The sequence below is a fragment of the Coregonus clupeaformis genome, chromosome 16 (genome assembly GCF_020615455.1).
Source record: "Coregonus clupeaformis isolate EN_2021a chromosome 16, ASM2061545v1, whole genome shotgun sequence".
NCBI lineage: Eukaryota > Metazoa > Chordata > Actinopteri > Salmoniformes > Salmonidae > Coregonus > Coregonus clupeaformis.
The window spans coordinates 30,247,308-30,318,876 of NC_059207.1; the positions used below are offsets into that span (position 1 = coordinate 30,247,308).

General features: G+C 44.6%; 3 protein-coding genes and 1 long non-coding RNA gene across 5 annotated transcripts; 1 reads left to right on the forward strand and 3 right to left on the reverse strand.

Annotated features, from left to right (window-relative positions):
- Positions 1-2,190: 2,190 nt before the first annotated feature.
- LOC121584938 (leucyl-cystinyl aminopeptidase) lies at positions 2,191-26,048 on the reverse strand. Its single transcript, XM_041901204.2, has 22 exons — positions 25,637-26,048; positions 18,545-18,639; positions 18,177-18,379; positions 17,916-18,027; positions 17,491-17,748; positions 16,589-16,779; positions 16,264-16,402; positions 15,802-15,936; positions 15,549-15,669; positions 15,157-15,308; positions 14,858-14,971; positions 14,622-14,759; positions 12,870-13,001; positions 8,150-8,310; positions 7,985-8,073; positions 7,607-7,790; positions 7,150-7,306; positions 6,851-7,035; positions 4,747-4,908; positions 3,499-3,639; positions 3,204-3,285; positions 2,191-3,098 (listed from the first exon to the last, which is right to left on the reverse strand). The coding sequence occupies exons 1-22, from the start codon at positions 25,656-25,658 to the stop codon at positions 2,967-2,969; spliced, it is 3,105 nt and encodes a 1,034-aa protein (XP_041757138.1). The 5' UTR covers positions 25,659-26,048; the 3' UTR covers positions 2,191-2,966.
- A 4,068-nt stretch (positions 26,049-30,116) lies between these two features.
- LOC121584937 (endoplasmic reticulum aminopeptidase 2) lies at positions 30,117-37,198 on the reverse strand. 2 transcript variants are annotated; one of them, XM_041901203.1, is made up of 21 exons: positions 37,106-37,198; positions 36,521-36,613; positions 36,032-36,406; positions 35,733-35,902; positions 35,393-35,531; positions 35,170-35,304; positions 34,953-35,073; positions 34,702-34,856; positions 34,318-34,431; positions 34,055-34,186; positions 33,751-33,882; positions 33,591-33,659; positions 33,264-33,439; positions 33,072-33,151; positions 32,501-32,684; positions 32,239-32,395; positions 31,591-31,775; positions 31,255-31,416; positions 31,033-31,173; positions 30,591-30,672; positions 30,117-30,431 (listed from the first exon to the last, which is right to left on the reverse strand). In XM_041901203.1, the coding sequence occupies exons 3-21, from the start codon at positions 36,377-36,379 to the stop codon at positions 30,285-30,287; spliced, it is 2,829 nt and encodes a 942-aa protein (XP_041757137.1). In that variant the 5' UTR covers positions 36,380-36,406; positions 36,521-36,613; positions 37,106-37,198; the 3' UTR covers positions 30,117-30,284. The 2 variants fall into 2 exon arrangements, with proteins under 2 accessions (XP_041757137.1, XP_041757136.1); XM_041901202.1 differs by having other exon boundaries at positions 36,032-36,613.
- Positions 37,199-40,064: 2,866 nt separating this feature from the next.
- Positions 40,065-42,581, forward strand: LOC121584193. Its single transcript, XR_006003677.1, has 5 exons — positions 40,065-40,142; positions 40,274-40,440; positions 40,571-40,621; positions 41,881-41,986; positions 42,092-42,581. It is a non-coding gene; the product is annotated as an uncharacterized LOC121584193 (long non-coding RNA).
- Positions 42,582-46,075: 3,494 nt separating this feature from the next.
- LOC121584936 (repulsive guidance molecule B-like) lies at positions 46,076-56,002 on the reverse strand. The gene is made up of 3 exons (XM_041901201.2): positions 55,329-56,002; positions 48,677-49,218; positions 46,076-46,901 (listed from the first exon to the last, which is right to left on the reverse strand). Exons 1-3 carry the CDS (start codon positions 55,444-55,446, stop codon positions 46,149-46,151), a joined length of 1,413 nt encoding a protein of 470 aa, XP_041757135.1. The 5' UTR covers positions 55,447-56,002; the 3' UTR covers positions 46,076-46,148.
- Positions 56,003-71,569: the final 15,567 nt, after the last annotated feature.

Below are 71,569 nucleotides of genomic sequence, written 5' to 3' on the forward strand. Positions count from 1 at the left end.
TACATTGGTATCTTAAAATAAGTCATTATTACCATCTTAGACTGAAACCCATAATGATACATCCACCCAACCCTTGATGATGAGTTGGTTATTTGAATCAGTTGAGTAGTACTAGGGCACGTTCACCCTGCCATATACGACCATGAGGCATTGAAGTGATCCAACATTAATCAGTACACATCGTTGTTTAGTAAAAACAAAACCATTAAAAGCATTTGACCGGGACTCTTAGGTCTGTGGCGTCACACAATACACACTATATACACAACAGAAACCAAACTTTAAAAAATAAGTGAAAGATCTGCACACACAAAATAGGACGAGCAAAAAGAAAGCTAGAGATAGGAGTAGTAATAATGACATCTTTACAAGCATTGTGAGAGTGAAATATTCTGTACACAGATTGCCCTTACGCAAAGGAAAAGTGGAAAAGCGGTTTTGGGACTATATCAACAATGGACTAATGAAATAAATACCAAAAGGTCGTTTTTGGATGGAGTTTTCCTTTAACTGTCAAAGTGTAACAATGAAAGTTACATCAACAGAATAAGTGCTCACAGGGAGTGCTGGGGGGGGTTAGATGCTTCAAGATTAATCAAACAACGTCTCAGCAACGTTTCTACTATCCGACCAATACTTCTTGAGGTCTAAATAAAAGACCTACAGTGGTGGAAATGTACAGTGGAACATTGGGAGCATCTAAACAGTGAGAAGGTATTTTCATTTTCCTTCAACATGTAACTTGTAGCTGTACATGTTCTGGCTGAAGCCTGGGTAGCCTGCTGTCTACACTGTCACCTAACCCCTTTGCATTGTGTGTCAGCTCTGTAGCCCAACAGACATTCTCCCATCTCCCCACTGCTCCCAGACAGTAGGACAGTCATGTGGAGGTTGGTGTCAGGGCCAGGGCCTGAGAGAGCAGTTAGTCATTGCACCATGAGTTTCGCAGGTGACGCATACTGATGACATGTGACCAGCGTTCATGACAAACAGCATGTTCTCTTCCTGTATTCCCTTTCCTTATTTCTCAGGTGGATGCTACATATACACTATGTGGTGGTGGAAGGGGTGAGTTACCTCCATACAATGTGAAGCACGTCGAGTTTGAAAGAGAGACGGCTGCTGTATCCACGCATGGTTTTGTGGTGAAAGCTGTAGGTGAAGTTTGCTCGACAGCATAGAGAAAGAGAGAGGAGTTGAAGTTAAACTGATGCGGGGTCAGACACACAATCTAAAAGAGACACCCTGAGCTAGATACTACAACACATAGGACAAGCCTAAAATAACACCATGTTCCCCATACAGTATAGTGCACTACTTCTGATCATTGCGAAAAGTAGGGATGGGCATTTTAAATTATTTTACTATTCAAATAATATCATGATACTTTTTCGGATATCCGGATATTGACTGTCTACCAATTAGAATGATGTAAATGCACATGGCAGATGTAAACAGCGGACATTCTGCTTTTCTCTGGTAGTTTGGCTAACAGCAACAGCGAAAGAGAAGTCAGATTTTCACCAAGATAGAACTGATTCTGTTACAAAAAGGTTTTCTGGTGAGTGTTTTGCAATGATCTGTCGGGTATTGTGGAAACTCAGATGAGTGCCTGTAATTGCTATTTGAAGTGGGGAAAATAGCATACTGATGTCAGGGCAGCATGGAGGGCTAAATGCGCAGCAGCTCAACACACCGTTATAAAAACTAGCTACATTCAAAAGTTTGTTTTATTAAAATAAGAATTTCAAATGTCATGGTACAGGTAACTGCCAACATACAGAAAACACTTGAGTAAATGAGGGATACAAAGTATATTAAAAGCAGGTGCTTCCACACAGGTGTGGTTCCTGAGTTAATTAAGCAATTAACATCCCATCATGCTTAGGGTCATGTATAGAAATGCCCAGTTGCCCATTATTTTGGCAACCATGGCTAGAAGAGATCTATTCCTTTGAAAGAGGGGTCTCAAAGGAGCATAGGGGATTTAAAGGGTGTGGGTGGGTCTCAGTCACCCGTTCTCAACCCATTTGAACACTTATGGGAGTTTCTGGAGCAGCGCTTGAGACAGCGTTTTCCACCACCATCAACAAAATACCAAATTATAGAATTTCTCATGGAAGAATGGTGTCGCATCCCTCCAATAGAGTTCCAGACACTTGTAGAATCTACGCCAATGTGCATTGAAGCTGTTCTGGCGGCTCGTGGTGGCCCAACGCCCTATTAAGACACTATATTGGTGTGTCCTATATTTTGGCAGTTACCTATATATCCTTGTAGGTAAAAATGTCCCAAGGATAATTGTCCCCCACGATGAAATTGGAGAGGGGACTGTGGATCTGTCGTACGTACGTTCGTTACGTGCAATATTTCAGATAGCACTGGCCCGATTGAAGAAACTTGGGTGAATAATGCGTATTGCCATAGAGATCCAGCATTTACAAAATTACACTGATTGGCCAGATGGTGGCGCTATAACAAGAGATTGAAAATGCAAACATTGAAAGGTCACGCCCCTCACCCCGTTTGACCTAAAAAATCCCATGACATTCGGTACAGAGGTTCCTCTTCTCAAAACGAACACATTTGCCTCAGGGACCCATAAGGTCAGCCATGATGGATTTTCCGCCATTTAGAATGATGCATCATTTGTGGGGGACAACATGTTTACTGTTGCCTTGCATAATTTATTTTAGACAAAGCTTTTTCCATTGCTAAAATAGGCCTCCAATTTTGATTCTTCTAAAAATGAACACTCAAGTAATCGAATACTATCATCTGTCCGTATATCCGGATATTGGTTTAACCGTGCCCATCCCTAGCGAAAAGTAGTTGAAAAAAAAGTAACAAAAGGGGAATAGGAGGTCATTTGAGACAAGCCCTACGATAGTGCAAACATTGCTGTTGCCATGCCAACACGGTCCCCAGAGCGGGTTGCCGGGGGCGACAGTTGCCAAGCGGCCTTGTTAGAGCCATTGTCTGAGTGTTGCGAGGTTCCTGTCCATCCAGTGCTGGTTCAGTCTGATGGTCTCTAAAGCCTCCTGGACACTACACATCTGAGACCCCCGCTCCTTCAGTCTGGAGAAGAAACCCTGGACCTACACAGACAGTTGACATGAGAGAAGAGGACACATACACACACTACGCATCTGATACACAGACACATGATATACAGTCGGCATGGTTCTGAGGTGTAAGCTCACCTCCTCCAGGTGTGTCTGAGTGGAGAACTGGGAGGTGGTGGACTTGATGATGCTCTGGATGGGATAGGACCCCACTGGAAACCTACACACACACACACACACAGATACAGCCAATCAAAACAGGCCACATCTCCACAACAGCCAATCCAAACAGGCCACATCTCCACATCATGCAATCAAAACAGGCCCATAGATTCTGATCGGGAGACTGTATTGTTTTTGTGTCCATTTTTCTGTATGTTGACGATGTAAGTATGTAAACTTATAATTCATCTTATTCTTTAGAGGCACTCACTTCTCTATGATCCTGTCCCAGCTCTCTTTGACAAAGTCCCAGACGAACAAGTGGCCAGCGAAGCGGTCGCTCACAGTGCTGATGACCAATGGCAGCTCCTGTGTATGGATAATCCCTCCCTCGAGCCCCTCACTCAGAATCCTGGAGGAGGAAGTTTTTAGAGTGTTGCAGAGACACACACCACAGGCTGCTACAAACATATCTGGGCACAGCTTTAGCACAGCTTGAGTACAGCTTAATTACAGCACGACTCTCCGCACAACCTCTGGGTAGAGGTTTAGTTGGCCAGTTAATTGTCTGTATATTGATTGATAAAGTACCCTTTCGTTCCGAAATGGACCTGGAGCATTCCCATCCGGACCCAATATGCATGAATTATTGTTTTAAATCTAGAGACACGTTCCGAACGGACCCGAGGACAACTAGACCTGTTCCATATAGACCTGGTCGGATCCAGACCCGGTCCGATCCGATCCGAATGTGGGAAGCAGCAGAAAAGTCAATTTTTAAGCTACTTTATTAACCGGAGGTGATAAAGCGCGATGGACAGGAGGTAGAGAGAGGTGACGCTCTAGCAGGGGCCGTGCTGTGCGAGTGACACAGGGAACAGGGAGGAGGGAGGGTGAGACATCAACCAACCAAGCCGACTCGTGCTATAGTAGACTAATAGCTGCCATACTGTAGCTAGGTTATTTATAATCTAATATGATTACGTAGTACCTGTCCTGCATCAAACCAGGAGAAGCTAGTTAACTAGCCATCTAGGCTAATTGAAGCTGCATGCGCGTTCTCGTCCTACACAGTTACAAACAACAACAACTCCATTCAGAATATAAAGTAGCAGCCTACCTGTTGGCTCTTGGTTGTTGTAGCTCATCCTTCTCCTTTAACTTTCCATGCCATCATTTTAATTCCATCTTCCATTGATTACATATCTCCTAACTTTTGCCCCACACGGAGGCTCTGACTGTAGCCTATTGCCGATTTGATGACATGATTGGCCAACAACAAGCTACATGCGCCACTCTTGTGAAAAGCAAAGAGCAGCAGCATAAATGATAAAATGTCTCTCTCTCTCTACTGCAGCAGTCGTGTTAGGATCTGTATGGGCTCTTCCGGACAGGTCAGTTAAAAGTACACATACCTGAGACAATCATATCAGATCCGACCCATTCGGGTACAGGTGGATCCGTGAAGACCTCTACCAATGGTCCCCTCCCCCCCACACACACACACGGTCTCCCTCACCATACGATGCGTCGTGGGTCCTGTGTGGAGGCGAGGGCCTGCAGTATCTTGCGTTTCTCAGAGTCGTCAATGGTGTGTTTGTAGGTGTCCAGCAGAGACAGCCAACCAGAGTCAGACAGGGCTGCTACAGAGAACACCACTCTCTGAAGATCACCTGGGATGCTGGAAGAGACAACACATCACTAGATCACCATAAGATCACTATAGAACAGATCACTAGCTTTACTCATTTCTGATGAAGACAATGGCGGCCAAAATATCAAAAAGTATATATTTTTTAAATGAGCAAGCCTTGTTTATATCCATAAAGGGGCAATCTACGATAGACACATCCATTTTTGAACTTCTATATTAATTATATATGCCCATTGATTATTGAAGAATATACAGTGGGGAAAAAAAGTATTTAGTCAGCCACTATTTGTGCAACTTCTCCCACTTAAAAAGATGAGAGAGGCCTGTAATTTTCATCATAGGTACACGTCAACTATGAAAGACAAATTGAGGAAAAAAAATCCAGAAAATCACATTGTAGGATTTTTTATGAATTTATTTGCAAATTATGGTGGAAAATAAGTATTTGGTCACCTACAAACAAGCAAGATTTCTGGCTCTCACAGACCTGTAACTTCTTCTTTAAGAGGCTCCTCTGTCCTCCACTCGTTACCTGTATTAATGGCATCTGTTTGAACTTGTTATCAGTATAAAAGACACCTGTCCACAACCTCAAACAGTCACACTCCAAACTCCACTATGGCCAAGACCAAAGAGCTGACAAAGGACACCAGAAACAAAATTGTAGACCTGCACCAGGCTGGGAAGACTGAATCTGCAATAGGTAAGCAGCTTGGTTTGAAGAAATCAACTGTGGGAGCAATTATTAGGAAATGGAAGACAAACAAGACCACTGATAATCTCCCTCGATCTGGGGCTCCACGCAAGATCTCACCCCGTAGGGTCAAAATGATCACAAGAACGGTGAGCAAAAATCCCAGAACCACACGGGGGGACCTAGTGAATGACCTGCAGAGAGCTGGGACCAAAGTAACAAAGCCTACCATCAGTAACACACTACGCCGCCAGGGACTCAAATCCTGCAGTGCAAGACGTGTCCGCCTGCTTAAGCCAGTACATGTCCAGGCCTGTCTGAAGTTTGCTAGAGTGCATTTGGATGATCCAGAAGAGGATTGGGAGAATGTCATATGGTCAGATGAAACCAAAATAGAACTTTTTGGTAAAAACTCAACTCGTCGTGTTTGGAGGACAAAGAATGCTGAGTTGCATCCAAAGAACACCATACCTACTGTGAAGTATGGGGGTGGAAACATCATGCTTTGGGGCTGTTTTTCTGCAAAGGGACCAGGACGACTGATCCGTGTAGAGGAACGAATGAATGGGGCCATGTATCGTGAGATTTTGAGTTAAAACCTCCTTCCATCAGCAAGGGCAATGAAGATGAAACGTGGCTGGGTCTTTCAGCATGACAATGATCCCAAACACACCGCCCGGGCAATGAAGGAGTGGCTTCGTAAGAAGCATTTCAAGGTCCTGGAGTGGCTTAGCCAGTCTCCTGATCTCAACCCCATAGAAAATCTTTGGAGGGAGTTGAAAGTCTGTGTTGCCCAGCGACAGCCCCAAAACATCACTGCTCTAGAGGAGATCTGCATGGAGGAATGGGCCAAAATACCAGCAACAGTGTGTGAAAACCTTGTGAAGACTTACAGAAAACGTTTGACCTGTGTCATTGCCAACAAAGGGTATATAACAAAGTATTGAGAAACTTTTGTTATTGACCAAATACTTATTTTCCACCATAATTTGCAAATAAATTCATTAAAAATCCTACAATGTGATTTTCTGGATTTTTTTTTCTCATTTTGTCTGTCATAGTTGACATATACCTATGATGAAAATTACAGGCCTCTCTCATCTTTTTAAGTGGGAGAACTTGCACAATTGGTGGCTGACTAAATACTTTTTTTCCCCACTGTAACTTATAAATGCCTCATGAGCGTAGTTCAACTGTCCTACCCCATCAGAACCCAAAATATTATCCTGTTTTACTCCATTGTTTGAACAATTTTCAGTCAGTCCCTGTGTGTACCGATTGGTTTGGTTTGAGTTGGTCCACTGTTTGTAGAGGGCCGTGGCCTGGTCAGTACAGTTCTGCCGTCCAAGACTACATGCCATCTCTAGCAAGGCTGACCTCAGCTCCTGACTGGAGACACTCTCCTGCTCTCCCCAGTCCTGACTGTCCATCAGAGGGCCAAAATGACCCAAGATGTAGGCCTGGAACACACATTACAAAGAGAAGGTTAGCACAGTCAGTTTGTCCCAACTGGTGGGACTAGGCCCCAGAACAAGGTACCTGACAATCTAGAGTGTGTGTGTGTGTGTGTGTACCTTCATGCGGGCCACCAGTCCTAGCTCCTGTCTCTTGTCCAGTAGTCTGTAGACAGAGCTGAGCTGTGATAGGGCCTCTGTCAGAGGAGCAGTCTCAGTCTCATTGGTAGTATAGTCCAACAGACTGAGAACCTGACGGAAGGACACATGACCCAGCCTGATGACAGGAAGAGAAGAAAATGAATAGATAACAGATCCTAATCAATTTAGTCTATTTGTGTCCGTTGTCTGTTCAGTTGAGCATCCAAAACATCTAACATATAGACATGTTCAAGTAATCGTACAAGTTCAGGCAGAGTATTAAGACAGGCCTCCAATTAATCTATTTAAGACCCCTTATTTTACCAGGTAGGTTGACTGAGAACACATTATTTTTCTACAGCAACGGCCACTTAAAAAAATATAATGAAATCCCGTCCATTGAGTACCATGCCACAGTACAAACACAAACACTGACCTGGACAGGGAGAAGATGTTGTGTATGAGCGAAGCGCGGTCGTGGGGTGTGAGTGTGTTGACGTCAGTCTTTAGAGCGTCTATGAGAGCTGCCCAGCCCTCGTCTCCATAGTGAACTATATAGAAGCCTGTGTTCATGTAGTTCAACTTCAGCCACTTAACACTCTCTGACACCTTCAGAGTCGCTAAGAGGGAAACACAGAACAATGCACTCAAACACATGATCATGCTCTTACCTCAGAGCATACAACCAGCAGGCCAAAAAATCACTACCTACTATAAATGTATCACAAGCCTGACAAATGAACTAGACAATGCAAAACAATCAAACTAACAGACAGCTACCCAGCTGAATGTACAGACGTTGTCTGTGTTATACCGGTCTTATTCCTCAGAGTGAACATCTGTCTGCAGGAAGGGGCGGAGCTACAGCTGTCATTCACGTACGTCACTGGGATGTGCCACAGGCTGAGGACACAAAAAAAAGGTTGGTGTGTTTGTTTGTGTGTGTGCTCGTGTGCGTGCGTACGTGCGTGCATCTCACCTGGAGGTGTATGTGGCGTTGTCTGCGGAGAGCAAGAAGGGTTCCTGTGTGAGGGTCACCTCACCACCCTTGCGGCTGACGGTGACCAATGGGAAGCCTTTCTGCAGCGTCCATGTTCTCATCATGTCTGACACACTCTCCTGCTGGGGAAGCACTTGGGCCTGGCACATCCAGAACCAATAATCATCAATGATACATTTAACAAATACGTCTACTAATTAGGGCTGACACCATTTCATCAACTGGTCGATTGTTTGGTCAATAGGCTGTTGGACGATCGAGATTTTTTTAGTTGAGCAGTGGCAAATACACTATATATACAAAAGTATGTGGACACCCCTTCAAATTTGTGGATTTCAGCTAAACCCGTTGCTGACAGGTGTATAAAAATTGAGCACACAGTCATGCAATCTCCATAGACAAACATTGGCAGTAGAATGGCCTTACTGAAGAGCTTAGTGACTTTCAACGCAGCACCGTCATAGGATGCCACCTTTCCAACAAGTCAATTCGTCAAATTTCTGCCCTGCTAGAGCTGCCCCGGTCAACTGGAAGTGCTGTTATTGTGAAGTGGAAACATCTAGGAACAACAACGGCTCAGCCGCGAAGTGGTAAGCCACACAAGCTCACAGAACGGGACCGCCGAGTGCTGAAGCGCATAAAAATCGTCTGTCTTCGGTTGCAACACTCACTACCGAGTTCCAAACTGCCTCTGGAAGCAATGTCAGCACAATAACTGTTCATCGGGAGCTTCATGAGATGGGTTTCCATGGCCGAGCAGCCGCACACAAGCCTAAAATCACCATGTGCAATGCCAAGCATCGGCTGGAGTGGTGTAAAGCTCGCCTCCATTGGACTCTGGAGCAGTGGAAATGCGTTCTCTGGAATGATGGTTTTGGGTTTGGCAGGTGCCAGGAGAACGCTACCTGCCCGAATACATAGTGCCAACCGCAAATTTTGGTGGAGGAGGAATAATGGTCTGGGGCTATTTTTCATGGTTCGGACTAGGCCCCTTAGTTCCAGTGAAGGGAAATCTTAATACTACAGCATACAATGACATTCTAGTGCTTCCAAATTTGTGGCAACAGTTTGGGCAAGGCCCTTTCCTGTTTCAGCATGACAATGCCACCGTGTACAAAGCGAGGTCCATACAGAAATGGTTTGTCGAGATCGGTGATCGGTGTGGAAGAACTTGACTGGGCTGCACAGAGCCCTAACCTCAACCCCATCGAACACCTTTGGGATGAATTGGAACGCCGACTGTGAGCCAGGCCTAATCACCCAACATCAGTGCCTTGGCCTCAGGAAGCAAGTCCCCGCAGCAATGTTCCAACATCTATTGGAAACCCTTCCCAGAACAGCGGAGGCTGTTATAGCAGCAAAGGGGGGACCAACTCCATATTAATGCCCATGATTTTGGAATGAGATGTTCGATGAGCAGGTGTCCACATACATGTAGTGTATATAAAAATATATATATATATATATATATATATATGACACACAAGACTGTCTGATTCACGCCTCTCTGAGTGGACTAATCCATTGCGGAGGCACACCAGTATCACCAGTAGTACATTTATCCTTAATTACCATAATTTTGAATCTACAATGTTTGTTTGGTTACAGTAATTTCTGTTAATGCATTCAATATATTATTATTACAGTCTTACCGTTGGCATTGTAGGAGTGGACACGTTTGTAAAGCACACAACCTGGGCTACACAGTTTTGGTTTATTTCATTCCATTTACGAGTTGTCAATTTATTAATTGTCTTTTGTATGGAGCGCTCCTGTCAATCTTGAGTATGGACACGCACCTGACTACACATAGAAGAAGTAGGTCTAGGCTACCGGGCCTACGCGCAAACATGGGCTTATAAATGTGCCCAGTTGGGGATCTGATACTATTTCTGATTGTCTTAACTCACCATCACTGTGGAGCCTCTCAAATATTTTTTTTTACAGCAAGTAAACAAAGTCTGTTTTTACATCCATTGAGAATGACAATAGTTCCTCAACGTAGCCTATTTGAAAAATCTTCCCAGCTCTCTCCCTTTCGATAACCACTTAGCATGAAAGGCGTAAAAAAAAAAAATCATGCTTTGATCCGGTGGAAATGTCATAAAAAAAAGCCTACCTGATTACTTCTTATCCCTTCTTATCCCTTGCAAAAATAGCCTACAGCTGTGGCTGTCTGTCTGGAGCTCACTGGCACTGAGGGCCCAGAATATTTTATACAATGTTGCAAGTTTGCTAGCACGAGCTTCAGGGCCAGACCAAGTTAATAGCGGACACAATGTTTCAAGTTCCTTGCAGACAGGCCATGCATAGCCATTGTGATTTATAGGATATTTATCAGGATATTTTCTACCTGCGAGCTGCAATGTTTTTATTTGTTGGCTTTATGTAGGCTATTTGTAGATAGTGGCAATGGCAATATAAGTTACTTTTAGATTTGTATCATTTTCATTTACATAGATTTTTGCATATGAAAATCATATAACTGGCACGCAGATCAGTAGAAATGGTACGATAACTTGGCACTCCAAATGGAAAAGGTTGCCGACTGCTGGTGTAGCCTATTACCGGCAACATAAGTAGCGTAACGGCAGAATCTGCGAAGGCCAGCAGCAGCAGGCAGCGGGAGGAGGAGGGTCGTATCGGGAGCAGTTTATTTTTATTCTGGTTAGGCTTTATTGATCTCTGGCTTCCTCTTTAGTTCTTTGTGTCTTAATTTTTAATCGCAGTGCTTAAAGCATCAGACAAGCGCAGTAGTCTACATATACAGTGGGGAGAACAAGTATTTGATACACTGCCGATTTTGCAGGTTTTCCTACTTACAAAGCATGTAGAGGTCTGTAATTTTTATCATAGGTACACTTCAACTGTGAGAGACAAAAATCCAGAAAATTACATTGTATGATTTTTAAGTAATTCATTTGCATTTTATTGCATGACATAAGTATTTGATCACCTACCAACCAGTAAGAATTCCAGCTCTCACAGACATGTTAGTTTTTCTTTAAGAAGCCCTCCTGTTCTCCACTCATTACCTGTATTAACTGCACCTGTTTGAACTCGTTACCTGTAAAAAAGACACCTGTCCACACACTCAATCAAACAGACTCCAACCTCTCCACAATGGCCAAGACCAGAGAGCTGTGTAAGGACATCAGGGGTAAAATTGTAGACCTGCACAAGGCTGGGATGGGCTACAGGACAATAGGCAAGCAGCTTGGTGAGAATGCAACAACTGTTGGCGCAATTATTAGAAAATGGAAGAAGTTCAAGATGACGGTCAATCACCCTCGGTCTGGGGCTCCATGCAAGAGCTCACCTCGTGGGGCATCAATGATCATGAGGAAGGTAAGGGATCAGCCCAGAACTACACGGCAGGACCTGGTCAATGACCTGAAGAGAGCTGGGACCACAGTCTCAAAGAAAACCATTAGTGTAACACTACGCCGTCATGGATTAAAATCCTGCAGCGCACGCAAGGTCCCCCTGCTCAAGCCGCGCATGTCCAGGCCCGTCTGAAGTTTGCCAATGACCATCTGGATGATCCAGAGGAGGAATGGGAGAAGGTCATGTGGTCTGATGAGACAAAAATAGAGCTTTTTGGTCTAAACTCCACTCGCTGTGTTTGGAGGAAGAAGAAGGATGAGTACAACCCCAAGAACACCATCCCAACCGTGAAGCATGGAGGTGGAAACATCATTCTTTGGGGATGCTTTTCTGCAAAGGGGACAGGATGACTGCACCGTATTGAGGGGAGGATGGATGGGGCCATGTATCGCGAGATCTTGGCCAACAACCTCCTTCCCTCAGTAAGAGCATTGAAGATGGGTCGTGGCTGGGTCTTCCAGCATGACAACGACTCAAAACACACAGCCAGGGCAACTAAGCAGTGGCTCCGTAAGATGCATCTCAAGGTCCTGGAGTGGCCTAGCCAGTCTCCAGACCTGAACCCAATAGAAAATCTTTGGAGGGAGCTGAAAGTCCGTATTGCCCAGCGACAGCCCCGAAACCTGAAGGATCTGGAGAAGGTCTGTATGGAGGAGTGGGCCAAAATCCCTTCTGCAGTGTGTGCAAACCTGGTCAAGACCTACAGGAAACGTATGATCTCTGTAATTGCAAACAAAGGTTTCTGTACCAAATATTAAGTTCTGATTTTCTGATGTATCAAATACTTATGTCATGCAATAAAATGCTAATTAATTACTTAAAAATCATACAATGTGATTTTCTGGATTTTTGTTTTAGATTCCGTCTCTCACAGTTGAAGTGTACCTATGATAAAAAATTAGACCTCTACATGCTTTGTAAGTAGGAAAACCTGCAAAATCGGCAGTGTATCATACTTGTTCTCCCCACTGTATATGGAAAAATACACGTTTAAAAATATCTACCAATCGTTTGGTTGAAAGAACAGACGACTCTCGGTCAACCAAGATTTATTTTAGTCGGGGACAGCCCTACTACTAATATTCCTACTCATCACATTGGGCCAGAGAAAGATGGAGCATCATCACCATCAATAGTACTAATCCAATAGACAAGACACCTCCACACAATACACAGACAGGGTGATGTTGTGAAAAGGGGAAGGGTGTGACGCCAGATTTTGCAGACGCAAAATAAAGAACCCGTGAAAATAACTAATCAGGAAACAGAGATGAATGTAAGAGACAGGGTGTCTCAGACAGACTACACCTACCTGTGTGATGCTGTTCCAGAGGTCATCAGTAACAGTGTTAGATCCGTTGTATTTATTCAGGTAGTTGATGAGTCCTTTCCTGAACTGACCGTCTGGCAGAGTGGAGCTCAACATCAGCAGGAGGGACGCACCCTAGAGACACACACACACACACACACACACACACACACATTACTGATGTGATCACACAAAGACAACACACACACACACACACACACACACACACACACACACACATCACTGCTGTGACCATAGGATTCTACAGTGAGGGAAAAAAGTATTTGATCCCCTGCTGATTTTGTACGTTTGCCCACTGACAAAGAAATGATCAGTCTATAATTTTAATGGTAGGTTTATTTGAACAGTGAGAGACAGAATAACAACTAAAAAATCCAGAAAAACGCATGTCAAAAATGTTATAAATTGATTTGCATTTTAATGAGGGAAATAAGTATTTGACCCCCTCTCAATCAGAAAGATTTCTGGCTCCCAGGTGTCTTTTATACAGGTAACGAGCTGAGATTAGGAGCACATTCTTAAAGGGAGTGCTACTAATCTCAGTTTGTTACCTGTATAAAAAGACACATGTCCACAGAAGCAATCAATCAATCAGATTCCAAACTCTCCACCATGACCAAGACCAAAGAGCTATCCAAGGATGTCAGGGACAAGATTGTAGACCTACACAAGGCTGGAATGGGCTACAAGACCATTGCAAAGCAGCTTTATGAGAAGGTGACAACAGTTGGTGCGATTATTCGCAAATGGAAGAATCACAAAAAAACTGTCAATCTCACCTCGTGGAGTTGCAATGATAATGAGAACGGTGAGGAATCAGCCCAGAACAAGAAAGCACATATACAGGCCCGTTTGAAGTTTGCCAATGAACATCTGAATGATTCAGAGGAGAACAGGGTGAAAGTGTTGTGGTCAGATGAGACCAAAATGGAGCTCTTTGGCATCAACTCAACTCGCCGTGTTTGGAGGTGGAGGAATGCTGCCTATGACCCCAAGAACACCATCCCCACCGTCAAACATGGAGGTGGAAACATTATGCTTTGGGGGTGTTTTTCTGCTAAGTGGACAGGACAACTTCACCGCATCAAAGGGACAATGGACGGCGCCATCCACCGTCAAATCTTCCCTCAGCCAGGGCATTGAAAATGGGTCGTGGATGGGTATTCCAGCATGACAATGACCCAAAACACACGGCCAAGGCAACAAAGGAGTGGCTCAAGAAGAAGCACATTAAGGTCCTGGAGTGGCCTAGCCAGTCTCCAGACCTTAATCCCATAGAACATCTGTGGAGGGAGCTGAAGGTTCGAGTTGCCAAACGTCAGGCTCGAAACCTTAATGACTTGGAGAAGATCTGCAAAGAGGAGTGGGACAAAATCCCTCCTGAGATGTGTGCAAACCTGGTGGCCAACTACAAGAAACGTCTGACCTCTGTGATTGCCAACAAGGGATTTGCCACCAAGTACTAAGTCATGTTTTGCAGAGGGGTTAAATACTTATTTCCCTCATTAAAATGCAAATCAATTTATAACATTTTTGACATGCGTTTTTCTGGATTTTTTTGTTGTAATTCTGTCTCTCACTGTTCAAATAAACCTACCATTAAAATGAGACTGATCATGTCTTTGTCAGTGGGCAAACATACAAAATCAGCAGGGGATCAAATACTTTTTTCCCTCATTGTATATTGTTCACTCTACTAATCAATTAAGTTGTAAGTAAAGCCGAAGACTGTACCTTCTCATAGGTGATAGAGTCAAACATCTCAGACACCTGTTCAGGTGTGGTCACCTGGGCCGATACTGAGACTGGGTGGGAGGAGTTCAGAGAATCTTTGGCCATTGCCTTGAACCGCTCTTCCAGGAACACATTGTCCTGGAGACAGAAGAGAGGTCATTCTACCACGATCATCTTAAATCTACATTGACCCCTTGCACAGCACTTTTATGCGTGTGTGACATGCTACTACTTACTAGGTATAGCTGTGGGAACTCTGTCATTAGAGACGTGTACTGCCAGTAGGTGGCGAAGCCTTCGTTCAGCCACAGGTCATTCCACCAACGCATCGTCACCAGGTTCCCAAACCACTGACACAAAACAGCATTAGAACAGTGTTACGACAGCTTTATAACAGTATCATAGGAGCATTAGACATTGTTAAAGCAACTGCATAAGAACAACAGCACTTCTTAACCAAACGTCAACACAGCATTACGACTGATGAGGTACATACACATATGTTCCATCACAGTGTTATCGTCCACACACACACCTGGTGAGCGAGTTCGTGGGCTACGACGTTAGCGATGAGTTGTTTGTCGAGAGAAGAGGACTGGTTTCGTACCAAAAGGCTAGTCTCTCTGAAGGTGATCAGACCCCAGTTCTCCATCGCTCCCGCCAGGAAGTCTGGGATGGCAACCAGGTCTGGAGGAGGGGGAGAGAGCCGGGAGGAAGGGTAGAGAGAGAGAGAGGGACAGAAATGTGGAGGGGTAAATACCAATGCGTATTTTGTGTCACATTATTGAAAACATTATACTTTTCCCGCGCACATTTTTAAAAGAATCTTCTGGCATTCATACTAGATGTAAAAGGTGTTCATCAGTTGAGTTAATTGTGTGAGGGCTGAGTGTCTGTCTGTCTGTGTGTTTCTGTGTCTCCTCTCACCCAGTTTTCTCAGAGGGTAGTCGATTTCAAATAAGGTGTTGTAGAACTGCAGCAACCTGGAGGCAGTGTCCAGAGCATAGTGTGTGTGTTCCTTCTTCTCTGGCACAGAGTACACTGACACCTGCAACACACACCACAGAAATTGAATAAATACAATAGAACCAAAAATGGGGGGTTAGACAGAGTTGCATTCTAGTGTGTTGCAGGCCATAGAACTAGTGTGAATAGATTGAGACAGGGACTCTGTACGTACCAGTGTTTTGGAGACGTTTCTAGAGACGCTGGTGAAGTTGGCTACGATGAAGGCTACCAGGTAGGTGCTCATATTAACACTAGTCTGCTCAAACTCATCCTCCAGCAGGCCGCTGGGTAATGTAGTCGTCTTAGCCTGGGAAACACAACAGTTATATAACATTTATATTTTAGTCATTTAGCAGACGCTCTTAACCAGATCGACTTACAGTAGTTAGTGCATACAGTTTCATTAACAGATGGTTTACACACTGGTATTCTTCATGTCAAGCGTCTCCAATAATCACTTGATGTCAATACATTTCGTAATGTATTGATGTATATTAACAACTTAAAATACACAGGCGTACGCAAACTCACGAGGGCATGTTCACACACACACACACACACACACACACACACACACACACACACACACACACACACACACACACACACACACACACACACACACACAGTGTACCTTGGGCATGTTGGACAGAGTGATGTATTCAGGTTCTCTGGTGATCCTGACCAGGAAGGTGGCTTTAAAAGCCGGCTCGTCAAAACAGGGGAAGGCCTTCCTGGCTGCCTGGGGCTCAAACTGGGTGGCAGCTAGGACCCTGAGGGGTGGATAGAATGACTCACAGTCACAGATAGCAAGGACTAGGCTTATAGTTTACTACATGTCAACAAACACTGTCAAGTTTTCACACTGTTAAAGAATGTGTCTCACTGCATTCACGGCAAGTTAGGTTGTTATTTTTAGAGCAAACTTTAGTAAATAGTTTTTAGAGTGTTTTACATACCTCTTGGCTCCAGTCTTGTCATTGTAGGAGCTGTTGTACAAGCCGTCATAGGTGTGTGAAAGGTTAGCTGCGTAGTCCAATGTTAACACACACACCTGGCCTGCCTTCAGATCCTCTGGGAAGCTGACAGCTATCTGCTGCCATGGCTTATACTCCAACACCTTCACCTCAACACTCTTACCCTCTCCAACCTGGAAGGGTTACAGTAAAAACAATATTTAACAAGGTGAAACATAATCTAACTAGGTAAAAACATTATTTAGCAAGGGAAACATAATTAAGCTAAGTAAAACATAATTGATCTCCTCAGGGAAAGCAACTCTTACTCTCTTCACACTGCAAGTAAGGAAGTTACCTACGAATAATAAAAGTTAAAAGTCTAAACCTATACAGACTTAAGTCTTCAATAATATAACTATTTCTTTTTATTTGTCTTTTTTTGGGGAGGGGGTATTTTACCCCCTTTTTCTCCCCAATTTCGTGATATCCAATTGGTAGTTACAGTCTTGTCCCATTGCTGCAACTCCCGTACGGATGCGGGAGAGGCGAAGGTCGAGAGTCGTGCGTCCTCCGAAACACAACCCAACCGAGCCACACTACTTCTTGACACAGTGCCCGCTTAACCCGGAAGCCAGCCGCACCAATGTGTCGGAGGAAACGCCGTACACCTGGCGACCGAGTAAGCGTGCACTGCGCCCAGCCCGCCACAGGAGTCGCTAGTGCGCGATGGGACAAGAACATCCCTGCCGGCCAAACCCTCCCCTACCCTGGACGACGCTAGGCCAATATTGCGCCGCCCATGGGTCTCCCGGTCGCGGCCGGCTGTGACAGAGCCTGGACTCTAACCAGATAATATGACTATTTCTGATTAAATAGAAATGCTACAGCTGATCATTGGCTACCTGAAAGGTTGCCTTGATGATATTGAGCTCGGAGCTGTGCAGAACGATGCGCTTGGTGTCGTGTTGTATAATCATGTTGATGATGGTGCGGCCGGTGAAGGTCATGGAAGTCAGGTTAGGGGTCAGGGAAAGGTCGTAGTTTACAGGCCGTACACTGGCTGGGAGGCGGAGCTCATTCCAAGGAAACAGCTCCCCATTGGTGCTGTTAGGATAGACCAGCTCCATAGGAGTGGAGGAGTTAGCCTTAGGACAGCCAGCCTGGGGAGAGTGAGGATCAACACAGTGAATACACACACACACACTTTTTGGCACTGGCTGGTGCCACTTCCCGTAGCTGTGGAAGCCCATGCAGGAGCCGCACACTCTTCACTCACACAAACGCAAGCACACACACACAACACTCCAACACACACACACACAGCTACCTTAGTGAAGGTACAGCCAGGCAGGAAGTAGAGAACCATCGCCATGGACGTGACCAGTACCAAGATGAACACGCCCACCACCAGCATACGAGCCGAGGGGCGGGAACACGACCTGGCCAAAAAACAAACAGTATTTATTCATCTATAAATATTTATCTTTAGTATTGTTTCTTTCATTGTTTCTATTTTACTGTAAAGTGTCTGTCATATTTAAATGCACTTTAAATAAAGTTTGTTGCGATTTTCAAAGTAAAAAAGGACCTGGGTGGAGCCTGTCTGATGTAAGGGGAGGCGCTTGGACTGCGGGCGGAGCTTCTGTTCATGAAGGACATGCCCAGTAAGCGGGCTGATGACTCATAGTCCTCCTCCTCATCGTCCAGGTCGTTTTCTCCCAGACCTCGCACCAGGAGACGGGAGCTACGGGGCTCGTACACCACCTCATCTGGGTCCAACGCTGGGAACTCCTGGAGGAGGGAGGTGGAAAAAAGAGAGAGGGGAGAAGAAAGAGAGAGAAAATAAAAGAGAGAGAACGCAAGATATGAAAATCTGGAAAAACATAAACAGTTAGAAGAAAAGGGAATATTGATGAGGGGATGGATTAATGTCAGTGTTGTATAGTATGTAATTACCGGGAAGGCTGTAGAGTCTTTGGCCAGGTCCACCACGTCAGGTTCCTCCTCAAACATACTGTTCTCTATCATGTGCCTGGGCAGGGATGCCCGCTCTGGTTACACACACAAGCAAACAAAAGGTTAATACACACACAGAGGCGTTCAATAAAATGTGCATGTGTGCGTGGAGCTCCCTTTCTATTGATTCTCCCCAGTGTCTCCTCAGACAAACAGAGAAATTGTCAACTATTTAATTCAATAATAATTACAACAGTAGTCAAACTGTAAAAAATGTCCCATTGTGCCTCTTTGTAAAGGGTCCCATTTTCTCCTGTAATAAAACCGTGCAGAGGGACTGAGCCCCTATGTGTGTTCTGATTCAATGGTGGGTGAATTCAGGGCTGGGCCCAAACAAAGCGCACACACAACTAGTATCCTGAAGTCCCAGTCTGTGTCAGTGAATAGCGGGTGTTGCGCGTAAGTGAATAGCTAGCCAGTATCATCATAACCAATGACGACACTAAACAAAGCCATCTCATACACCTAGTACCTTCTATAGTGCGTGTTCCATTGTGTGAGAACATGCATACGTGTTGGTAGGGCCCAGCTGCCTAGACTGAGTGAATAGGAGAACGCTAACTGAAGCCATTGGCGTTTATCCCTTCCTGTAGTAGATCTAGTCCTGAGGTCTGCAGCGAGTCCTGCACCTATTAATAGGCCTAGATACGGAGCTGAATATTATTTATTTATTTTACCAGGTAAGTTGACTGAGAACACACTATCATCTACAGCAACAACCTGGGGAATAGTTACAGGGGAGAGGAGGGGGGATCAATGAGCCAATTGGAAACTGGGGATGATTAGGTGGCCATGATGGTATGAGGGCCAGATTGGGAATTTAGCCAGGAGACCAGGGTTAACACCCCTACTCTTACGATAACTGCCATGGGATCTTTAGTGACCACAGAGAGTCAGGACACCCATTTAATGTCCCATCTGAAAGACTGCACCCTACACAGGGCAATGTCCCCAATCACTGCCCTGGGACATTGGGATATTTTATTTTAGACCAGAGGAAAGAGTGCCTCCTACTGGGTCTCCAACAACACTTCCAGCAGGATCTGGTCTCCCATCCAGGGACTGACCGGGACCAACCCTGCTTAGCTTCAGAGGCTAGCCAGCAGTGGGTTGCAGGTTGGTATGCTGCTGGCAAATATTTAATAATACCCAGATCAAAATAAGAACCATAGCAACCTTTCCAGATTCTTCTGACTTACACCGACCAGAAAGACATTATGCCATTGTCGTGGAAATACTTACACAGGGACACTCAAAGTCAATCTTAAATGAATCATTGTTTATAGTTGTATTGGTTAGGGGTAAGTCAAGTCTCGTACAATGCTCTAACCTTACCTTTATTAAATGATCCATAAAGGGAGCACTGAATACTTTTTACACCACTTACGTACATCCACGTGTGGGTGTGCAAGTTGTATATGATTATAATTTATATTTTCTCCATTGTTACTTTATCATCTCTAGTAACCCAGTATACTTTTCTTCACCAATTCCTCCTTTAGACTAGTGTTCTATTCATAGAGGGGTTTAGATATTTAATAATAAATAATAATATGCCATTTAGCAGACGCTTTTATCCAAAGCGACTTACAGTAATGCGTGCATACATTTTTTGTGTATGGGTGGTCCCGGGGATCGAACCCACTACCTTGGCGTTACAAGCGCCATGCTCTACCAGCTGAGCTACAGAGGACCACACTAGTTGTTCTATTTAACAGCATATTCAGGAATAATATTCTCTTCTTTCATATCTCCATACAGAATCCCTTTATAACGTTATAAATCTTTAGGTTTTCATCTCCTCACCGCAGCAACGATCACAGCACAGCAGCCCGAGAGGTACGCATATCTTTCATATCGAGGAAATCAGTGTCCGGGGGCTGTTACCCTCTCAAATCTTTCAATGGCTTCTCCTGTCAGTGCTCACAACCTGTAGATCGATAGGCGGTGATTGACCGTCATCTTGAACTTCTTCCATTTTCTAATAATTGCGCCAACAGTTGTTGCCTTCTCACCAAGCTGCTTGCCTATTGTCCAGTAGCCCATCCCAGCCTTGTGCAGGTCTACAATTTTATCCCTGATGTCCTTACACAGCTCTCTGGTCTTGGCCATTGTGGAGAGGTTGGAGTCTGTTTGATTGAGTGTGTGGACAGGTGTCTTTTATACAGGTAACGAGTTCAAACAGGTGCAGTTAATACAGGTAATGAGTGGAGAACAGGAGGGCTTCTTAAAGAAAAACTAACAGGTCTGTGAGAGCCGGAATTCTTACTGGTTGGTAGCTGATCAAATACTTATGTCATGCAATAAAATGCAAATTAATTACTTAAAAATCATACAATGTGATTTTCTGGATTTTTGTTTTAGATTCCATCTCTCACAGTTGAAGTGTACCTATGATAAAAATTACAGACCTCTACATGCTTTGTAAGTAGGAAAACCTGCAAAATCAGCAGTGTATCAAATACTTGTTCTCCCCACTGTATGCACCATATGTATCTTCAACGGTTCTAGCCTCCCAGAGACAGTGGTCCCAGATCACATAAACAATTCAGAAATGCCTATAGGCCGCTACTTCCTATACATATAAAACAACAGTGTCCAATAACACCATGTGCTATTATTTGTTGTCCCAGACTGTGGTGGTGGACGGAACACCTAGATAACGTTATAGATGGAAAAAACTCTTCTCACACAGAACTGGAAAACTCAGCTCACATTCACACTGGAGCTAGTCCCCTGACAGCTCTCATTCACTCAGTACGTTATAGCTAACTTTCAATCTCTTATCCAATTTTCAAATCAGCTTATTATCCATATTTCAATCTTGTTATCCAAATTCCAATCAGCTTAATATGTCATATCTCACAATCACACAACTTTCACATTAACTTATTACTATTCCCAAACTCACTCGGTAATCTCCCTTACTACCCATGTGCATCTTCAACGATTCTCTTGTCCTTACTTGCTATGCATCATTTGCATCTTCAACGGTTCTCTTGCCGCTACTTCCTATACATATAAATAACACCCAGTATTCAAAAACACCTTGTGTTATTTGTAGTGGCTGCAGACCAAGTAGACATTTCCTACAGAAAAGCTGAAGAACATACGCACATACAGGTACCGTATTGGTCCGAATATAAGACGACCCTGATTATAAGACGACCCCCCGTTTTTCAACACAAACATTTAGAAAAACAGATTTGCAGACTAGATTTGCCGAACAAAGAACTTCATTTTATTTTAAAATAACAATATTAAAAACACAGTGAATTAAACACAAAGGCAAACTATGTACAGTATGATTCAAAATTAATATCAAGCAATAATAAAGCAACATTTTTAAATAACAGAGAAAATACAGGCCACACATTTAACTAAACTTAACAAAAATTCGCCAAACTTCTCCTCCGATGTCTCTCTATCCCTCACACACGTCCTCTGCCCCGCTGTGTTCGCTCTCGCTGTCATCGCTCCCCAGCTGCTCCGCTTCCACCGGCTCCTCCCAAAGCACGTCGTCCTCGCTGCCGTCCAATGCATTTGAGATGCAACATTTTTTAAAGCCATCGATGATGCTCTGTGAGGGAATAGCATCCCATGCATGCAGGATCCATTCACACAGTAGACTTCTCTCCGAAGTCTGACGGCAGGCGGAGGCCAAACTTCGTTCTCCGTCTAAGTGACAGTCCATTACGCCGCATCATCCTACGACACCAGCCGAGGCTGGCTTTAAATCCAGTGATGTTGAGCTCTCTGGCGATTTCCAGGGCCTTAACCTGGATGACAGCTCTGGTAATGGGCATTCCCTCACTTCTTTTTCCCTGACATATTCAAAAACCCTCCGGTCAACCTCAATGAAACGACCACTTTGAGGACCACGGAAGGATTTTCGCTGACTGTTAGCATCTTTTAGACGTTGTTTTTCTGCTCGCCATCTTCTTACATTACACTCAGTGACCCCGAATGTCTTGGCAGCTTGGCAGTTGTTAGATGACTCTGCCTTATTGACAACCATTATTTTGAAATTGGCATCATAGCTCCTCCGCTGTTGTTTATTGACCTGGCCCACTTTTGAGCCACTTGTCTCTAAATGGTCAGCCTGTCTTTCCATCTTTAAACACCGGTAACGGGCTGGTTGTTAAGGACGCCTCTTCCCTCCGTCCGGAACGAATTTTTGGCGCCATCTGTGCCCGCGAATGTGTATTGACATTTAAAGGGAGCGCCGAAGAAGAGAAACTGCGCTCTGAATACTAGACCCCGAATATAAGACGACCCGACTTTTTTGGACCTATTTCGAGGGGAAAAAAGGCCGTCTTATATTCGGACCAATACGGTACTTTCCGCAGGTGCTGGACTTCTCATAAGACTAGTGAATAGTCTTCTCTCTATAAGACTATGGGTACCTTTTTATGCGTTACTCGCCTTGATTTTATTTTTATTTTTATACAGATTCATTTAAAATTGACTTACTGAAATCAGTTGCCGTCACTCAATTGTTTGCGGATTATGTCTCTCCTCCTGGGCAGCTCACAGTAAGGGTCTGGTCTGGGCGGGTCTCGTCGTCTTTTTGTCAGAAGGGAATGTCCCTCACGCTTCATAAAATGTGCCACCGGTTTTCCTCGCAGACCCCCACTGGAAAGCTCCGCAGGCAGAATCAATCATCATATTCGTGACGCCAAATTGTTGTGGAAATTCTTACACAGGGACACTCGAAGTCAATCTTAAATGAATCATTGTTTATTATCAGGTAACTGGAGAGGTTCCAACAAACTTGACGCACCATAGTGAACGTCTGTCAGGAGCTCTCCTGGGGCAGTCCCGTTAGTTCTCTTATATACTTACACAGAAAGTCATATTTGCATGATTTAGCTTATTCATTATTCATAATTAATTTATCATTAACGTTTGCCATCATTCATGTGACCGACCAATACTGGTTCATGCATGTGGCAGACCAATACCTCACAAGGCTTTTTCTCTCCTAGCTGAGACCTTGAAACTGAGATTTCGTTCTCAAAACAAGGGTCTGGGCGTACTACCAAATTGCAGATACTACAGTGAGGACTTCTCCCAGGCATTCAATCAGTCACTTGCATTAACACAGAAAACAGTTATTAGAAAAGCACAAACATAGTACACAGAAATGTATAAATAGAAAAGCACCAACATAACATTTTCCATCACACCATGTTAGAACTAGTATTATGGTGTCAAATGAGACCGTGCTAAAAATGTGGTAACTGTTACTAAGACCACAATGAGAGCACCTCAGACTGATGCAGCAAGGTCTAACATTGCAGCTGATGCAGCAATGAAACTGAATGTGTCAGCAGCAGCTCACCAGACTCTTCCTGTTTTTATCAAACAAACAAAGACAGATCCAGAGCCACAGACATAAATGTTTACCCTATAGCCTATATGACTTAGCTACAGCCACACAGACCTGAAGTTCGAGGCCATAGTGGTGCTGGGACAAGGCTCACCCCGGGCAGACACACACACTCTGGTGGTCTATACAATCCATAATAGTCCAGGTATAACTGGGGCCTCAGTGCAGATGAGGCCAGACAAGAGGCCTCTCCTCTGGGCTGCCTTTTAGTGAAAACAACCTTTGTCAGCTGAACAAGGAATAATCTCTGGGTATTTCAGTTCCATACTACTGCAGTCACAGTGTCCAGGACAGGATTCACCCATCAGTTAGGCTTTCCATGTATGCCCTGTGCATTCTGAATTGAAGTAGGCTAATGAAATAACATACTTGGAATATGTTTCAATTGGGCAAAAGCACTCCGAGAGAAACATAGCAGTGTCTATTGAGAAGTAGTGTTTCCATTTACTATTATGGATTGTATTGACCACCAGTGTGTGTGTGTGTGTGTGTTCCAATCTGAACAGACAGAAGCCCTTTATTTGTGGTACTAAAGCTATAAAGCAGACAGCAGAGCGCTACAGCAGGGGAGTACAGTGCTACTGAACGTACAGCAAGAACCTGCTGGTCCTTATCAGATTGAGCACACACCCCACAAAAGGAGCCCTATCAAAACGCACAGGCCTGACCAAGCACACAGTTGAGTGAGTTAAAAGGAAATTAAAAAAGGCAACTCTGGCCAACTGGAGTGTCACCTGCAGTTGCTAGTGTGAATATTGCACAGAGCAAGGTTAATCTCCAACAGCTCAATGTGCCTTTACAACAGATAAACAAACTAACTGAGCTAAAGCAGCCACCAGTCAGACTGTAAATAACACTAACACACAGTTTGGCCTAGCCTGGCCTGAGTAACTAAAACAAGAGGATATAGCATCTTTGAATAGCAGAAATGTAAGCCAATCTGAGTTGGATTTCCTCACTTTCCTGGGTAGCGCAAAGTGTAGGACAAGGCTGAACAATAAGGAAAGAATAATGTCCCAATAAACATAAAAAGAGGATGGGGTGTCAGCGCAATTCAGTTTCTCAATCAAACAGTTTTTGCTCCCATTTTCCCTCAGATAACAGTAAGACTCTTCTATCAGCTGCAACTGGGCTGCCATAAGACTTCCATTTCCTGCTCTTTAGATGGCTAACGTTAATACGTATCTAGTTAGCCTTTAATGGGCTAGCTAAATAAATAACACCTCAGCTGACAAGAGTCAAAAGTCAACCCTGACCTCAACCCGACTGGGGAATGTGTTTGTGTCACCAAGTGAATGTCACACCGACAAACTGAGAACCTAGAAAAACTAGCTAAGAGACTCCCAGTTTATTCAGGCGAACCTGGGCAGAGATCAACTATTTAGCTGAAGTTCCTCAAAGGCCAGGCGTCTATCAGATAAAACACCCATCATTATAAGTGCATATATTGCTGATTAGTCCGTTTGCCAAAACTGCTCCCTGGCTATCAAGAGCCTGACATTTGTTGACTTGAAACGTTCGGCTAATTAGCTAACCCCCTTACTACAAGCTAAACTGCTAGCTACTACAGAGAATGTGGCTGGCTAGAAAGTCTGGGTAGCAGTTAGTTAGATACGCGAGCATCGCCAATCATTCCTTACCACTGTCAAATGGGTCCTCCATGACAAGATATCTGGACGAGCCGAACTGTCCTCACTTCACCGATAACAACACCCCGCTGGAGGGCGAGAGAACCACGGCTGGCCAAACTCCGCCACCACACAGACTAGCTATCTGATGCTACTAGCTATCAGTAGCTACAGATCAGGTGACTGTACAGGCTAAGTGGGCTAGCTAGCGTGGCTGCTATTTAACTTCTGACACTAGCTAGCGGCCACAACTTTCCTCTCCATGCTTTGTCGTATTAGAACTATAAATACGAGTCACAGTTGGTGAAGTTACTAGCTTACGGAATAAAATTAATTAATATGGTCAATCGTCCGAACGATAGCCTGTCAACAAACTGTTCGCCATGCATTTCAATGATAGCTTCCCATTCCCTTCCTGTCCAGGCAGTTGTTGACAGCTTTCTGTCATGTATTTACCGGCATTCTATTGGTCTCTGCTGTGACAGGGCGGGGCTAAGAGTGGTGGCTCGTAATGAAAAAGACAGACCCCCCCACCACTTGCTGTGAAAACAAACTAGAAATTGGGAAATTCTGCTTGCAACCACCTGTTCGTGTGCGTGTCAACGATATTTTATTGTACTGGATTGGGAACATCCTCTTCATACACATATTGTTATCGGTAGGCTACATCTTTCACAATTCTCAGGAAAAATAAAACGTTCTCATAGTGTGGCTCATAATAATGGCTGGAATGGAGTAAATTGAATGATTAAATGTTATTTGCCACATGCGCCGAATACAACAGCCCTTAACCAACAATGCAATATTTTTTTTAATAAAAATGTAAAATAAAACAACAACAAAAAAGTGTTGAGAAAAAAATAGCAGAAGTAAAATAAAATAACAGTAGGGAGGCTATATACAGGGGGGTACCGGTGCAGCATCAATGTGTGGGGGCACCGGCTAGTCGAGGTAGTTGAGGTAATATGTACATGTGGGTAGAGTTAAAGTGACTATGCATAAATGGAAACCATGTGTTTGATGTGTTAAATACCATTTCATGATTCCATTCCAGTCATTACTATGAGCCCGTCCTGTCTGTCTGTCTGTCTGTCTGTCTGTCTGTCTGTCTGTCTGTCTGTCTGTCTGTCTGTCTGTCTGTCTGTCTGTCTGCCTGCCTGCCTGCCTGTCTGTCTGTCTGTCTGTCTGTCTGTCTGTCTGTCTCTCTCTCTCTCTCTCTCTCTCTCTCTCTCTCTCTCTCTCTCTCTCTCTCTCTCTCTCACACACACACACACACACACACACACACACACACACACAAACACACTATTCAGGAGGTCAGGAGTCACATGCAGTAGGACGATGTCCCCATGGCCCACAATCAGCATGTGACTGAGCTTTGGCTACTTACGTCCCTGTCTTTATCAATAGATTGCTAACAGTCAGTCAGTCACCACAGACAGCTACTCAATGTGGATATGGATTCTTGACAACACTTCAGTGTGTCACAGCACTTCAGAAACATTACATGGGTATGCATCTGCAAATGTGCAATAGCTAAGAAGATCATTATGGGTCAATGGAGCCAAGGGAACTGAATCGTTGTGTGTGTGTCTTTGTGTGTGTGTGTGTGTGTGTTTGCGTGTGTGTGTGCGTGTGTGTGTGATTTCAGGAAGTGCTTGTTTCAGCAGCGTGAGAAAGCTGTACAGTGCCTTCAGAAAGTATTCAAACCCCTTTACTTTTTCCACATTTTATTGTGTTACAGCTTGAATTTAAAATGGATTAAATTGAGATTTTGTGTCACTCGCCTACACACAATACCCCATAATGTCAAAGTGGAATTATGTTTTTAGACTTTTTTACAAATTAATAAAAAATGAAAAGCTAAAATATCTTGAGTATTCAACCCCTTTGTTATGGCAAGCCTAAATAAGTTCAGGAGTAAAAATGTGCTTAACAAGTCACATAATAAGTTGCATGGACTTACTCTGTGTGCAATATTATTGTTTAAAAAGATTTTTTAATGACTACCTCACATCTGTACCCCACACATACCCCTTTGAGCATGGTGAAATTATTAATTACACTTTGGATGGTGTATCAATACACCCAGTCACTACAAAGATACAGGCGTCCTTCCTAACTCAGTTGCCAGAGAGAAAGGCCAATGGTGACTTTAAAACAATTACAGAGTTTAATGGCTGTGATAGAAGAAAACTGAAGATGGATGTCACACCAGCCTTCGCTTTGGCTCCCCCTCCTTTTCAGCTCAGGTGTTCGGCGTCGCCGGCCTTCTAGCTGCTGCCAAACCTACTGCTGGCAAACGCCCTTCACTCATCAACCCCGGACTTGTCTCGTCATCATTACACACACCTGGTTCCAATCCCCACTATCACTGTATATATACTAACTCTTTGTTGGTTATTGTCTATGTTACTTGTTTTCCTGAGAGGAATCTCGCCTACTATTTCCTGATTACTTTATATTTTGCGCTGGGTTCGCCCTGGGCCTTTTGTTTATGAAGATATATTTTGAGCACAACAGCGTTTGGGTTTCGTCCCGCTTTGATCTATGGTGCTTAAATAAATTCAGTAGTTCTAAACCTGCGACTGCCTCCTGCCCACTCCTCTCTACACCTGTGACAATGGATCAACAACATTGTAGTTACTCCACAATACTAACCTTAAATGACAGAGTGAAAGAAGGAAGCTTGTACAGAATAAAATTATTCCAAAACATGCATCCTGTTTGCAATAAGGCACAAAAGTAAAACTGCAAAAAATGTGGCAAAAAATTAACTTTATGTCCTGAATACAGAGTGTTATGTTTGGGGCATATCCAACACATCACTGAGTACCACTCTTCATATTTTCAAGCATGGTGGTGGCTGCATCATGTTATAGGCATGCTTGTCATCGGTAAGGACTAGGGAGTTTTTTAGGATTAAAAGAAACGGAATAGAGCCAAGCAGAGGAAAAATCCTAGAGGAAAACCGGGTTCAGTCTTTTTTCCACCATATACTGGGAGACAAATTCATCTTTCAGCAGGACAATAACCTAAAACACATGGCCAAATATACACTGGAGTAGTTTACCAAGACAACATTGAATGTTCCTGAGTGGCCGAGTTACAGTTTTGACTTAAATCGGCTTGAAAATCTATGTCAAGACTGGAAAATGCCTGTCTAGCGATGATCAACAACCAACTTGACAGAGCTTGAAGAATAAAACATTTTTTATGGTAAAATAGCACTGCTGGGTGACTTGAAAAGCCATGGCCAGTCGATCAATAATATAATAGTACTTTTAGTAAAGGTGTTCATCTTTCATTTAGAATCTGTGGAAACTATGACAATAGAAAGGTTCAGAACTTTTGTGAAACATCACAGCACAGTTAAATTATTTGGCAAGTAGAAGTCAAGACTGGATGGTTTTTAGAGATAGAGTGGAGTGGTTGATGGTAGCTAAAAACAAAACAAAAAAACAAAGATAACTAATGTAAAATGTACCGTGTACAGTGTCCGTAAAATGTATATAGTATGTATAAGCTGGAAGTAGAAGCCTAAGTATTGTTGTCCATTAGTTTACTCCAATTAGGGGAGGGGAGGGGAGGTAGGGTTACGGGAAAATAATAAAGGAAAATATATAAAAAAAGACATGGGGGATTGGAAATGATGCAAACAATTACATTGATAGAACCCACAATCTATCTGCAATATTAAAGCTGATCTACCCCCTTTAAAAAAAATTGTACAATCCAGGTGTGCAAAGTTCTTATGCGTACCCAGAAAGACTCACAGTTGTAATCGCTGCCAAAGATGATTCTAACAATATTTCTGTATTTCATTTTAATAAATGTACAAACATTTCTAAAAACATGTTTTCACTTTGTCATTATGGGGTATTGTGTGTAGATGGGTGAGAAAAAAATATATTTAATCCATTTTTAATTCAGGCTGTAACACAACAGAATGTGGAATACACCAAGGGGTATAAACACTTTCTGAAGGCACTGTACTTCTCCAACAGCTTTTTCCAGAACAAGTACAAGGTCAGCGCCATCCACTGGTTTCCAGGCTATTGCCACGACAACAGAGGAGAGATTCTGAGGTTCTCATCGCCTCTCCGTCCATCCCTCCATCCCTGATTCAAGCAATGTGCATGCACGATAGGTCTGTTATTTGACTAAACTAAACCAACACTCAGAAATTCAGCAAAATTAAAAACATAGATATGTGTACAACATGTTTACACACATATCTGTTTTATACTGAATTCTCAGCAGTCCCCTCCCTCTATTGGCTGTGAGGTTGAAGTGTGTGAGGCCATACGGTGGCCATGCTTCATTCTGTCTCACATACAGAGACTGTGATGTTTTTGCCTTTTCAGACCACTACTACATTCACTATTGACACCTACAAATTGTTTTTCTGTTTGTATTTAATTTTCTCTTACTCTGTGTAACTCCTCATGATCTTGGCCTTACTGCTCTTCAAATAATACTTTTACAACACTTTATTATTAAACATTTTAATCAAATTCAACAAAAACAATTCCAAGTCCCTGATGTAAACTGAAAATCATGACCAAACTATATACACACAACTATCCATCAAAAAAATTATAATATTCAAAGCTCTAATCAAGCTTTCAAAAACTGCAAGCCCCCCCCCCCTTTCTCTTCAGTCTATCCGTTGGTCCAGCCAGCTCCTCAGAGTTCCCAGGTTTCTTTGCAGCCAGAGGATGTTCTTCTGGATGTTGTCCATGGCAACCTGAGTCACTCTCAGCTGAGATGCCTGCTCATGGATCGACTCAAAGAAAACACGCACCTGGGGAACACACACCTGGTAAGCGTGGCCGTGGGCTATGGGACACACACACCCTCTCTCGCTCAAACAGAACTTTGCTACTGACACATTACATTTCTAGGGTCAGTGTGTAGTGATTGAAAACAAATGATATTGCCACTAACAGATCAGTAATCTCACCTCAGTGAGTTCCTCTGTGGAGGAGAACTGGCCTGTGGTGCCAATGATGATGTTTCTAATAGAGAACGATCCCAACTGGAACCTGCAGGGTAGAAACAGGAGCAAAACACCACAGGTTGGCTAAAGCCCCCAGGCTATGGGACTGCTGGCCTACTACTACCTACTTTTTCATCAGTGTCAGTCTATCAGTTCATCTTTCTCCCTTTCCCTCTCTCATTCTCTACCACACGGATAGGCTCCACCTATTTCTCCTCCTTAGTGTTAGTCTCCTTCTCTTCCTCTCCCGCCACCTCTCTCCCTCCCTCCCTCTCTACCTCTCCCCCCCTCTCTCACTCTCTACCTCTCTCTCCCCCTCTTCCCCTCCCCCTCTTCCCCTCCCCCTCTTCCCCTCCCCCTCCCCCTCCCTCTCCCTCTCTCTATCCCCTCCCTCTCTACCACCTACTTGTCCACCAGGGTGCTCCAGTATTTCTGGACGTAGCTCCAGGCCAGATGATGTCCACTGGGGTTCCTGGCTACCATGGTGATGAGGGAGTCCAAGTCCTGGGTACGGATCACCTCCCCCTCTAGACCCAGCTCCAACAACCTGGGGTAGAAACACACATACAAACTGAATGTATTGTCAAATATTGAATTGAATTGACAGAGTATAGAAGAATGTACATACCTGGTTAGTTTGTTAGTGTCTCGGCTGCTGGCCAGGGCAGAGAGGATCTTGTGTTTGTGTGTCTCTGAGAGGGAGTGGGTGTATGTCTGGAGGAGAGATGCCCAGCCTGTGTCCTCCTGGGCCCCTACTGAATACACTGTCTCTGCCACGTCTGCAGGCAGGCTGGTGGAGGGAGAGGCACACACAGGACATGGTTTACTTCTGCAGTCAGGCAAAGTTTGCACCTTTGATTGGTCATGGATTGCAGGAGGTATGTGACTCTCCAAGGGATTTAACCACTCTCTCAAATAGCTGACAGACAGACAGATAGGCAGGCAGGCAGACAGACAGACATACTTAAGTGTGCTGTTGGAGTCCAGCCAGTGTGTGAAGCTGCGCTGGGCCTGCTTCAAACAGGGGAGGTCTCCTAGATGGCAGGCCAGGGAAAGGAGCTCCGACCTCAGCCGCCTCTCAGACACAGAGCCCTTGTCGCTCCACGTCTGACGGTCGATCACACCACGGAAATACCACAGGATGTACGTCTGCGGAAAACACACACAGAGAGGACATCAGACCACACACGAAGAGGACATCAGACCACACACGGAGAGGACATCAGACCACACACGGAGAGGACATCAGACCACACACGGAGAGGACATCAGACCACACACAGAGGGGGCATCAGACCACACATGGAGAGGACATCAGACCACACACGGAGAGGACATCAGACCACACACGGAGGGGGCATCAGACCACACACATAGGGGGCATCAGACCACACATGGAGAGGATATCAGACCACACATGGAGAGGACATCAGACCACACACGGAGAGGACATCAGGCCACACACAGAGGGGGCATCAGACCACACATGGAGAGGACATCAGACAAGACACACACTCAAACTCTGCAACTGAACCAGAATGTTTTTAGAATTATTTCATGTTTTATGTGTTTGTGTGATGTGTGTGTGCACATGTATGTGTATGTGCCCTACCCTGAGGTTTTGTGTGACATCAGGTATGTCTCTCCTCTCCACCATCCTGTAGAAAGCTTCCAGGTAGGCCAACCCCTGGAGTAAGGGCACGGTGTGACTTTCTGATCGCAGGTAGCCAATAAGGTCCAAGGCTTTATCGAGTGACAGCCGACCTGCCCTATAGAAATAGTATAGCGAGATGACGTCAGAAATAAAAGTCTGTTTGTGTTGTCTATTCATATTTTAACACACACACACAATCACACACAGGTAGGTTTCTTACGTGGTAAGTTGGAAGGCGTTGTGTATGAGGTGTGTTCTGTCCATGAAGCTGAGAGCTGTGTGGTTGTCCTTCAGTAGTTGTATCAAGTCGTCCCAGCCTGAACCATCATAGTGGACCAGGTAATAACCAGCCATATCCACATTCACCTTCACCCAGCCCACTTCCTCCCCCACCTCCACACTGTCTGAGGAGAGGAGAGACACAGAAATCAATCAATTAGTGAAACAACCAGTCAATCAATCAACTCCTCACTAACCTCCATACTGACGAGTGAGACCGCAACTATCTTCCCTGTGAATGTTGTCAGTAGGTGTCTTACCTGTGAGTGTGGTCATTATGTGTCTTACCTGTGAGTGTGGTCATTAGGTGTCTTACCTGTGAGTGTGGTCATTATGTGTCTTACCTGTGAGTGTGGTCATTAGGTGTCTTACCTGTGAGTGTGGTCATTATGTGTCTTACCTGTGAGTGTGGTCATTAGGTGTCTTACCTGTGAGTGTGGTCATTAGGTGTCTTACCTGTGAGTGTGGTCATTAGGTGTCTTACCTGTGAGTGTGGTCATTAGGTGTCTTACCTGTGAGTGTGGTCATTAGGTGTCTGTGGATACTTGTTGAGGTGTCAGTCCTGTATGTCAGAGGGATGTGCCACAGGAACCTAACACAGAGAGATCAGAGAGGGGAGGGATGAGGTGAAGGAATAGGACCTCACTACACATGAGAATCACAGAGAATGTGTGTGTGTTTGTGGTGTGTGTGTGTGTGTTTACCCCTGCTGCAGGCTGGGCCATGCTGGATCAGAGGGATGTGCGGTTCTCAGGAACCTCTCCTGTTTCAGCAGGAGACGAGACCCCTGCCTAGTGACCGTTACCAAGGGCACACCTGTCTGCAGCGTCCAGGTGTTCATCATGGTCGTCAGGTCCAGGTGCTCCCCAGCGTACAGGTACTGACACACACACACAAACACACACACACACACAGGTAAACATCACACTGTTAAATCAGTGGTGTGACATTTACAGAGTACATATTTGACATTTTCTTGACTGTTGGTATTGTAATGTAATGTACTGTTATGTAAAGAGAGGTGTGTTTACTGCGTTCTTAGCTGCCTGCCTGCTGCTGTAGCAGTGTTCTCCAGAGGTGAACTCCTCTTCTGAACATGTCTGAGAACAACACAGCACCTTACATTTACACACTAAATCATCCTACACAGAGGGATCAATAAAACATATATAATTTGATCGATCTACGCACATTGGCCAGGCTGTCCCACAGGTCCTGGTTGTGAGCGTTGCTGTAGCTGTACCTGCGAAGGTAACGCACGATTCCACTCTGGAACACTTGGTCAGTCAGGTAGTGTCTGAGCATGTGCAGGACACATGCCCCCTAGTGGAACAAACACCACAGTACATTAACACTGTGGCTCTGATCCAAGACTTTAGACATTCATCCTTACTCCCTCCCTTGAAGTAAAGACAGGGTTGGTAAAAGCAATGTTATAGAAAAATATGTGTGTGTGCGTGTTTGCGTGCATGCATGTGTGTGTGTTTTTGTCTACCTTATTGTAGGATACTGTGTCGAACATCTCTTTAATCTGTGTGGGGCTCTCAGCCGCACTGGAGATGGGGCGGGAGGAGTTAAGAGAGTCTCGACCAATCGCAGCAAAGCAGGTGTCCACCAGATAATCCTCCTGAGCGATAAAAAGGGCACCTTTTCAACAGGAATATCCCTCAGGGACATTTGAAACATTCATACTAAACATGAATACTACTATGAAGTTGGAGTAGGGATGTGTACAACATATGAGTAACAGGATCGTACCACTTTGAGTTTGGGGTATGTGGCGTCGACTGAGATGTACTCCATGTATCTGGCGAAGCCCTCGTTCAGCCAGATGTCATTCCACCACTCCATGGTCACCAGGTTGCCAAACCACTGACATACAGACAAACAGGCAGGCAGGAGAGGACAGACAATGAGAGATGTCAACAGAAGAGGAGGACAGAGATCTGTTCCAGTTGTTTAATTCAGGTCCATTCACTGAGAGGAGATCCATTAGTCTCCCAGTGAGGATAAACTTCCTGAAGAATGCAGAGGTTTATGACATCACTGTCTAATCCCTCTTCACACTACCAAGGTTCACTTCCTGCCATGACCTGCTACTTCCTGTTCAACACCCTGAACAACTTTCTGTCCGGCTCTCACCTGGTGGGCGAGCTCATGGGCGATCACCATGGTAACCCAGAGCCTATCGGAGGCTGAGGAGGTGGCAGGGTCGTAGAGCAGGCTGGTCTCTCTGAAGGTGATCAGACCCCAGTTCTCCATCGCTCCCGCCTGAAAGTCTGGGATAGCAACCAGGTCTGGAGGGGACAAAGGCAGGCAGCAACTTCATAATGATTACCTTACTTGTTTAACCAACTGCTATTGAACCCTGGTCATCAGCACCTTTGAGTTACCTTGTTTAGGTAGTGGGTAGTTGATGTTGAAGTATTTCTCATAGAACTCCAGTAGTTTGACTGCAGCCTTCAGAGCATAATGGGTCTGCTGCCATTTCTCAGGAGCAGCATAGACAGATACCTGAAACATATTACAGTGATGTTCTGAAATCACACATACAGTATGTACATACATGTACACACATTCACACACACCCCTGTCCCCAGTCCTACCTACCTTGACCCCTGAGGCAGTTGTTGCGCTGACGGATCTGAAGTCACACACGATGAAGGCCACCAGATAGGAGCTCATCCTTACACTCACAGCAAAACGGTCCTCCATTAGTCCATCATCCAGGACCACTGTCTGCTCCTAAAGGGGAAACACACACAGACATTGGAATACACAATCACATACTATGATCCACCTGCCACCATGTTGCTTTTGTGTGTTTACTCACTACAGGCATGTTGGACAGGGCGGTGTGTGCCGGGCTCCTCCTGATACTGATAGAGTAGTTAGCCTTGAAGCTCGGCTCATCAAAACAAGGAAACGCCATCCGAGCACTTGTGGGCTCAAAATGAGTGGAGGCCAGGTTCCTGGAGAGATAGATAGAGGGAGGGCAGAGAGAGAGAGAGCGGGGAGCAGAGAGAGAGAGAGACATTACAAGGAGTTTATCATGTGATGTCTCACAAAAAACATTTGGTTGGGGAGTGATGTACAACACAGCCTTTCTCCCTCACATGGAGAGAGAGAGTGAGGTACACACACACATTCACACACACACACACACTCCATACCGTGTCTCTCCGGTGCTGGTTCTGTAGGTGCTCCTGTAGAAGCCATAGAAGCCTTCTCCTAGCTCCGCCCCAAACTCCAGAAACAGGAAGTACTTCTGCCCACCGCTGAGTACTCTGGGAGAGAAGATGGCAGTCTGCTCATGGGTAGGATTGTGGAGCACAGGGAGCACCTGAGGACGCACAGGTACAGGAACACATACACACATGCGGTAGTCATTAGACGGACATGTCAGAGAAGAGAAAAGTGGGACATCGTTAGAAACTGAGCATGACAGTTTAGTTCTGAGGGAGTAACCTACCTGGTCTGACAGGTGAGCCAGGTTCTGGTCCAACATGGTTGCCGTAGTGATACGGAGCCCCTTGCTGTGCAACACCACCCAGTTGGTATTGTTCTGAACCTGAAGCTCTATCCGGACTGTACCGCTGTAGCTGAGCATAGTGAGGTTAGGGTGGAGCAGGAGGTGGTAGTGGAGCGGAACAATGTACCCCGGAAGACGGAGGCGGCTCCAAGGGAATGAGAGGCTTCCTGTACCCAGGGGAGGCTGCTCCTCAGTGGGGTTAGGGGGCTCAGAGGCCTGGGTCGGGCTAGCGGAGGTCTGGTTCACACCAGCCAGAGACAGGAGGGCCAGAACCAAGAACCTGACCATTATGGTGGAAATGTTGTTGGAGGACTACTGTAAGGATAAGGATAATAATGATCACTCTTGAGAGCAGCAAACAGTCTGCAGGCATTCAGTTTGTTTTCAGAACGTAGAGAAACATCAGGGAGGATAGCTGTTGATAATTACACTTCAGGAGGAACGTAGTCTCTCTGGTTAGACGGAAATGTATAACCTTACAGCAACAGGCTAGTAGAAATGTCCAGAAGTTCTTTCTTGAACCTGAAGGAAGATAGAAAAAACAGCTATGTTATTTATTTATTTTTCTTACAGTGAGGATCTCACACAGTAATGAAGTGGTAATGTGTTGAATTAATTAGGTCTGCTTTTATAAAGCCAAGAAGCTGAACAATTTAAATTCCGGTCTGGTCGATAAAGGCTGCTATCTATTCTATGCAATGATACACACGCTTACAGCCAGGCAGCAATCCCAGTGTGTTACATGGTGAGTGTAAGAGATAGCTGGTTATAAATGACCCTAGCTGTCCAGGCAGGCTACAGTAGAGAAGGACAGGGCTGTAATTGTAATCTGATACTAGGATAGACACACACAAACGCACATTGACCCCCTAAACAGTTAAATAACTTTGTTTAGATGTTAATAAGTTCAACACTATCACCATAGAACAGTAATCATGTTGCCCTAGCACCCCAGATTCCCTGAGTTGGGTGGAGGTGTAGATGGAGGTTAATTCCATGTTTTTATTAATTTACCTCATTTGAGCTGTATCATCCTTCCCTCGCTCTCTGTCTCTGCTGACAGCTTTCATTTTCTCTTTCATGCTCCCGCCCCCTTTCCTATCCCCGCGAGTACAGCAGCTGTGTGTGTGACCTTCCTTTTTGTAAAGTTTTCCTTTCTTTACCAACCCTCTTTAAAATGGTTTACTTTAAGATTGTCCATGCATTATTGACTGCAGTCATATTATTAGAGTGTTTCTTCATATTTTCCAGGCTGATGTTCGGACTGTATATATATAGCTGTGTCTGTATTTAACCTGTCAGCTGGTCAGGAGGGGAAACCAGGTGGTTAATCCACACTACCACCACAACAACACCTCACATTTCATACTGGATATCAACGTACTATATCCAACACACTATCTCTCCTGTATACACACACTGCAAGAACACATACTTTCCATGTGTCTCATCCACAGTGCACAACTAGCCTCCTGACAGTACCATGAGGTTCTTGAAGTGATGCTCTTGGAATTTACCAGGCTCTTCAGAAGCCTGGTGTTCTGGAATTTATTCCAGAACACCAGGCTTCTGAAGAGCATGAGATTTGCACGTGTGTGTGCGCGTGCGTGTGTGTGTGTCAGGGTTGGGCTCAATTCAGAATTGAATTGCGAATTCCTCATAAACTCCAATTAAATTATAGAATTTGAATTGAAGTAGTAAACAGGAAACAGAATTGCAATTAAAATGTTCATTCAATTAATTGAATTCAGTGAAATTCAAATGCATCTTCTATTCTATATTAGGTGTAGTCTATACAAATATACACATAAAACATCAAACGTCATTATATACATTTATATAAAATATTGTTGAAACAGTTGATTTTCAGGAAAAACTCTTAAAATGAATGACCAAGTAAAACAAAACCTGCATGCTAATATTCTAAGTTATTATATTCAATAAATCACTTAAATGGTGTTAAATATGGGGGAAATACTACATTTCTGTCACGACTTCCTCCGAAGCTACCTCCTCTCCTTGTTCGGGCAGGCTTCGGCATTCTTCATCACAGGCCTTCTAGCCACTGCCGCTCCATATCTCATCATTCCATTTGTTTTGTCTTGTTTATTACACACACCTGGTTCATATCCCCTCATTAGTATGTGTATAAGTGTTCCCTCTGCCCCCTTGTCCTTGTGGGTGATTGTTTATTGTGAGGAGATAGTGGCTCGGTTGAGCTCAGTGTATTTTGTATTGCCGGGGTATTTTCCCTGTGTGCCTGTTTGTTCCAGTGCGCCTGTTTTGCACATTGGACTGGTTAACGCTGTATTACGGAATAAACTCAGTATACTGTGATTTACCCTCCTGCGCCTGACTCCTTCAAATCACGCATCACAATTTCCCAGAATGCATTACTTTAACCCTCAAGTTGACCCTGAGGTCTTCAAAAAGAAGCCAAACAAATGAATTGGTTGGGCGAAATATAATTGGGTATTGCAAGCACTAAGGTTAAAAGAGAATATAAATATTGTTTCCAGAGAAAAGTGATATATTCTTTGGTATCTGGAAGTGTGACCTGTCAGATTCAATGAAACTCTTATGGTCTATGACTGAGTGGAATTTATTATTTATTTGAATTGCACTGAATTAAATTCTACTTCCTGTTACTCAAACTCAAATTCAAATTTTACATCCTGTGGGGTGTGGTCAATTCGAATTTCAACTCATTAGTTGAATGGGTGTCAATTCCAAAATCCTGAATTGAGCCCAACCCTGGTGTGCGTGCGTGTGTGCATGTGTGTGTGTGTTTGTGTATGCAGGTGTACTTTGGGTATGATTAATATGATCAGCCTCTCACCTCATATCTAACATCCCAGAGCTGCAGGTGTCCTCTGTGGTTACCTGTTGTCTACTGATCTACTGCTGGTAGACTACTGGTCTACTCACACAGTAGAGGACACAACCAGAGAACTCCCTATTGTACACTACAGTAGGATTCTATGGGCCTCTGAACTATAGACACAACACTTTGTAAACATGATATAGTTAGAATGACTCTGTGAAAGAGCAGAGGTGAAATGGCCTCTTGTGGTGTGTGTGGATTGGTTTTACTATCCTTGTGGGGACCAGAAGTCCAAGTAAAACAAGGAAGTAGGGACATTCCCAACAAGGAAAAAGGCTAGTTTAGGCTTAGGGGTTAAGTTTGAGGCTAGGGTACAATTAGGGTTAGGGTTAGAATTAAGGTTAGGGTTATGTTTAGTTTTAGGGTTTGGGGTTTGGGGTTATGGTTAGGGTTAGGTTTTAGGGAAAATAGGATTTTGAATGGGAATAAATGTTTTGGTACCCACAACGATAGTAAAACAAACGAGTGTGTGTGTGTTTGTGTGTGTGTGTGTGTGTGTGTGTGTGTGTGTGCGTGTGCGTGTGCGTGTGCGTGTGTGCGTGTGCGTGTGCGTGTGTGTGGGTAAGGGTTGGATGTGTGAATAGTCAGTGCAAATAGTCTCAAAGGTGAAAATAGTCTCTAAGGTGCAGGTCTGTGCAGGGTGATAGCTAGGGTTGGCTGTTCAGCAGTCTGATGGCCTGGTGGTAGAAGCTGTCTCAGAGCCTGTTGGTCCAAGTCCCAATGCTTCGATACCGCTTGCCAGATGGTAACAGAGTGAACAGTCCGTGGCTAGCTAAAGAACTGACCGACTAACTAACTCACTTAAAGATATATCTTCACCTACTGTATTTTGTTCTCAATAGTTTCAGTTATGATGATTGTTGTTTTTTGGCTGTTGTTTTTTAGTTGGTAAATATACTGAGTAAAAACAAAAGGACTGAGACTATTACAGACTGTGTTAAAGCTCACTCTCTCTTCTTTCCCCCTTTTTCTCCTCTTCTGAGTTTTCTCCTCTCCTTCGCTCTCTTGTCTTTCCCCCCTCCCTACCACAGTACATGGTGATGTGTTGGCCTCCCTGCCCCCCAGTGCACCTGGCAGGTGAGAGGGTGGGCTGGACGCTGCTGGTGTGTATCATATCTGACCTGAGGAAGGGTCACCTGGAGGTTAACTGGATGTCACCTGGGGAGGGTAGGTAGGCCTACACACACACGACCTGATGTTACTTGCTCAACATCTTTGAGAATCTTGTTATCTCTGTCCTTTCCAACATGACGGTCTAATGACTTGACATGTCTGTTCTCTCTGACATGGTCATCTAGTGAGTCCTGCCAGTGCTCCCTACAGTGTGACCGGGGAGGAACATGACAGTGGCGCAGTGCCGTGGCGATAGTAACCGGGGCGACCAGTGAGTGGACATCATACAGCTGTTTTGTCAGTCACCGACGCCATGCCAGCGTCATCAGGACACACCATGCCACCTTCACAGGTAGGGCTCGGTGTGTGTGTGTGTGTCTGTGTGTGTGTGTGTATGTGTGTGTGTGCATGCTTTCAAATAACTTGGTATACTATACTGTAGTTCTGTTGAGAGTGGGATAGTGAACATCTTTTTTCTACAGATGAAGACCTTGGAGAGAGATGCTATGAACATCATGACAGTGTGTTTGAAGGTAAGTGTAAGAATTCTCAAGAACTTAACTGCCATTGAGGTGGTGAATTTAGTTATAACATTAATTTGTAACAAAAAAACATTTATGAACAGTAATTGAGTGACTTTTGGCATTTCTTATTAAAAATAAACAAATCTGTTTCTTGAAAACAACTTTTATCAACAGAAATATGTTTCTCATTTTGTCAGGAACCATAAACTGGTAAAGGGTGTGACCATTTTATTCGACAATACATAGATTTTACTCCATTTTTCCAGAACACCTTCTGCTGATGTAATAATAATATGCCATTTAGCAGACGCTTTTATCCAAAGCGACTTACAGTCATGTGTGCATACATTTTTACGTATAGGTGGTCCCGGGGATCGAACCCACTACCCTGGCATTACAAGCGCCATGCTCTACCAATTGAGCTACAGAGGACCACATCATAAAATATAAACTCCAAGAAATATGTGTACATTGTTGGTGTAATGACTGTGTGGCAGTAATGACAGGGTAATGTTAAATTGCATTAGTTGTTAAAAAACAAGTTTGTGGAAATAGATATCTACAGTATCGTTGATTGTTATAAAGACAGTATAATATCATTTGATAAGCAGTATTGAGCAGAGGTTTACATATCCATTTTGTAAAAAAGTTATACAAAGGTTGCTACTTTGTAATGATAATAACCTGGAAATAGTCATTACCGACACATTTTGTGGTGATAATGATAGTGTTGGTGAAGACAATTTTCAACATTTTTGGATTTAACCTTTGGTCATGTGATAAATTCCAATAATTTTCAAAGTGACTTTTCTTGAAGGTGGAGATATACTATCATACACTCCATGTCATGTCGTTGTTCACCACTGTCACTTCCCAGTTCTTGTGTGACTTGATGTGTCAAATGTTTTTTTTTTTACTAGAATTTATAATTTTGTTCAGTGTGATGGTAATGATGCAAAATTGTGGGACAACTGTAGAAAATAATTTATTTAGGGCTTATGCACATTGAAAATGTAAATAGCTTTCATTTATCTTGTTTAAATACGTAGCAGAAGATCAAAAGTCAAGGTGTGGGACAATGCTTTTCAAAATGACAAAAAAACTTTTGAAAAATGAAAAAGAAAAGTTTAAGCTTATTTTAGTGTCAACTTAATATATGTAAAATAAAAATTTACATATGTATAGATTTTTTTATCTACCCCTGGGACACAAAAAGGCCTGTAGTTGCAAAAATTCCCAGTTACCTCTGTCTTCCTCTTTCTATGCAGCCATTGGCTGGTGGACTGATCATGTGACTCTTCAGGCCTTGAGGCTCCTCCTTCTTAAGACCACCATCTTTAATGCTCTGATCACAGCATGTGCCATTATAAAGTGGTGAGACCCCTGACCCCTAACTCCTTAACACCTGACTTTTTTTCCACACATCCGTAATCTGTAACATTAATCGCTGGCTGTAATAGTAGTATTTCCCCTTTTCAGATGGTCAGAAGGAGATGAAAAGAGGATTACTTCTATACTATCTTTACAGAGGAGAGACCATGGTCCACAGAGAGAGGATGTCTTTTACATCTCTACCATGATGATGACCATAGAAGAGAGGATGTTCTGTATTGGCTGGGGTCTGCAGAGGACGTCTGCTGGAGTAGCTCTGTGTTCATGAGTTTAGGCGCGCTTCTTAGAAACTTGGAGATCTTTGGCGATTGCAGGTGTCCCTGTGAATGTTAGGGTGACAATTACAGTGTGTGTGTGTGTGTGTGTGTGTGTGTGTGTGTGTGTGTGTGTACAAACCTGTGGTATATGATCATCTCAGACAGATGCACATACAGAGACAACTGGCTTCCACTCTGACCTAATTCTTTGTCAGTTAGAAACACTAAGGGCTCGATACAATCCGTTTCGCCGAAGTTCAGCACTATAGCGTGCTTGAAATGTAAAGGTAATTTCCAATTGAGCCAACATATGCAGCGTTTACCATGAATGCAGTCTCCACGATTGCTTGAACATTGCCTTTAAATTTCAATCGCGCTATAGCGCTGAACTTCGATGATATGGATTGAATCGAGCCCTAAGACCAGAGACAATGTGAGATAACATAAGATATGTCAATAAAATGCTAATACTTTTTAGGATAATATTGTTTGGTCTGTAGAAGTATTTCTTGTAAACAACAACAAAGGGCAAATCGAAGAAAAATACATCAGAAAAAGATACATTGGGTCTGTTTTTCTTTTATTGTTTTTTAAATAAAACACTTGCACAAATTTACATTTTTTCCAAGTTTTCATTAGTGCCTCCATAAGAGTAAAACACTGACATAGCAATGGAGCGCCACTAAGTGGCAGTACAATCACATCTGAAACAGCAAGAATATGGAGCGTACCTTCCTCTAACAGACACTACGTTTATAAATAAGTTACGTATTTCAACATTGAGCAGTCACTCTTCACCACACGGACACTCACACATGAGTTAAGAGTTCACAATGCCAGAGGCAGACTGAGCATACATTTCCCACCAGACACTGCTTTGTAATTTTATATGAGGGCATATATATCCCATCAGACACTGCATTGTAGTTTTATCTGTGAGTGTGTGACTTCGTCTCGGCCTGTGGAAGTCCCAGTGTTCTGTCTATAGCAGGTAGTTATGTAGAGCTGCAGTGTGTGCAGGCTTCTGTTTCACCCCAGCTATATCTTGCCTGGTTCAACTAATAAACCAATCATCAAGATCTTGGTTAGCTGAATCAGGTGTGTTAGTGCTGGGCTGGAACTAAAGCCTGCGTTTACTACATTCCTCCAGGACTGGAGTTGTGCAGCCCTTGTCTACAGTTTACTAAAGCCTAGTCCATGTATCCCATTCCTTGAGCAGCCCGTCAGCTCTGGCAGTAGTAGCAAAATAGAGTCCATCTACAGTAGCTAAGTTTACTAAGCATTAGAGGTGGATAGGGAGGAAGGGTCAGGGTGGGGGTTACGGGGTTACGGGGTTACGGGGTTACGGGGTTACGGGGTTACGGGGTAGAGCAGTTACAGTTTGGGTTCGGGGGGGGGGGTGATGGTGAATCACCATATGTGGTTGTCTTTGGTTGCAACAGAAAGCAAACTGAACACTCATAGAAACATAGAAAACACACAACAACAAAAAGCTGATAGTCAAAGCTGTTTAGTAAATGCATTGAACTGTTACCGCCAGCTGAAATTTGTGGAAGTAAAAAAACTCAGTAAGAGCATGTCATAGTCAATACACCATGTGAACAGTGAATATGTTCATAAAAATTGTTACTGAGGGTGACTGACTTTTCAGTCCTCAGACAATAAGCCAGGTAAAACACGCTAACTTGCGCACACGCATATACACACACACACAGTATTTGCAGATATACTGTAAATGATAATCAAACATTGAACGGTAATGGTGGGTCTGAAACTGTTCTGAACAGCTACTATGGTACCATACAGAATACATTCAACAGAAAATAGCTCACATTAAGTTATTATAGAACAGAGGCTAAATCAACTCAACTGCCTTTGGAATCTCTGCTTTAAAACAGAGATTCCATCTCACTGTGTTAATGAGCTGGTTAATTGTCTCAAATGGCTCCTTATTCCCCATATAGTTCACTACTTTGGTTCACTACATGCCCTATCTCCCTCTGGTGAAAAGTAGCATACTGCGGGGAATCAGGTGTCATTTGAGATTTGCACTGAGTGACGAAAACTGCAGATGAAATCCACAGCTTGGGCTGTTGGAGGATGGTAGGGGGGGGCAGTGGGGAGGGGGAGAGGTGGGTGGGGGGTGGGGGGGTTTATTGATAAGGCCCCTCAGACTCTAAAGAAGGGCCATGTAGGGGGAGAGGTTGAGGGGGTGGGGTGGAGAGGGGGAGAGAGTGAGGGGGTGGGGTTTAGGTGGGAGAGGTTGAGGGGGGTGGGGTTTAGGTGGGAGAGGTTGAGGGGGTGGGGTTTAGGGGGGAAAGGTTGGAGGGGTGGGGTGGGGTGGAGAAGGGAGAGTTTGAGGGGGTGGGGTGGAGAGGGGGAGAGATTGAGGGTGTGGGGTGGAGAAGGGAGATGTTGAGGGGGGTGGGGTGGAGAAGGAGAGGTCGAGGGGGTGGGGTTTAGGTGGGAGAGGTTGAGGGGTGGGGTTTAGGTGGGAGAGGTTGAGGGGGTAGGTTGAGGGGGTGGGGTGGAGAGGGGAGAGAGTGAGGGGGTGGGGGTTTAGGTGGGAGAGGTTGAGGGGGTGGGGTGGAGAGGGGGAGAGAGTGAGGGGGTGGGGTTTAGGTGGAAGAGGTTGAGGGGGTGGGGTTTAGGGGGAGAGGTTGAAGGGTTGGGGTGGAGAAGGGAGAGGTTGATGGGGTGGGGTAGAGAGGGGGAGAGATTGAGGGGGTGGGGTGGAGAAAGGTTATGTTGAGGGGGTGGGGTGGAGAAGGGAGAGATTGAGGGGGTGGGGTGGGGTGGAGAAGGTAAGAGGTTGAAGGGTGGAGAGGGGGAGAGGTTGAGGGTTGGGGTGGAGAGGGCGAGAGGGGGAACACTGGTGTGGATTTAGCAAAAAATCGAAATAAAGTGCTTCTCTTAAAACAACTTCCTCTGTCTAAAAACAATCACAACAAAATCACGCAAAAATAAAAACCAAAACACGCCATCCAGCGTTCCTGGATATGTCACACACACTATTTACAGTCTGGGAGTGTGTTTCTACAATATACACACACAAATTGGAGTGTTGGTTGGTTTGGGTCTTCCTTTTAATATGTGTAATCCTCAAATATAGACAGGTCATAATCTCCAGGAAGCCTGCTAGGTCCCACACAGCAGAGATGGGAAGACTACAGGAGTGTCATGGAATCTGTTCAGATTCCAGCTGTGGACTCCTTTATGGCAGTAATATGCCTCAGGGTGTTCAGTCAACTATTCTCTTTTCACCAAGAAGAAGAAAAAGGTAAATCTCCAGAGGGGCTCTGGTTAGAAGTTTCTCTTAGACACCGATCTAGGATCAGCTTAGTTTACCCTCCTCAATCATAACCATTAGGGGAAAACATAAAACTGACCTTAGATCTGCGTCAAGAGGCAACTTTATCCTACAGCTCAGCTAGGGGCTCTATATGAACACACATACTCACACACACTCACTTACACACTCACACTCACACTCACACTCACACTCACACTCACACTCACACTCACACTCACACTCACACACTCACACTCACACTCACACTCACACTCACACTCACACTCACACACACTCACACACACTCACACACACACACACACACACACACACACACACACACACACACACACTCTACACACACACACACACACACACACACACACACACTCACACACTCACACACACTCACACACACTCTCACACACACACACACACACACACACACACACACACACACACACACACACACACACACACACACACACACACACACACACACACACACACACACACACACACACACACACACTCTCTCTCTCTCACACACACACACACACACACACACACTCACACACACTCACACACACACACGCTATACCAGTGCAGAGCCAAGTGCAAAGTGTGTGAGCAGTAGGAGCCATGTGATAGGCTGGGAGGTGTAGGCGGAGCTTGGCGGGAAGATCCTCCAGCGTTCGCGGTGAGGGTGGAGACTCTCCATGTCCTTCAGAGCACTGAACGCCGCTGCCGTGAAGTTAGCGTCCCCAGTGGTCAGGAGGTCAAACACACACGAGTGGAAATAAATATCCTGTAACTCCAGCTGCTCCCTGCAGCGTGCACGTGCACCCTCCACACTGAACCTCTGGGGGGCGCTGTTTGGGGCTGTGTGTGAGGGCTGACCCTGGCCCTGGCCTTGTGGATGCTGGAGATGTAAGCCCAGGGCTGGAGGTGGTAGAGGGAGAGGCAGGGGCAGGTGACCTCCCCGGTCGATGCGTTCCGAAGTGGGACATCCGTTCAGGCAGAGCTGCAGGTCCTGCGTAGCGTCGTAGGCATGGGCCATCTCTTCCGGGATGCGCACCGCCAGAGTCAGGTAGCGCCCCAGCTGCCGTACGATAACCGTCACACCGATGTAGCCGGCGTGCAGCTCCACGTGGTGACCGGGGCTACGCTCCGAGATCCACAGCGCCCGTACCTTACCGGTAGAGTCACCGTTATTTCCGTTAACGTTATGGTTGGGGTCTCCGCTGCTCACGGTACCGTCTACAAAGGCAGCGGGCAGGTCATCTGTTACTGCCTGGTACACACGCTGGTCTGTACACTCTTCAAAGGGCTTGAATATGATGGTTATCTATGGACACACAAAATGATCATAGAGTACCCAGGCACACAATAACTTTAATCTTTGTGTAAAGCAGGTTAAAAACAGGTTTGCCAGACACTTTATAATATCTTATATTACAAACATAGCAAAGATATCACTTGTTTTGTTCAAACCCCCATTCTTTGCAGCAAAGAGAACACTGACTACACACTGACAACTAATATACAATACTACAATATAAACTATAAATGGCTTTTACTGTATTATTTATTGGTTACACACACACACACACACCCATGTGCCCTGAAAACAAGCTGAAATCATATTTGTCAGAGGGCTCAGTCCAACTCTGCCTTACACAAACACACCCACGCACACAAACACACCCACCCACCCACGCACACACACACACACACACACAAACACTCATTCCATTAACATTTTAGCAATGACCCAATTACTTTTTAACAAGGCGTGATTTTCAGACACAGCTAAGCAAACACACCCAGGCTAACGGCTAGCAGTGGCATGGTGTTAGCCTTAGCCAGGTCCTTCTACTGTATCTGCAAGGCTGTGGCCATAGCCACACAGTCTTAGGGTTAGCATTAGTGATAGCATGAATGACTGCTTTGTCCAGTTGTCAGCGATGAGGGATGAGGCCTAAGCAGCCATTGGGCCAGGAGCTGCAGGCGCAGTCACGGGTGTGTGTGTGTGCTAATAATTATAACTAATAGCGAGCCCCACCCCTGACACAGGGTCAGAGCACCAGTAGTACAACTATCACCTGGGTGGGGGGCAACATGGCTGCTTGGCCACCACAGAGACGCCTTTGTGAGGCACAGAACTGACTTAGTGACGTCTAAAAACATTCTCAGCCTGTGTCTGTGTTTTGTGTGCATGTGTGCGTGTGCGTGTTTTGACATTTATGGTATGGCGCCCCTTGCTCTCGACCGTAACCTGCTTGAAGCCATATGTGTGTGAAAGGTCTTGGGTCCTCTGCTGACACGCAGACAGTGGTTCCTTTCACGCGCCGCTCATTTCAGGGTATTAGGGGTCATGCTATAAGCAGCCATTAACTAAGTTAGGATTCCAACACCACGTTAGTCACAAGTGTTAGTCACAAGACTAAACTGTTTGCTCTGCTCTCCTCGCACCTGTGAGTGTGTGTGTTCTGCTTCAATGATAAGAGCTCTTTCTCTGAGACACAGCAGATCAGAGGTGAATATAGACGCACACCCACCAGCCATTCAATAAACTCAAACTAGAACACAAAAAAGACTAACACAGTCTGCAAAGTCAAAACGCAACACGTAAAAAGAGGTTTAAAAAATAGAAAGAAGGGGGTTGCTATAAAAGCTATCTGGGCCAGGCTGCAGCTGCACAGCTCTTCATACTAGACGACTTATTTATTCTGAACGTCACTCTCAACCTCTTTTCTCCCATCCCAGAATTGACTGTATACTGCATCTTTACAACACTGCTGTTTCAGTGGAGAGCTGGGTAAGAACCACCATTTATCAGACGTCTTACAGAGGGAGTACCTCAGGGCTCTATACTGGGGCATGTTCTCTTCTCAATATGCTAATTCACTTCAAGATGACACATACTCCAAATAATGATTTTAGTTTTATATTGAAACAAAACAGTCTTTCTGTATTTATTACTGTATTACTTTCTACTTTGTGGACTAGCACCTTTTCTGAAGCATGTAGAAATTAATTATTTTTCTTTCTTTTTTTTATTAGTTAAATGCAGAGGCTTTCATTTCATTAAAATAATATACAGTAATGATTTCCCCTCACCTTATTGGTCGCTGTGGCGCTGGATCCCGTTATCACAGGAACGTTGGTCACCTGCACAGACAAGAAGTTGTTATCAATCAGCGGCCACGCCCCCTCCACCTTGCAGGTCTGGAAGCTGTCCTTAAACGTCCGCAAATGGGGATCCCCAAACAGCCCGCAGAACAGGTACCCCGGCTGCGTGTCAGTGTGTGTGTGAGAGTGAGGGTGTGTATGAGCATGAGGGTGTGTGTGAGTGTGCTGGGTACGGCTGTGGTAGTTGCAGGGCTCTGGTTGTATCTCGGGGTGTGTGGAGGAGGTGGGCCCGTCACGGGAGCAGTTTCTCTGGGTCATGAGGTCTGAGATGCCCAGGACAGCAGAGTGGAAGACCAGGTTGCCCCTGCAGGACTTGGCTGTCCTCTGGGTGCAGGCGCTGTAGGCCCTCAGAGCCTTACAGAACTCTACGTCAAAGCCATCCAGCGCTGGGGTCAGGTGAGACGTCAGGGACACAAAGTCTGTGGTGCACTTCTGGATACGACACTGAGGGGTGGCCACCTGGCAATGACCTGGAGAAACACACACATACTAACAGTCAGTACTATAGTACAAATACAATGTTATTACAGTTCTAATACAGTACCAGTGGCCCTGGCAGGGCAGCAATACCATATCTATTGACAGGGTAGTAATGTCATATAGAATATCAATGTTCATTCATGGTACCAAAGACAGATAGAGAATATGTGGTGCAGATTAAATGTGTGCCAGGCCAAGGCTGTAATAGAAACTCATAGTCATGGGGTTTTGGCTTTGGCATGACATTCAGTACATCTTTCAGAAAGCTCTCGCATTCATTCATCCACACACACACACAGGGTCAGGTCGGTTAGGGGCTTTGATCTCTATGGCCCAAATAAACACAGAAAACACAACACTACTGGCCAGTTCATATTAAACCAATAAAGCAGAGAAAGAACAGGCTGGCGGGTGTGTGTTGGTGCGTGTGTGTGTGTGTTGGTGTGTGTGTGTGTGTGTGTGTGTTGGTGTGTGTGTGTTGGTGTGTGTGTGTGTGTGTGTGTGTGTGCGTGTGTGTGTGTTGGTGTGTGTGTGTGTGTTGGTGTGTGTTGGTGTGTGTGTGTGTGTGTGTGTGTGTGTTGGTGTGTGTGTGTGTGTGTGTGTGTGTGTGTGTGTGTGTGTGTGTGTGTGTGTGTGTGTGTGTGTGTGTGTGTGTGTGTGTGTGTGGTGTGTGTGTGTGTGTGTGTGTGTGTGTGTTGGTGTGTGTATGTGTGTGTGTGTGTGTGTGTGTGCGTGTGTGTGTGTTGTGTGTGTGTGTGTGTGTTGGTGTGTGTATGTGTGTTGGTGTGTGTGTGTGTTGGTGTGTGTGTGTGTGTGTGTGTGTGTGTGTGTGTGTGTGTGTGTGTGTGTGTGTGTGTGTGTGTGTGTGTGTGTGTGTGTGTGTGTGTGTATGTGTGTGTGTGTGTACAGTAACAGCGCTTTATGACTTTTAGAAACCAGAACAAAAAGCAGTGCTGAGAGACTCAGATAGAGACTTGCAGACTTTCCCACAGAGCCAGAGATAAGACTGAGACACAGACTGGAAGAATAACAGATCACACACATCCACACTGTTAGATAATCTATGCTGCCTGATGAAGCTTGTCCTTCTTCAGACTCCCATGGCCCCATGTTTAATATGGTCTCTTTTTTCTTTTTTAAGAAGCTTGATATTTTGGTCAGGGGTGATACAATGGCCACCTACTGCTTTGAGCCGTTGGTTGTCCTGGTGTGTCTGAGCTATAAAAGAGGAAAGATCTAGAAGTTCTTCAGAGGTCTCAGTGTCAGCCTGACCTGACATAGTATTTTGGTAAATGTACTGCAGCAGTAGTCCATCTAGGCCTGTTGAAGCTGAGAGAAGAGGAGGAGAGGAGAGGAGGAGAGAAGAGGAGGAGAGAGGAGGAGGAGAGGAGAGGAGGAGAGAGGAGGAGGAGAGGAGAGGAGGAGAGAGGAGGAGGAGAGGAGAGGAGGAGAGAGGAGGAGGAGAGGAGAGGAGGAGAGAAGAGGAGGAGAGAAGAGGAGGAGAGAGGAGGAGGAGAGGAGAGGAGGAGAGAAGAGGAGGAGAGAAGAGGAGGAGAGAAGAGGAGGAGAGGAAAGGAGGAGAGGAAAGGAGGAGAGAAGAGGAGGAGAGGAGAGGAGAAGAGGAGGAGAGAGGAGGAGGAGAGAAGAGGAGGATAGGAGAGGAGGAGAGAAGAGGAGGAGAAAGGAGGAGGAGAGAATAGGAGGAGAGAAGTGGAGAGAAGAGGAGGAGAGAAGAGGAGGAGAGAGGAGGAGGAGAGAGGAGGAGGAGAGAAGCAGAGAGGAGAGAAGAGGAGCAGAGAGGAGGAGGAGAGAAGCGGAGAGGAGAGAAGAGGAGCAGAGAGGAGGAGGAGAGAAGCGGAGAGGAGAGAAGAGGAGGAGAGAATATGAGGAGAGAGGAGGAGGAGAGAGGAGAGAGGAGGAGGAGAGAAGCTGAGAGAAGAGGAGGAGAGAAGAGGAGGCGAGAAGAGGTAGAGAGAAGTGGAGAGAAGAGGAGGAGAGAAGAGAAGAGAGAAGAGGAGGAGAGAATAGGAGGAGAGAAGAGGAGTAGAGGAGAGGAGGAGGAGAGAGGAGGAGGAGAGAAGCGGAGAGAAGAGGGGGAGAGAAGAGGAGCAGAGAGGAGGAGGAGAGAAGTGGAGAGAAGAGGAGGAGAGAAGAGGAGGAGAGAATAGGAGGAGAGAATAGGAGGAGAGAGGAGGAGGAGAGGAGAGGAGAGGAGGAGAGAAGAGGAGAGAGGAGGAGAGAAGATGGGGAGAGAAGAGGAGGAGAGAGGAGGACGAGAGAAGAGGAGGAGAGAAGAGGAAGAGAGAAGCGGAGAGAATAGGAGGAGAGAAGAGGAGGAGAGAGGAGGAGAGAAGAGGAGGAGAGGAGAGGAGGAGAGGAGGAGAGAAGAGGAGAAGAGAAGAGAGGAGGAGAGAAGCGGAAAGAAGAGGAGGAGAGAAGAGGAGGAGAGAAGTGGAGAGAAGAGGAGGAGAGAAGAGGAGGAGAGAGGAGGAGGAGAGAAGAGGGGGAGAGAAGAGGAAGAGAGAAGAGGAGGAGAGAAGAGGAGGAGAGAGGAGGAGGAGAGAAGAGGAGGAGAGAGGAGGAGGAGAGAAGAGGAGGAGAGAAGAGGGGGAGAGAAGAGGAAGATAGAAGCGGAGAGAAGAGGAGGAGAGAAGAGGAGGGGTGAAGAGGAGGAGAGGCCAGGCCTAATGCATCAGCCACAGTGCGCTCCTATTAGATTAGACAAGAGGCTCTCTAATGCAAAAACAAACACACAAACACACACACTACACACACACACTAATAACTAGGCTACACTCGCAATAACATCTGCTAACCATGTGTATGTGACCAATCAATTTCATTTGATTTGAGAGGATCCTGGCCCACAAGAATAGCAAACATACATACATTTGACCACTTGGGACATTTTGTTGGTCCCCACAAGGTCAAATGCTATTTCTAGGGGGTTTAGGGTTAAGGTTAGAATTAGTGTTAGGGTTAGAATTAGGTTTAGGGTTAGGAGCTAGGGTTAGTTTTAGGGTTAGGAGCTAAGGTTTAGGGTTAAGGTTAGGTTTTTGGGTTAAGGTTAGGGTTAAGGTTAGGTTTAGGGTTAGGGAAAATAGGATTTTGAATGGGACTGAATTGTGTGTTCCCACAATGTTAGCTGTACAAGACTGTGTGTGTGTGTGTGTGTGTCAGTACCTGGTCCTACCAGGTGGAGGCAGTAGTGTAGTGAGTATTAGAGGGAGGGTACACAATTTAACACCCCACTCACACTGGGTTAGAATGTCCCTCCAGTGTGTTAAATACTGACACTACTCCTCAAAAAACACACAGCCACAAACACACACACACCTCTGAAAGCCTAGACCCAGAGCCACATATAGAATTAGAACTAACCCAAATCCTCATCATGACTGGATCCAACTCTCTTTTTACAGTATGACTGATGTTGTTCAATAAGTACTGCAGGTGGAGTGTGGCTACATACAGTTGGTAGGTATCTCTGTGTCGATCAATCTCCACCTTTCCCATCTCACACAGATATTTACTGAAATAAGGAAATCAAATAACAGCTGGATGCCACACACACAGACAGACACACACACACAATGCAAACATTATCGTCTGACCCTCTCAGGCTTCCCTCATGGACAAATTAGTTTTCTATGTCCCAGTGTTTACAGAATGACACATTCAAACTGGGCTTCTGGTGAGAAATCCCAGCTCAGCCTCACTCAGACTTGCGTGGGTAGAGGCCAGACATAGCCCACCCCTCTCCCTGTCCAGGAGTCACTTCTCCTCCCAGCCACTGATCAGTGTTGAATAAATTTTTTCAAACAATACAAAACATGCACATACAAACACAAACAAACATTAATGACATCACCCTGGCAGACCCATCTCCAGCGCCCACATCATTCTCCGCCACAGGCACCATTTTGTTTCTCTCCGTCACCCACACACTTTCAACGTTTAGATAATAAAGCATTTGACCTTTCCATTGTGTTAACGATGGAGGATTGGTTGATGTTTTAAAGTATACGTTTTTTTGATCAGTGTTGTATTTAAACACCATGGATCCAGAGCTCACTGCTCTCTCTCTCTCTCTCTCTCACACACACACACACACACACACACACACACACACACACACACACACACACACACACACACACACACACACACAGAGTTACTCACAGATACAATGAGTGAACAACTAAACACATTCTCATTATCAGGCTGAATCTTGAGATTAAACCTCCACACCAAACACATGTACGTCTCACACACACACACGCACACACACAAGCACACACACACAGGGCTGAATAACGGTAAATTGTGGGGATGGCTGGCGGTAATGACACTGCAATATAATATCAGGAGTGATAGCTGATGACTCCCCAGCTGGTCTGATGCGTCCGGTGGTGATGAGCACTATGAGAAGACAGCTATGGAGCCTTGTTACCAGCTAGCTACACACAGTCCGGTGGTGATGAGCACTATGAGAAGACAGCTATGGAGCCTTGTTACCAGCTAGCTACACACACCACACCCTCAACACAATAACACACACCAAGTCTTGTTACTAGCTAGCTAGCTACACACACACACACACATACACACACACACCAACAACACTATAACACACACACACCAAGTCACTGTTTCTTCTAAATAGTTGTTGTTTGTGTTGTGTATATCTCCTCGTTGCAACATCTGACATCCACAATGAGACAGGACATGCTGATAAATTAAATGCAATTATACTGTGAAATGTGTAATATGGTGTCATGAACTAACTTTAAAAAAGTGAAATAGGACCAACTTCTAAATAGATCATTTAAAATGTAATTGATTTCAAATGTAAATTCTTATTGACAGGGAGCGTCACCGTGCTTTTCATGCTTCCCAACCCGTCCCCATCCCCCTACTGAAGAGAACTGTGCACAGACAGTGTCATGTCCAGCTGCCTGGGACTGTGTTAAACGAATTACCAGAGGTGTGACTGCTTTGCACACACACACACAAATACACACACACACAGAGTCATTGAGCACGACTGCATGACAGGGCCTGGGGTCTGGGTTATGGCTGGGGGACATCCAGAGAGGAGTGGTGGGCTGTCACAGTGCCAGTCCAGAACAGGGCTCTCTGTGTGGGCACAACAGTCAGCCAGCTCCGGGTCACAAGGGCAAACCAGGCCTCTATAGGATGACTTCAAGTAGCCTAGCCTACTACTGCCCCTCTGGTATTCTAGTCTATTCTATTTACCAATCCTATAGTTTCTGTATGATTTTATTCCATTCTAATATATTCCAGATTATATGGTTCTATTCTATTCTGTGTTTTATTTCTATTTAACCTTTATTGATACATGTTAATTCAATTAAGAACACATTCTTAATTACACTGTCTCCATATGGTTCTGTTCTTTTCTGGTTTATTACATTTCATTCCATTCTATTGTCTCCATTTGGTCCTATTAAATTGAACTCTATTATTTTGTGTATTAAAAGTAAAAGTAGGCTAAAATGTAGACATTCATGACATAATTATACCCAAATATCATTTACATTCCCATTGTTATTATAAGCCTACACTATTTTAAAACTGTGTCAACAAGCCTTTGTTAGCCTGGCTGGATGTAGAGGACCTGACACCAAGACATCAGCAGAGCCACCCTTCCCTTTCTCTATCAGCCATAGCGACCCACCGCAGAGCCACCACGGGAGAAACTCACGAGAAACGAGAGAGCGAGGGGGAAGGAAACACGTTCCATTCTGACTGCTGCGCTACTGCGGTCCGCGGGAGAGAGAAAGAGACAGGCAATATCAGAAAATAACGACGACGACGGGAGGTCCAGGTTCCAATACACTCCAATAGGCTACAACACACAGGCCTATAAGATACACTATAGACTAATCTTAACCACATGTAAGGCCAATCCCGAATTCCTAGTTTTGGCATTATTAACTGGTTATTAACTCCCCATTAGCCTATAACTGTTATGTCACATTCACAGCGCTCGATCTGAAGTTTTCCGCGGACAAGGAACTAGGTCCCGATGAGGCTCCTGAGGAAATTAACATCAGAAGTTCTCTAGTTAGCCTACCTCTGTGCGCCCCGTAGCAGAGAGCGAGGAGCAGCAGCAGCAGCGGCCGCAGGTGGGGCACACACGGCAAGGATGCGAGGCTCTCAGCCCCGCGGTAATAACATCCGGCTCTCCCCATCCCCGTCCATGCAGGGCCAGGAGGGGAGAGGGGACAGATATCCACGGGGGAGAGGGGTGAGGGGCGGCGGCGGGGTTTCCGAAAAGTCAGGCCTCTGCTCTCCTTCTCCCTCGCTCTCTTCTCCTTCCTTGCTCTTCTCTCCTTCCACTCCTCCTCGGGTGCGCAGGGGCATTCAAGTGCAGTTTCTCCGCGGAATTCGATCCGTAAGGGCGGAGGAATGGAAAGAAAAGGAGAGGAGGAGGAAAAGGGAAAAACAGTAGCGATGGAAAAATAAAAGTCCTTCCACCGAAAACTTTCACTCCTTCTTCGCCCCCTGCATCAGATTTCCTTCCCGGACCCCGCGGTGTGTCTCTAGCAGGCTATTCCGTCCTGGTTGAGTTTAGTCTAGTTGTAGTAGCAATACATCTCGGCTCCGCTCTCTCTCTCTCTCTCTCCCTGCCTCACCTAAGAATCCTCCCCTCTCCTCTCTTCCTCAGATCGATAGCAAATCAACCAAACCCTTTTGGCGGAAAACCCGCCTCTGAGAGAGCAGGACCCGCCCGCCCGGTCAGCCTTGGGCTTCCCGAGAGAGAGAGAGAGAGAGAGAGAGAGAGAGAGAGAGAGAGAGAGAGAGAGAGAGAGAGAGAGAGAGAGAGAGAGAGAGAGAGAGACAAGGCAAGAAGGGCCTTCTATGCCATCAAAAGGAACATAACATTTGACATACCAATTAGGATCTGGCTAAAAATACTTGAATCAGTTATAGAACCCATTGCCCTTTATGGTTGTGAGGTCTGGGGTCCCCTCACCAACCAATAATTCATAAAATGGGACAAACACCAAATTGAGACTCTACATGCAGAATTCTGCAAAAATATCCTCAATGTACAACGAAAAACACCAAATAATGCATGCAGAGCAGAATTAGGCCGATACCCACTAATGATCAAAATCCAGAAAAGAGCCGTTAAATTCTATAACCACTTAAAAGGAAGCGATTCCCAAACCTTCCATAACAAAGCCATCACCTACAGATATATGAACTTGGAGAAGAGTCCCCTAAGTAAGCTGGTCCTGGGGCTCTGTTCACAAACACAAACAGACCCCACAGAGCCCCAGGACAACAACAACAACACCAAATCATGAAAACAAAAAGATAATTAGTTGGCACATTGGAAAGAATTAACAAAAAAACAGAGCAAACTAGAATGCTATTTGGCTCTAAACAGAGAGTACACAGTGGCAGAATACCTGACCACTGTGACTGACCCAAACTTAAGGAAAGCTTTGACTATGTACAGACTCAGTGAGCATAGCCTTGCTATTGAGAAAGGCCGCCGTAGGCAGACCTGGCTCTCAAGAGAAGACAGGCTATGCGCACACTGCCCACAAAATGAGGTGGAAACTGAGCTGCACTTCCTAACCTCCTGCCAAATGTATGACCATATTAGAGACACATATTTCCCTCAGATTACAGAGATCCACAAAGAATTCGAAAACAAACACAATTTTGATAAACTCCCTTATCTACTAGGTGAAAAACCACAGTGTGCCATCACAGCAGCAATATTTGTGGGCAACCAGTGAAGAACAAACACCATTGTAAATACAACCCATATTTATGTTTATTTATTTTCCCATTTGTACTTTAACTATTTGCACATTGTTACAACACTGTATATAGACATAATATGACATTTGAAATGTCTTTATTCTTTTGGAACTTCTGAGTGTAATGTTTACTGTTAATATTTATTGTTTATTTCACTTTTGTTTACTATCTACTTCACTTGCTTTGGCAATGTTAATATACGTTTCCCATGCCAATAAAGCCCTTAAATTGAAATTGAATTGAGAGAGAGAGTGAGTGAGTGAGTGAGTGAGTGAGTGAGTGAGTGAGTGAGTGAGTGAGTGAGTGAGTGAGAGAGAGAGAGAGAGAGAGAGAGAGAGAGAGAGAGAGAGAGAGAGAGAGAGAGAGAGAGAGAGGAACAGTGGAACAGTGTTCAGTTATTAAAAATAATAATGATAATGCATTGATGCAATAAGGCATTTTAAGTCATTGTGGATCATCTTATGGCTATATGTAAGTCTAGCTGTTATTCGCCTGAAAAAACTTTCTCCAGAAGCCAGACAAAGACCTAGACAAAGTGAAGTTTTACAAGCCCTAAGTCATTATGATGATGACACTCTATCATAGTGAAAGGTCCTCAAACCGATAATTATAATTTATGACCTCTCTCTCTGCCTCATCTTATGCTTCCTGTGAGTCTATCTCAGGTTTCTCTGCTTCACAGCAACACACTGTGTGTGTGTGTGTGTGTGTGCCTGTTAATCCTCTCCTTTAGTCCAGCTGGAATGTGCCAGGTGTTGGGAACACTTAGACACCAGTGGGAATCTCTGTTCACATTAACATCACTGCTACTCAGTGTGGTCACGATATGTGTGTGCGTGTGTGGTCTGTATGCTTGCCGGAGTATGGAACAGAGCGGCTCTATGGATGGTGTGGTACAGGTAACTGCCAAAATAAAGGAAACACCAGCACAAAGTGTCTGAATAGGGCTTTGGGCCACCACAAGCCGCCAGCGCATCCAGGAGTTTCAATGTGTCTTAGCATAGATTCTACAAGTGTCTGGAACTCTATTGGAGGGATGCAACACCATTCTTCCATGAGAAATCCCATAATTTGGTGTTTTGTTGATGGTGGTGGAAAACGCTGTCTCAGGCGTCACTCCAGAATCTCCCATAAGTGTTCAAATGGGTTGAGATCTGGTGACTGAGACACACACAAACACACATACCCTACACCCCCTATGCTCCTTTGAGAACCCTCTTTCAATGAGATCTCTTCTTCTAGCCATGGTACCCAAAATAATGGGCAACTTGGTATTTATATACATGACCCTAAGCTTGATGGGATGTTTTATTTGCTTAATCAACTCAAGAACCACACCTGTGTGGAAGCACCTGTTTCAATATACTTTGTATCCCTCATTTACTCAAGTGTTTCCTTTATTTTGGCAGTTACCTGTATGTATGGTGTGTCTTATAGTTTGGTCAAATCAAAACATATTTTACTTTGTCACATGCTTCGTAAACAACAGGTGTCGACTAACAGTGAAATGCTTAGTTACGGGTCCTTTTCCAACAACACAGGGTTAAGATACAAAAAGGAAAAAAATGAATTGTGACATAAAGAATACATCCACATTGACTAACGAATAACAATAAAGAGTCAAAATAACATGGCTATATACAGGCTATATACAAGCTATATACAGGCTATATACAGGCTATATACAGGCTATATACAGGCTATATACCCCCCACCCACATACCATACACAACCTCCTTCCAACAGCATACGCACATCACACACCACACATACACACACTCCTTCCAATACCAGGCAGAGCTGTGCTGTCGTTATGAGCAGTAATAAAAAGTTGCCCCCACCGTCCTTCAGCGCACACACACACACACACACACACACAACTAAACTCATCAGACATGGCCAGAGGAAATGATCCTCGTTAACCAGACTCTGATATTAGATTACATCTGCTGTTTCCTGTTAGCTCCTCTCTGCTCTACTGCTCTGAGGACTATCTCTTCACATCTTCTGGGATTGAAGCACATAGCTGGCTCTACACAACATGACGGGATGTGGATAATTATCTCAACCTTAGTCTATTTCAGAAGGGTGAAAACACAACTGTTATTTTGGAGTGAGCAGGAAAGGTTCTTGAGCTCTAGGGCTTGAATGTCATTTCAGCAACAGGTACAAATGTTGTTTGATTCAATTACAGCTCTCATCTGCTATTCATTAAGACTAATGTAACATCTCATACTAATCACACACACACATTCTAATCACACACACACACACACACACAGACACACAAACACACACACGAACTGTGCACACACTTGACTCTATTCATCAAGCTAATTTCATATTTTCATACTAATCCATTTAATTAATTACATCCACAGCTGAGACTGGAGAGCAGGGGAGGCTGAAACTGAACACACACACACACACACACACACACACACACACACACACACACATACACACACACACAACCTTTCTTCACTTCCACACCTTCCATTCCTTTCCTCACTCCCACTTTTCTCCACACCTCCATCCCTCCCTCCTTCCCTCCTTCCATCTATCCATCTTTCCCTCCCTCTTGCCATTCCCTCAAACAGCCCGTCTGTCACTACATGGCTTACACCTCTGTCAGCCAGGGAACACCTGCATACGTGTATGTGTGTGTGAGTGTGTGTGAGTGTGTGTGTGTTTGTGTGTGTGTATCTGTGTCTGTGTCTATGTATGTGTGTGCATATGTACAGTACCAGTCAAAAGTTTGGACACACCTACTCATTCCAGGGTTTTTCTTTATTTGTACTATTTTCTACATTGTAGAATAATAGTGAAGACATTAAAACTATGAAATAACACATATGGAATCATGTAGTAACCAAAAAAGTGTTAAACAAATCATGCCTTGATGACAGCTTTGCACACTCTTGGCATTCTCACAACCAGCTTCATGAGGTAGTCACCTGGAATACATTTCAATTAACAGGTGTGCCAGTATGAAAAAATGTATGCACTCACTAACTGTAAGTCGCTCTGGATAATAGCGTCTGCTAAATGACTAAAATGTAAATGTATGCCTTCTTAAAAGTTCATTTGTGGAATTTCTTTCCTTCTTAATGCGTTTGAGCCAATCAGTTGTGTTGTGACAAGGTAGGTGGGGTATACAGAAGATAGCCCTATTTGGTAAAAGACCAAGTCCATATTATGGCAAGAACAGCTCAAATAAGCAAAGAGAAACAACAGTCCATCATTACTTTAAGACATGAAGGTCAGTCAATACGGAACATTTCAAGAACTTTGAAAGTTTCTTCAAGTGCAGTCGCAAAAACCATCTAGCACTATGATGAATCTGGCTCTCATGAGGACCGCCACAGGAAAGGAAGACCCAGAGTTACCTCTGCTGCAGAGGATAAGTTCATTACAGTTACCACGCTCAGAAATTGCAGCCCAAATAAATGCTTCACAGAGTTCAAGTCTCAGCCACATCTCAACAACTGTTCAGAGGGGACTGTGTGAATCAGGCCTTCATGGTCGAATTGCTGAAAGAAACCACTACTAAAGGACACCAACAAGAAGAAGAGACCTGCTTGGGCCAAGAAACACATGCAATGGACATTAGACCGGTGGAAATTTGTCCTTTGGTCTGGAGTCCAAATTGGAGATTTTTGGTTCCAATCACCGTGTCTTTGTGAGACGCGGTGCGGGTGAACGGATGATCTCTGCATGTGTAGTTCCCACCGTAAAGCATGGAGGAGGAGGTATTATGGTATGGGGGTGCTTTGCTGGTGACAATGTCTGTGATTTATTTAGAATTCAAGGCACACTTAACCAGCATGGCTACCACAGCATTCTACAGCAATACGCCATCCCATCTGGTTTGGGCTTAGTGGGACTATAATTTGTTTTTCAACAGGACAATGACCCAACACACCTCCAGGCTGTGTAAGGGCTATTTTACCAAGAAGGAGAGTGATGGAGTGCTGCATCAGATGACCTGGCCTCCACAATCCCCCGACCTCAACCCAATTGAGATGGTTTAGGATGAGTCAGACCGCAGAGTGAAGGAAAAGCAGCCAACAAGTGCTCAGCATATGTGGGAACTCCTTCAAGACTGTTGGAAAAGCATTCCAGGTGAAGCTGGTTGAGAGAATGCCAAGAGTGTGCAAAGCTGTCATCAAGGCAAATGGTGGCTATTTGAACATTCTCAAATATAAAATATACTTTGATTTGTTTAACACTTTTTTGGTTACTACATTCCATATGTGTTATTTCATAGTTTTGATGTCTTTACTATTATTCTACAATGTAAAAAATTGTAAAAAATAAAGAACAACCCTTGAATGAGTAGGTGTGTCCAAACTTTTGACTGGTAGTGTATGTCTCAGTTTTTAAAACCAGGTCAGGGAACACCTGTGACCTGTGTATGTAGCTATTGTTGCTCCAGTGTGACCCCGAAGTCTATCCAGAGCAGGGGTCACAGAGACACAGTGAGCCAGCCATTAGTCAGGCCCTTCCTGAGTAAACACAGCCTCACAGACAGCTTCCTTTGTCTACTGGTGCATGGACGATAAGAGATACAAACAGTTTAAATGTCATTTCATTCACCTGGCTGAGCGGGATTGGAACAGAATAAGACCACAGTCTCGGGACTCCTAGACCTGGGACTCACCTGGGAACTGATAGCAGCTATTATTGTGCCAAACCCCCCGAACCACACACACACCCCCACACACACAAACACACACATACACACACACACAAGGGGCTGTTACCAGGCCTCATGGGCCTGGGTTTGTGTTTGGGTGTGAGGGGTCGTAAAATCACAGGAGAGCAGAACGCTGAGTTACACACACACACACACACACACACACACACAAACACACACAGGGGTGGTCAGAGTGGGATAGTAACAGGTAACAGGTATCTGATGTGACCTGATGAGAGTCAATGATAAACCTCCCTATGACATGTGTCTCTGTGTTGTGATGTTAGTAGGTAACTGAATCCTATAATGGTGTTTCACCTGGATATCTCTGTCTCTTACAATACCACCTATCTTACCTTAGACCCAAATACTCACTTTACCTCACATGTGCCTTACCGCTCAGTACCTTAGGTTACACTCAGCTATCAGACTGGACTGTGTGTCTAGATAACACTCATCAGGTGAGACAGAAAGAGAAAGAGAGTGTAAGAGGAACAGGAGGGAGAGAGAAATAGATATGTAAATCACATTGTTGAAGAGTGTGTAAGATGGTTGGGGTGGACGGGACACAGATACCTGTCTCTGATTGGTTCCTACATTATTCCGGACCAATAGCAGCGCAGAGCTGTGCCTCTCCCAGCCATACAAAGAGCTTCCCCTGGCAGGGAAGACAACACAGCTCCTATTCCACATCATTCTCCTTATCTCCTTCTCCATCCCTAATTCTCCTATTCCACCTCCCTTTCACTCTCTGGAGCAACCTTGTTCTCACTTCACCCTCCTCATCGTCTTCTCTTCCTCTTCTACTCCTTTCTTCTTCCTCTCCTCCTCTTCCTTTCCCCCACCTCTTCCTCTCATATAGGCCTTGCATCTATAACATCTGAAACAGGCAGCTGATAGACAAACAGGGTGGGGGAGTAATGTTATCAGCTTACAAAAAAACTGCAACTGTAATCAGTTATGTTTCCAGCAAAAATATTGTAATCAGATTACAGATACTTTAAAAAAACTAGATGATTACTTCTTTGATTACTTTTAAATTCAGAAAGGATTTTTACGAAAAAAACATTGACACCTTTATGTTTTCTCAATGACATTCAATTCAGCATTGAAAAAAGGCGCAAGTTTAAGTTTGTTTTACCTGAGCGAGTCTGACCACAAGTCAGAGACCACTATGATGGCACAACAAATGCGTTTGATGGATCCCTTTTGTCTTCTTCTAATGCCAAAAGTAACTGAAAGTAATCTAATTACGTTACTGAGTTTGGGTAATCCAAAAGTTACATTACTGATTACAATTTTGGATAGGTAACTAGTAACATTTAGAAAGTAACTTACCCAACCTTGTAGACAAAGTCTAGATATGCAAATCACATTGTTGAAGAGTGTGTAAGATGGTTGGGGTGGACGGGACACAGACATATTGTCTCTGATTGGTTCCTACATTACTCCGGACCAAAAGCAAAGCAGGGCTGTGCCTTTCCCAGTCGTACAAAGAGCTTCCTTCATCTCTGGTCCCGGCCCCCTGGCCGCATCCTCAGAGTGTGTGATGACCAGCTGGCGGGTGTCTTCTCGGACATCTTCAACCTGTCCCTGTCCCAGGCTGTAGTCCCCAGCTGCTTTAATAAGGGGACCACCATCGTCCCAGTGCCCAAGAAAAACAAGGTGACATGCCCAAATGACTATCGCGCCCGTCGCGCTCACCTCAGTGCTTCGAGAGGCTGGTCATGGCCCACATCAAGGCCAGCATTCCAGGCACACTGGACCCACTCCAATTTGCCTACCGCTCCAACAGATCCACTGAAGATGCCATTTCCATCGCTATTCACACGGCCTTAACACATCTGGACAAGAAGAACACCTATGTGAGAATGCTGTTCATTGACTACAGTTAAGCATTCAACACTATTGTTCCCTCCAAGCTCAACACCAAGAGCCCTGGATCTGGACACCACACTATGCGACTGGATCCGGGACTTCCTGACGGGCAGACTACAGGCTCTGAGGATTGGCAACAACACCTCCTCCACACTGACTCTTAACACATGGGCCTCCTAGGGGTGTGTCCTCAGCCTTCTGCTGTACTCCCTGTTCACCCACGACTGTGTGGCTTTGCACAACACCAACTCTATCATCAAGTTTGCTGACGACACCACGATTGTAGAGCTGATAATCAACAACAATGAGTCAGCCTATAGGGAGGAGGTAAGTGAACTGGCATTGTGGTGTCATGACAACAACCTCTCCCTCAATGTCAGCAAAACAAAGGAGTTGATTTTTGACTTTGGGAAGCGGAGGAGGAAACATGCACAGATCCACATCAATGGGACTGTAGTAGAGAGAGTCACAAGTTTTAAGTTCCTCGGCTTCCATATCACTGAGGTCTTGTCATAGACCAACAACACGACCACTTTAAAAATATTTTAAAATATATTTTACTTTATTATTTGCCTGTTTTGCATGTTATTTTGGCATTAATACGTGTCACATATCAGTTTGCAAACATCAAACACTGAGTTAATAAAGCCTCCATACAAACATGGTCTCTTTTTTGCTTTCTTGAGTATGGCAGCTCCAAAATGCAGGTGTTTCAGCCTAGCGCAGTGCTTTCTGTGGTGGTGGGGCAGCCAGCGGAAAATACGGAGCGTAGGGGTTGGTAATGTTCTCTAGTTGCACCGTGATTGGCTCAGTGTTCTGTCACTCATGGGGACACTACGTCACTGCCAAATCTAAGGGTAGAGCTCGGAAATTCAAGCCCCTTGGGTGCTGCCATAGAGTTACATCAGAAGTGCCCATCCAAGAAGGCTCTAGGTCATTGGCCACAGATAAAATGACGTCAAATCACGTTATAGCTACAGCAGCTTTGATTGGACTGATCATGTCAACATCATACTTTCAAAATCTTAGCTAGCAGTCATCATCATGAATCAAGTCGACAATCTACTGGCAAATCCTTTTTAATCCTTGTCATATACAGTGGGGAAAAAAAGTATTTAGTCAGCCACCAATTGTGCAAGTTCTCCCACTTAAAAAGATGAGAGAGGCCTGTAATTTTCATCATAGGTTCACGTCAACTATGACAGACAAAATGAGAAAAAAAATCCAGAAAATCACATTGTAGAATTTTTTATGAATTTATTTGCAAATTATGGTGGAAAATAAGTATTTGGTCAATAACAAAAGTTTCTCAATACTTTGTTATATACCCTTTGTTGGCAATGACACAGGTCAAACGTTTTCTGTAAGTCTTCACAAGGTTTTCACACACTGTTGCTGGTATTTTGGCCCATTCCTCCATGCAGATCTCTTCTAGAGCAGTGATGTTTTGGGGCTGTCGCTGGGCAACACGGACTTTCAACTCCCTCCAAAGATTTTCTATGGGGGTTGAGATCTGGAGACTGGCTAGGCCACTCCAGGACCTTGAAATGCTTCTTACGAAGCCACTCCTTCGTTGCCCGGGCGGTGTGTTTGGGATCATTGTCATGCTGAAAGACCCAGCCACGTTTCATCTTCAATGCCCTTGCTGATGGAAGGAGGTTTTCACTCAAAATCTCACGATACATGGCCCCATTCATTCTTTCCTTTACACGGATCAGTCGTCCTGGTCCCTTTGCAGAAAAACAACCCCAAAGCATGATGTTTCCACCCCCATGCTTCACAGTAGGTATGGTGTTCTTTGGATGCAACTCAGCATTCTTTGTCCTCCAAACACGACGAGTTGAGTTTTTACCAAAAAGTTATATTTTGGTTTCATCTGACCATATGACATTCTCCCAATCCTCTTCTGGATCACCCAAATGCACTCTAGCAAACTTCAGACGGGCCTGGACATGTACTGGCTTAAGCAGGGGGACACGTCTGGCACTGCAGGATTTGAGTCCCTGGCGGCGTAGTGTGTTACTGATGGTAGGCTTTGTTACTTTGGTCCCAGCTCTCTACAGGTCATTCGCTAGGTGGTTCTGGGATTTTTGCTCACCGTTCTTGTGATCATTTTGACCCCACGGGGTGAGATCTTGCGTGGAGCCCCAGATCGAGGGAGATTATCAGTGGTCTTGTATGTCTTCCATTTCCTAATAATTGCTCCCACAGTTGATTTCTTCAAACCAAGCTGCTTACCTATTGCAGATTCAGTCTTCCCAGCCTTGTGCAGGTCTACAATTTTGTTTCTGGTGTCCTTTGACAGCTCTTTGGTCTTGGCTATAGTGGAGTTTGGAGTGTGACTGTTTGAGGTTGTGGACAGGTGTCTTTTATACTGATAACAAGTTCAAACAGGTGCCATTAATACAGGTAACGAGTGGAGGACAGAGGAGCCTCTTAAAGAAGAAGTTACAGGTCTGTGAGAGCCATAAATTTTGCTTGTTTGTAGGTGACCAAATACTTATTTTCCACCATAATTTGCATATAAATTCATTAAAAATCCTACAATGTGATTTTCTGGAATTTCTTTTTTCAATTTGTCTGTCATAGTTGACGTGTACCTGTGATGAAAATTACAGGCCTCTCTCATCTTTTTAAGTGGGAGAACTTGCACAATTGGTGGCTGACTAAATACTTTTTTCCCCCACTGTAATGAAGAGAAATTATAGATAAAACGTATCGGTGCTCATCGGCCATTGGACATAAACATTACACAACAAGTTGGAAATCGCAAATTCCACAATGAGTGGTTTGGAAGGAATCAGTGGCTAACTGCAAGCATTGCAAAGCAATCACTATCCTGTTATTCAGTGGAGTGGGTGTGTGGTCCCAATTCTGGGTTTAAGGGTCTCTTTTCCAAGCTTAAAATTATAAACAGTCAACATTGGCCATGCTGTCAATCCAGCATGATTTCTGCCGCGCTCAAAACAACTGTTAACTCGTAACTGGGAAATCTGACTTCAGTGAGTTCAAGACAACTGAGCTCTGAATGGCAAGACGTTTTGAACGGTCATCCAACTCTGAATTGTAAGTCGGGAACTCAGGCCTCTTTCTAGAGCTACGACCTGAAGATTACTGACACCATTATCCCAGAAATCCCGCCCCTCAGGGGTGCGTGCTCAGTCCCCTCCTGTACTCCCTGTTTACCCATGACTGCATGGCCAGGCACGACTCCAACACCAGCATTAAGTTTGCCAACGACACAACAGTGGTAGGCCTGATCACCGACAATGATGAGACAGCCTATAGGGAGGAGGTTAGAGACCTGGCCTTCAAGTACCTTGGTGTCCACATCACCAACAAACTATCATGGTCCAAACACACCAAGACAGTCGTGAAGAGGGCACGACAAAGCCTATTCCCCGCTCAGGAGACTGAAAAGATTTTGCATGGGTCCTCAGATTCTCAAAAAGTTATACAGCTGCACCATTGAGAGCATCCTGACTGGTTAAATCACCGCCTGGTATGGCAACTGCTCGGCCTCCGACCGCAAGGCACTACAGAGGGTAGTGCATACAGCCCAGTACATCACTGGGGCCAAGCTTCCTGCCATCCAGGACCTCTATACCAGGCAGTGTCAGAGGAAGGCCCTAGAAATTGCCAAAGACTCCAGCCACCCTAGTCATGGACTGTTCTCTCTGCTACCACACGGCAAGCGGTACCGGAGCACCAAGTCTAGGTCCAAAAGGCTTCTTAACCTCTACGGGATCGGTGTCCTGTATATGGGACGGTTGAGCTAATGTGCGCTAATGTGATTAGCATGACTGTTATAAGTAACAGCAAACCTTCCAGGACATAGACATGTCTTATATGGGCAGAAAGCTTAAATTATTGTTAATCTAACTGCACTGTCCCAATTTACAGTAGCTATTACGGTGAAAAAATACCATGCTATTGTTTGAGGAGAGTGCACAACAACATAAATCTGATCATGGCAACTGTTTTGATACATTCACCTCTGAAGGTAAATAATGTACTTACATTCAGTAATCTTACTCTGATTTGTCATCCTAAAGGTCCCAGAGATAAAATGTAGCTTAGTTTGTTTGATAAAATCCATTTTTATATTCAAATGTAGGAACTGGGTTCTACAGTTTGAACCCCTGTTGTCTCTGGCTCCACACCCACCCCGCCCGGCCATCTAGATGTGTGAAAGTTAGTGTATAAGCTAATGATCCATCATGTATGACATTCCTGGGAGTGTGTAAACTTACATTTTGTATTACCATATCATTTTTGTATGTTCTCTATAGTTATGTACTTGAAAATGTATCAATTGACCAATTCGGCACATTTGGGCAGACTTGATACAAAATAGTCCAGTATTGCAATGCTTCACTGGATCAATCTGAAACTTTGCACACACACTGCTTCCATCTTGTGGCCAAAATCTAAATAGCGCCTAAACTGCAATATTATATTGTGGCCTTTCTCTTACATTCCAAATAATAGAAAATGCATGTTTTTTGTTTGTATTATCTTTTACCAGATCTAATGTGTTATATTCTCATACATTAATTTCACATTTCCACAAACTTAAAAGTGTTTCCTTTCAAATGGTATCAAGAATATGCATATCCTTGCTTCAGGTCCTGAGCTACAGGCAGTTAGATTTGGGTATGTCATTTTAGGCGAAAATTGAAAAAAAGGCCATACGATTCCTCTTTTTACGCTGCTGCTACTCTCTCTTTATTATCTATGCATAGTCACATTACCTCTACCCACATGTACATATTACCTGAATTACCTCGACTAACCTGTGCACCCGCACATTGACTCTGTACCGGTACCCCCTGTATATAGCCTCGCTATTGTTATTTTACTGCTGCTCTTTAATTATTTGTTATTTTTCTTCTTCTTTTTTTTTACTTATCTATTTTTTACTTAACACTTATTTTTCTTAAAACTGCATTGTTGGTTAAGGGCTTGTAAGTCAGCATTTCACTGTAAGGTCTACACCTGTTGTATTCGGCGCATGTGACAAATACATTTTGGTTACTGTTCTGACTTGGTGGTGCACATGTAGCCTATAACCTGTTTCAGAGAAACGTAATCATTGAATATTGTAAGAGTTTTCATTGTCTGCTTATATGCCCCCTTTATTTATCCTATGGTTCTGACTTGGTGTACAGGGAGAACACTGTAAGAATGGCCCATGTTCTGAATTCTGTCGCTGTACATTTCAAAAGTGCTGAACAAATAGTTATATTGACTATGTCCGTCCTAGCTCGCACATGAATGTCTTAATCGAAATTACGGATTGCTTCTTATCCGCTTGTCGTCCCCTTATGCCATGGTTTGTACATCTCAATTGTCAGTAGAAACCACATTTGTTTATGCAAGCCAGCCATATCAGCCATGTTTTTTTTAAAGGCAGTAAATGAGGCTGGATTTACTGTTTTTCACTGCCAGACAAGGCTCCACTGATAGCCAGGTGTAGCAGTGGTAAGGTGTTGGGACTGCTGTTTGTGGGCAACATTTGTCACCGTTATAGTGCAATTAATGTATTGTTTAGTGTTGTGTTGTATTGTGGCTTTGCTGGCATGCATCCCCAACATTTTTGTTTTGTTTGCCCCACCAAGATTGACATGCTAAAATCTCCACTGCATACTATACACATTTTAAGGTCACAGTATGTTTTACAATAGTTATCTTTTGTTTGTTTTTAGACCCATCCTTCAGCTACCCTCAACCCCTCCCATCTACTTCTGAAGACCTTCCAGTTTTGATTTCTATTTGCCATATATTGTTCAACTCTGCTGTGAAGTTTCACAAAAATTCTGAACCTTTCTGTTCTCATAGTTTCTACAGATTGTAAATTAAATATATATATTTTTTGCTAAGAGTATTATTAGATTATTGATCGATTGACTATGACTTTTTAAATCACCCAACAGTTCTATTTGCAGAGTTAGCTCCAGGTAAATGTTGCAATTCTTCTGCCATTCCTGAACCTGCGACCAAAAACAAGCTACATATGGACAGTACCAAAACAAATTATCTAATTATTCTGTCTCTTCGCAGCAAAATCTGCAGAGCTGGGATGGTTGTATCCCCCATATATATAACATTCTATTGGTTGCAAGAATTTTGTATAATCATTCAAATTGAAAAACTCAAGTGCCATGGAATCGGTACATAGAAAATCTCTTCCCAACTATTTTGCAATCTATATGGCACAGCTGTCCATTTTTTGATCCTTAAATGAAACTGATATAGTTTTTTAACCAATTTTGGTCTTTAATGCAGGGCCGACAGACAAGTTCTTTACTTCCTCTCCCTTCCACTTGCCTCTTCCATTTTTACATTTACATTACATTTCCGTCATTTTGCAGACGCTCTTATCCAGAGCGACTTAAAAATTGGTGCATTCACCTAATAGCCAGTGGGATAACCACTTTTTTTTTTTTTCAAGTGTCTCCGGCATGTGGTGAGTGACTCCGCTGTCCTGGCGTCATGAGGGAGCTTGTTCCACCATTGGGGTGCCAGAGCAGCGAACAGTTTTGACTGGGCTGAGCGGGAACTGTGCTTCCGCAGAGGTAGGGGGGCTAGCAGGCCAGAGGTGGATGAACGCAATGCCCTCGTTTGGGTGTAGGGACTGATCAGAGACTGAAGGTACGGAGGTGCCGTTCCCCTCACAGCTCCGTAGGCAAGCACCATGGTCTTGTAGCAGATGCGAGCTTCAACTGGAAGCCAGTGGAGTGTGTGGAGGAGCGGGGTGACGTGAGAGAACTTGGGAAGGTTGAACACCAGATGGGCTGCGGCATTCTGGATGAGTTGTAGGGGTTTAATGGCACAGGCAGGGAGCCCAGCCAACAGCGAGTTGCAGTAATCCAGACGGGAGATGACAAGTGCCTGGATTAGGACCTGTGCCGCTTCCTGTGTAAGGCAGGGTCGTACTCTCCGAATGTTGTAGAGCATGAACCTACAGGATCGGGTCACCGCCTTGATGTTAGCGGAGAAGACAGGGTGTTGTCCAGGGTCACGCCAAGGCTCTTTGCACTCTGAGTGGAGGACACAACAGAGTTATCAACCATGATGGCGAGATCATGGAACGGGCAGTCCTTCCCCGGGAGGAAAAGCAGCTCCGTCTTGCTGAGGTTCAGCTTGAGGTGGTGATCCGTCATCCACACTGATATGTCTGCCAGACATGCAGAGATGCGATTCGCCACCTGGTAATCAGAAGGGGGAAAGGAGAAGATGAGTTGTGTGTCGTCTGCGTAGCAATGATAGGAGAGGCCATGTGAGGATATGACAGAGCCAAGTGACTTGGTGTATAGCGAGAATAGGAGAGGGCCTAGAACTGAGCCCTGGGGGAAACCAGTGGTGAGAGCACGTGGTGCGGAGACAGATTCTCGCCACGCCACTTGGTAGGAGCGACTTGTCAGGTAGGACGCAATCCAGGAGTGAGCCGCGCCGGGGATTTCCAACTCGGAGAGGGTGGAGAGGAGGATCGGATGGTTCACAGTATCAAAGGCAGCAGACAGGCCTAGAAGGACAAGAGCAGAGGAGAGAGAGTTAGCTTTAGCAGTGCGGAGAGCCTCCGTGACACAGAGAAGAGCAGTCTCAGTTGAATGACCAGTCTTGAAACCTGACTGGTTTGGATCAAGAAGGTCATTCTGAGAGAGATAGCAAGAGAGTTGGCTAAAGACGGCACGCTCAAGAGTTTTGGAGAGAAAATAAAGAAGGTATACTGGTCTGTAGTTGTTGACATCGGAGAGATCGAGTGTAGGTTTTTTGAGAAGGGGTGCAACTCTCGCTCTCTTGAAGACGGAAGGGACATAGCCAGCGGTCAAGGATGAGTTGATGAGCGAGGTGAGGTAAGGGAGAAGGTCTCCGGAAATGGTCTGGAGAAGAGAGGAGGGGATAGGGTCAAGCGGGCAGGTTGTTGGGCAGCCAGCCGTCACAAGTCGCAAGAT

Coding starts and splice junctions, on each gene's coding strand:
- LOC121584937 (XM_041901203.1), bottom strand. CDS start 36,379: ATGGTCAGGTTCTTGGTTCTGGCCCTCCTGTCTCTGGCTGGTGTGAAC. Junction 35,305..35,392: donor CCCTGTCCAACATGCCTGTA/GTGAGTAAACAC, acceptor TTTCCCCTTTAG/GAGCAGACAGTGGTCCTGGA. Junction 30,432..30,590: donor CCACAGAGGAACTCACTGAG/GTGAGATTACTG, acceptor TGTGTTCCCCAG/GTGCGTGTTTTCTTTGAGTC.
- LOC121584936 (XM_041901201.2), bottom strand. CDS start 55,446: ATGGGGAGAGCCGGATGTTATTACCGCGGGGCTGAGAGCCTCGCATCC. Junction 49,219..55,328: donor CTGCTACGGGGCGCACAGAG/GTAGGCTAACTA, acceptor GTGTTTCTCCAG/GTCATTGCCAGGTGGCCACC. Junction 46,902..48,676: donor GCGCCACAGCGACCAATAAG/GTGAGGGGAAAT, acceptor GTGTGTCCATAG/ATAACCATCATATTCAAGCC.
- LOC121584938 (XM_041901204.2), bottom strand. CDS start 25,658: ATGGAGGACCCATTTGACAGTG. Junction 16,403..16,588: donor GACAAGACTGGAGCCAAGAG/GTATGTAAAACA, acceptor TCCACCCCTCAG/GGTCCTAGCTGCCACCCAGT. Junction 3,099..3,203: donor CTCAGACACACCTGGAGGAG/GTGAGCTTACAC, acceptor CTGTCTGTGTAG/GTCCAGGGTTTCTTCTCCAG.